The sequence below is a fragment of the Molossus molossus genome, unplaced genomic scaffold, assembly GCF_014108415.1.
Source record: "Molossus molossus isolate mMolMol1 unplaced genomic scaffold, mMolMol1.p scaffold_m16_p_5, whole genome shotgun sequence".
NCBI lineage: Eukaryota > Metazoa > Chordata > Mammalia > Chiroptera > Molossidae > Molossus > Molossus molossus.
The window spans coordinates 5,070,017-5,140,144 of NW_023425388.1; the positions used below are offsets into that span (position 1 = coordinate 5,070,017).

The 70,128-nt window shown below is 51.8% G+C and overlaps 4 protein-coding genes and 1 pseudogene across 4 annotated transcripts; 1 reads left to right on the plus strand and 4 right to left on the minus strand.

Moving 5' to 3' along the window:
• Nucleotides 1-9,119: 9,119 nt before the first annotated feature.
• Nucleotides 9,120-9,755, minus strand: LOC118617353 (keratin-associated protein 10-8-like). The gene has a single exon (XM_036243250.1). The coding sequence runs from the start codon at nt 9,753-9,755 to the stop codon at nt 9,120-9,122; it is 636 nt and encodes a 211-aa protein (XP_036099143.1).
• Nucleotides 9,756-14,250: 4,495 nt separating this feature from the next.
• Nucleotides 14,251-15,006, minus strand: LOC118617352 (keratin-associated protein 10-7-like). The gene has a single exon (XM_036243249.1). The coding sequence runs from the start codon at nt 15,004-15,006 to the stop codon at nt 14,251-14,253; it is 756 nt and encodes a 251-aa protein (XP_036099142.1).
• Nucleotides 15,007-45,854: 30,848 nt separating this feature from the next.
• Nucleotides 45,855-46,851, minus strand: LOC118617615 (annotated as a pseudogene).
• Nucleotides 46,852-53,474: 6,623 nt separating this feature from the next.
• LOC118617092 (keratin-associated protein 10-7-like) lies at nt 53,475-54,242 on the minus strand. Its single transcript, XM_036242678.1, has one exon. The coding sequence runs from the start codon at nt 54,240-54,242 to the stop codon at nt 53,475-53,477; it is 768 nt and encodes a 255-aa protein (XP_036098571.1).
• A 3,951-nt stretch (nt 54,243-58,193) lies between these two features.
• LOC118617616 (keratin-associated protein 4-6-like) lies at nt 58,194-58,973 on the plus strand. The gene has a single exon (XM_036243598.1). It carries the CDS (start codon nt 58,194-58,196, stop codon nt 58,971-58,973), a length of 780 nt encoding a protein of 259 aa, XP_036099491.1.
• The last annotated feature ends 11,155 nt before the right edge of the window (nt 58,974-70,128 follow it).

Consider the following 70,128-nt stretch of genomic DNA (forward strand, 5'->3'; position numbering starts at 1 on the left):
CCTGAGAGGGGTCCCGCTGACCCGGGGACAGCCACCCGCGTGGGACTGGGCTGCCGGGGGTCCCTACCAGGGCACGCCCCCCGTGCCAGCTGCTGGGAAGGCTGCAGCCTGTCCCTGCGCACGGTGGGAGCGGCGGCGTCTTGTAAGGAACAGTCTCACTTAATGGCTGTTCGCCGGGAGCAGCACTTCACGTCCACTGCGGTTTGAGAGGTCAGACGGGAGTGACCCTGGGCCTTGAAGATGTGGTCTGCCCACGGCACACACGTGCTCACTCCCCGCCCCCAGGCGACTCTTCTCTCTGCTCATTAGCTGTTCCCTTGAAGGACTGACTTCCCTCCGGAGGGAAATTCCTGAAACCCAACAGTTGACAAACCCACACACCCTCCGGAGGGCCGGGCACCGGATAAAAGGGGGACGTCCACTGCCGACAGCGGGGACCTGCTGCTGCCAGGGGACCCAGCGGAGCGGGGGCCCTGCCGCCGGACCCCGGCAGAGTGGGGGACCTGCCGCCCGGAGCCCAGCTGGCACCCCGGGATCTGCGCCCGGCCCTCCCCGGCTGGTGGCCGAGCTCCGTCCTAGGGGCTGCCATCGTCCTCTGCCTGCGAGGAAAACAGGTTCTCTGAGTTTTTCTGGTTTGCTCTCAGCTCTCTGCCGGACGATCTATTTCTGTCTTTCCTTTGGGAAAAATGTGCTTTGCCAATGACTAATCGAGGCCCGTGCAGAGATGTTATCAGCTGTCACCTGCTCGGCAGGACCCGAGCCCATGCGGAAATGAGACAGACGGGCGGGCGGGCGCTGCAGCCGACTGCCTGCACCACCTGCCTCCTCCGGCGGAGCTGCTAGAAGCTGCCGCCAGGGCCACCTCTGTCCCTGCCACCGGCCCTGGGCATGTGGCCATCCCAGTGACCACCAGGGGACCCCCTTGGAAGGGCTGACCCAGGTGTCTAAGGAGCAGCTGCCTCCCCTCGGGCCACGTGCGAGCCCTGGATGGAGCTCGGGACCCAGACCCCTCATGTCTATCCTGCTGACGCTGTGTGTTGTGCTCCTGCCCCTGGTGACTCCAGGCCGAGGTGGCCGGCGATGGGAGCCCTGCACAGGTAAGGGGCTGCTGCCTGGGAGCCAGGAGGGGCACTGCTATGCACTTCCTAATGCCATCCGAGGTCCCTGGGGCGCTCGGACAGGCAGAAGTGGGCACGATCGAACAGGGAAGCGATCACAGGAGAAACTCGGTCTGCAATGCTCACAGGGTGGGGACTCGGTTCAAAGGGCTAAGCAGCCGCCATCTGAACCCTTCACATGTATTTACCTGCTTGCCCTCCTGAGAAAGCCTTACACCTGCTTTCGGAATGAAGCCGCGCAGCAGGCGGGAACCCCAGGTCTGCGCTTGGCCGGGCGCAGGGCCACCCCGGCCTGGTAGTTCTGTCCCACGAGAAGGGAGAAAGATGGGAACAGCCCCAAACACACCCTTTGGGGTGGCCTCCATCAGAGCGGGGGCCCCCCTGGCCAGCTCACCAGGGCGGCTGGGCGTGAGAAGCGGGAGGGGGACATGTGCTTCCTTCTGTCCGGAAATGCGGGTGGACTTGCTGACATCATCACACCTTTCTGGATTGTGTGCCAAGACATTCTTTGTATCAAACCCAACATTAGAAAGCAAAGTAACAGGGACACGAGCCCTGGTAGCTAGAAACCCGGGGGCAGTGATGTAGGCACACACAGCCTTGGCGACAGTGGCCATGTGGGTGCCACAGGGAGCCACCAGGAGGGTTTGCTGTGTGGTTCTGGTTATGTTTGCAAATTGTTCATCCTTGGTTCCCCGGAATCAGCCGAAGCCCCTCCACATCACGGCTCTTTGCTCTAACGGCACTTGGCTCCCAGTGATGTGACCAGGAGATGCCTGAGGCGCACCCAAGTTGGAACTGGCGTGTGCGGGGGTGTCTATTTTTTGTCAATCCTCACTAGAGGAGACTCTTCCCATGGATTTTTAGAGAGAGTGGAAGGGAGGGGGGAAGGGGAGAGAGAAACATCGATGTGAGAGAGAAACACCAATTGGTTGCCTTTGCATGTGCCCCGACCAGGGCTGGGGATCGAAGTTGCAACCCAGGTAGGTGCCAATGACTGGTAATCGAACCCGCGACCCTTCAGTTTGCAGGCCAATGCTCTAATCACCAAGTCATGCGAGCCAGGGCAAGTGGAGTGTCTATTCAAGTCCCCAGTCCTCACCCCTCAGCAGCCAGGGTCCCAAGGGTGGGAGGTGAGCAGCCTGTGGGGTGCTGGGGCAGCTGCTGCGTGGGGTGTAGGGGAGGTCCGAGCCCCGTCCTAGGCTCCTGAGCTGGCTGCACCTGCCCCCGTGACTGTCTTGGGATACAGGGTTTGAAAATCATACAGGAGCTCGGTCAGCCTGTCAGAGATGCCCAGCCTTCAAGTGACTGGAGGCTGAATCCCTCCCTGGCACAGGGGCCAGCGCATGGGGTCCCAGCCAGCCCAGAAGGACCCCGAGCAGCTCAGAGCCCATGCCGTCCCGAGTTCGCAGCAGTGTCCTGGTGGGGGATGAGTCACTGACATGTATCTTCATGTTCCCTTCAGCGCTGGGAACAGAATCAACCTGCATAATAATAATAAAGGTTATTTATAAAGCCCTCCCCCTCTCCCCTGAAGGTACATTGCAAATAGTTAAAAGATGACCCAGTTCTAAAAACAAACGAAGGAGGAAAGATAAAAGTCACGTAAATGATATTGAACCACATTTGGAACACTCCCAAGACACTTGTGTAAAGGCCAGACAGGACTTCAGAGTTAACCACCACTTGGATGGCATTCGGCTGCGCAAAGTGTAGGGCTCCGCTGTCAGGTTGCGTGTGTATGGGCCGGGGCTGGACTTCACTTTGCTTCGGGCCTCGTTCTTGGATCTGTCATCGTGCGTGTGTGACATGCTGGGGCCTTGGCTGCGACACCCGGATTTGAAGTCCTGGCCCCCAACTCTGTCCAGGTTGGAGCAGTGGCTGGTGGCTGGTGGCCGGTCACAGGACAGTGGAGAAGGCTTCAGGCATGTGTGTTCCTCTCAGGAGGGTGCCGGCTGGGGCGAGGGCCATCTTGCTGGCCACCACGGGCCATCTCTCTGCCCTGGGCATACTGTCTCCCTAGTATCAGGGTGCATTGGTCACTGTAAGGCTGTGGGGGAACTCTGGGCTAGGATTTTCGGCTATCCCCACGACGTGGGGCAGGACTGGGAGAGAAGCTACACCTCAGAAAGTGTGGGTGAAGGCGGGAGGATGGAGTGGCCCAGGGGTGGGAGAACAGGGACGGTGGCTCAGCGGGACTTGCTGTCTGTATGGCTTTAGGAGGTACGGGGAGGGGCAATCCAAGAGGCCTGGAGGTGGGGAGGGCCTTGACTGGACAGGAAGCAGGCCCTTCAGCTGGCTTTCAGGATGGGACAGCAGGAGCTGCGTCCTGGGCTGTTAAAGTGGGCCCTGGCTCTGGGCAGGGGAGCAGGCAGGGATCCCTGGGAAACTAGCCAGGACCACACAGGCCACACACCAATCAGCAGCTCCCCAATTCATTAACATACTGACCAGCAGCAGCTCACCACGGCCCTTCTTGGGTGAGCTCACGGTTATAGACACCTCCTACCGGAAGCGGGGGGGGGGGGACTGGGACCCTCTGCTGAGGGGTGGGGCTTGGGGACTGTCTGGCCCTTCTGATGGTCATGCCTCAGTCTCAGCCAAACCTGAGGTGGGGCAGGTGGGAGGTGCAGCCACTGGACTGATCTCAGGGTGGGGGTGGTGGAAGGGGCTCTAACGCCCAGCAGCGGGGGGCTCAGGGTGTACCTGGATGTGCGGGTGGGCTCCTGGATTTAGTGTGGCTGGCAGGATTCTGGGCCAAGATGCCTTTTGTGCTGTTGATCTCCCTGACCCCCTGAAGCCAGCCTATGCCCTCTGAGGCTTGGACCCCTCAGCAGGACCAGCTGCCCTGGACAACAAGGTTGAAATAGGCTGCTAAGATCTACTCAGCTCCTACAAAAGTCCATGATTCCGGCTGCACAACATGTGTGCGGGTGTCCTGTGGGGGGATACCTGGGTGGGCGGGTTCGAGAGGGGGGCTCTCCATCAGGAAGGAGTGGCATTTGTGGGAGAGGGCAGGATGGTGCTGGTGGAAAGTCCCTGCTGTCCATCCCAACTCAGCTTGTCCCAACCAGACAGGAGGCAAAGGCAGAGAATTCTGTGGGAGTCATAAGGGGGACAGCTGGACCCCATCACTGATGGGCTGGGGTGGGGGACGGCAGAGAGAAGCGGTCAAGTGGGCTCAGATGGAGGTGGGCTGTCAGGAGAACCAGACGTGGGTCCTCTCCCAGGGCGCAGGGCCTAATCCACAGGGCGCCCCTCCACACCCCTTCGCTCCTTTACTTGCTCAATACGGAGGCGAGGCCGGCGCTGCTCCTGTCGCGGGGGCGCTGCAGCAGGCAGCACAGCCTAGGAGCTGGGCGCTTGCGCGGCCATCAGACTGCAGCTCCGCAGAGCAAGGAGCTGTGACCTCCCCTGGGTGGGAGGGTCCAGCAGAACCTCGGAGGGAATCTTTAGCTGGGTGGGAGCCACATGGCCAAGGCTTTCTGCAGGGACCCCAGGGTAGGCCGAATGCAGGGATGGGTGGAGTGCTCCAACCTGGGGTACCCCACATCCCTGGAGCTGGAGAAAGTACCCCGGAAATGCTGGGAACAGATTCGCATTTTAAAGCCAGCTGGGGTGGGAGGCGGTGGGCATTTGGTCTCCTCTGCACCTGGGGAAGTAAGCAGGGGTTGGGGGCGCCGAATCTTTTCACGGACTTTGTCCCTGGTTTTTAACAGGAGCTCTGCGGTGGTGGTTGGTGCTTCAGCGGGTGATTCCTGGGGGGAGTTCGGGCCCTTTGCTGAGAGTCCCCCGAAGCCGCTTCCTGGGAGAGCCCCCCGCTGGTGGTTCACACCCACGCGAGTCAAGCCTTTTAGCCTTTTGCAATTAAGAAGCCGGTTGCTTCTCTTTCCTGGTCAACTGTCCTCTGTCCACTCAGAGCGGGAGCGCAGGGCGCCTGGGAAGCTGGGCCCCTAGCCCCAGGCCGGGCTGTTCCAGACCTGCCCCCCCCCCCCCAGGTCCGGAGCCTCTGGGGTGGGAGGGGGCGGGGCTGGAAAGCCGCCTCACCTGCTCGACAGTTCCACAGGGCTGGGGAGTGGTTCGCAACTGGGGACAAGCTGGTCCCCACATTCATAGTTAGTGCTAAGCTTTTCAGTTACGTCACTTTTAGCAAAAGTTCATACGTGACATTAAATAAATACCTTCCCCCCATCAGGACAGGTTCAGCGACCTGCACTCTGGAGGAGCCCCCAGCACACCCCTCGCCCTTGTCTCTCCTACAAGCCCGGGGGACCACCCCCCCCTTCGTCCCCCAAGCACAGAAGAGACCAGCCTTAAACCAGGCCACTCTGTCACCCTTTAAAAAAAAAAAAAGGAAAACTGTTTTTCTTTAACACATTCTCAGCTGTTAGGACGGGGTTAGTTTTTAAATACTTTAATGTTTTGTCCGCACAGAAATCAGGAAACAAAGAACAGTCCTTTCTATAATGGAACCTCATGCACGGCGCGCAGATTCCGAGGTTTTGATCTCGAAGAGCAGATCATGGGTTTCGGGGCGGTCTTTCTGCACAGTTGAGGCGCATGCTTCCAGGTCTGGACTGGCTTCCTGCTGGACCCCCCTCCTCCCAGCTCCCCGTCTCCTCGGCGCCCCCGCCCCGTCCTCCCAGGTGGGGTCTTAGCCCGTCCGTGCTGGGGCGGGGGGTGCCCACTACTCCTCCCATCCCGAGTCTGGGGGGCGGAGTGGGAAGAGGGGGCGAGGCGCTCGGCTGTCACTCTCCGCGTTCCAACCCCGCGTCTCCCGTCCCCGGAGCACCCCGAACCCGGGCTCCGGCCCTGCGCCATCCCCCTTCACCCCGCAGCGGCGCCCACGCTGGTGCCACGGCCAGGGGGATCCCCCCTCCCCCTGCCCAGCTCCGCTCAGAGAGCCGGGCGGGGGCACCACACGTTAACGCCCCTCCCTCCCTCGCTGCGAATCGGGGTGGGGACCCCATCTGCTAAGGCTTCGCTTTTCGTCCCAGCCCAGGTCGGGGCTTGGCCACCTGGGCCCGGTGCCGTTGCCTGGCGGGGAGCTCGGGCCCGGGCGAATCCAATCCGACGAGCGTCTCCGCGAATTCAGGCGCACTTACCTGCATTGTGGGGGTGGGGGTGAGGGGGTGCCAACCTCGCTGCCAAGGTGACTCCAGGGTCGGCGTGCAGCCCGGGAGACCCCTCCACCGCCCCCCTGGGCCCGAGCAGCGGAAGGGGTAGGGCGGGGCGACCTGGGAGGCGGGGGCTGCCACCTGGGAGGGGAGGGGAGGGGGCGGGAGGGGACAGGAGGGGAGGGGTCTGCAGGCTGGGCGGGGTCCGCCTGGGGGGGGGGGTCGTGCCACTCAGAGGGGAAGTCGGTGTGTGCACGTGGGGTCGTGCCCACGCGCGCACCGCTGAGAAAAACTCGGAGCATATCCACCCAGCTGATTAAACTTGTTCGGTGGACTTGTTTCCGCGGCCTGCACGTGGCCCTGACGCAGGGCTCGCGCGTGGAGCTGGTTGGGAGGCCTCCTGAAGCGCGGGCGCCGCCCACAGCCCCACCTGGCGCGGCGCGTGAGCGGGCGTCGCGGGTGGAGAGCTGCTGGGTGGGCGCTCGGGCAGCCGTGCGCTGGGCCACGACCTTCCCTGGGAGGTCTGCGTGTGGCGCACTGGGGGGTCGAGGCCGAGCTCAGGGAGCCCCAAGGAAGGGTCACCGGCGCGGGTGACAGGCCGCTGCTGGCGTCTGGGCGCGCGGACAGAACAGCGCTCAGGCAGGGGCGCGTCTGGCCCCGGTTGAACCAGGGCGCCTTTTGCCATCGCGGCTTTCCCGACGCGCTAGGCCCCATCGGGTGTGGGTGGGCAATGGAATCCGGGCTGTGAACTTGGGTGGGAACCACGCATCTTTGTCGTCGTGGCTTCAATCCAGACGCCGCAGCGGCAGGGACTGTCACCCGCATCCTTGTGCCCCACGACAGATTTTCGGGAACAACAGTGCCCCATCCGTGTTAGGTCGCCTTTCCTCTTGTTGGTTAATACCTTACTGGAAAGGCCGCCTCAGTACGTATTTGTTTAAAAAATATTTATTTTCTGTATTAATTTTTAGAGAGAAACATCAATGATGAGAGAGAACATCCACTGGCCATCCCGCATGCTCCCCACTGGGCACTGGGCCCACAACCTGGGCATGTGCCCTGACCGGGAATCGAACCCACGACCGCTTGGTGCATGGGTCCATGCTCAACCACTAAGCCATACTGGCTGGGCTAAAAATATTTTAATAACTATATTTTCAAAAAATTGCCTCCCCTGGAAATCTAGAATATTACATTTAAATACCTGTTTCTAAGACGGGGCCTAAGCATTTTACTAGCTGCCCAGAGAGGTCCTGGCCCACAGTAGGTTGGGGTCCCCAGTTCACTGGCCTCTGGGGGGTGCAGGTGAGGTTGTCCAGAGGCTACAGGCTTAGGGGAAGCTACAGTGGACAGAAGTCCAGGGAATTTTCTGGCCCCGTAACAGCTGTGGGAATTGTTTCTCACCCCTCCTTTCATAGTAGGGACCCAGGAGGGAGGGACAGGATCCCTCAGGAGAGGGGTGGTGGCAGGGCAGGGTCCCCAGGGTAAGCAGCCCCAGAATGTAGGAGGAAGGACTGTGAATTCACACCATCCCAGTCTAGTTCCACTGACAGGTTCCCTGAGGACCCTCATGTTGGGAGGGTGGCTTCGGAAAAGCCATCCCAGCCCTGGGGGTCTGGACCAGGGTCTCCAGGGGAGATTATGTGAGGGCCAGGCGACCTCTTAAACCTGCTCTGAGGGTGTGGGCACTCACCGTTGGCCCGCCTCCTTTAGGGTGCCTTGCTGGGTTTCATGGCCTCCTGGGTGGGAGAGGGTTTCATGTCAACAGTAGGGAAGGGACAAGAGCGAGGAGGTGGCGCTGGTTGGGGTGTGGAGGCAGGGGACCTCAGTTAGGAAGTGGCTCTGTCCAGGAGTGAGGGCTGGGCTTGGGAAGTTTGGGAAACGCGGGGGCCCCATCCAGACTGGCAGTGAGGGAAAACCCTCCAAAGACAGCAAGCCTGGGTCCCAGAGTATGGGCCGTGGAAATCGCCTACCCTCTGGCCTCTTCCCTCTGACCTCTGCCACACTGAGGCTGGAACTGGGCAAGGGTCCCTTGGCCTCTGCCACACCCAAATTGGACCTTGGGTGGGGGAACAGGTGTTGTCATTGGCCTGCGCAGACACAGACAGGCAGGGGTGGGGCATTTGAATCAAACATGGAGGTTCAAGGGGAGATGGAGGGACAGACCAGGAATTTGTCTGTCTGTAGGGACCCTCTGTGTCAGCTCTGACCTAGGAATGTCCTGGCCCAGAAGTCAGCTTAGGCGCTGCCCCTGGTGGCCTCAGACTGAGCGGGGAGAGCAGGCCTGGGATACAGGGCTCTCGCCAAGGGCCTGCTGGCTCGGGGGCTGTTGGCCACGTGACTCCCAGACCTGCGGCACAGCCACCCGAGAGCTGCCCAGAGGTACAGACACAGGAGTGGGTGTCAGAAGTCAGCATTGCTGGAAAAGCTCCCACGATGTGCCTGGTGTCTGAAGATGCAGAAGCCGGGTTGTCAGCCCGGAAGGCTGGAGCAAACCAGGCCCAGCGAGAGGGCAGCAGGGGCCGGACGGCAAGTTTATTCTCTCAGCTCGAGACACATGCATGAGGAGAGGGGGGCAAACGGCATCTGGAGTGGGGGTCCAGACAGGGCAGGGGCCCCGGTAAGGCTCTGGGAGAAAGGCCAGGAAGCAGCCTGGGGACTTCCCAACAGCAGGGCAGGGCCATCCAGCTTCCTCTGGCCTGATGTGGAGGCTGCAGACAGGCTCAGCCTGGTTGTTGGGGTCCGAGGTCAGCACGTGTTCGTGCTGAGACATGTACCAGTGCACGTGCTGGGTTAAATCCTGAAGGCAGCTGTGGGAGAGGGGGGGCTGGTCCTGGGGGGACGTGCCCGGTCAGCAGCAGGACGTCTGGGCTGAGGCTGGGACTCAGCAGACTGGGCGGGAGCACACGGGGCGGCAGACCAGGGACACACAGGAGGCCGGGCAGCAGCAGCTGGGCCGGCAGGAGGAGGGGGCACAGCAGGAGGAGGCGGGCACGCAGCAGGCCGGCCTGCACACGGGGCGGCAGATGACGGACATGCATGAGGAGGGTCTGCAGCAGGATGAGGGGCAGGGGGCAGGCCCAGAGCAGACGGGCACACAGCACACGGGCTTGCAGCAGACGGGCACACAGCAGGGCTGCTGGCAGGGGGCGGAGGTGCAGCAGGAGGGCTGGCAGCACGAGGGTGTGCAGGAGCTGCTGCAGGCTGACTGGCAGGGGCTGGACATGCAGCTCACTGGAGTGTACATGAGGGTCAGGCAGGGGGCTGGGGCACAGCTGTTGGGGACACAGCAGGTGGATTGGCAGCAGGTAGGGACACAGCAGATAGACTGGCAGCAGGTGGGGACACAGCAGGTGGGCTGGCAGCAGCTGGGGGCACAGCAGGAGGGCTCACAGCAGCTCTCTGGACAGTCGTCCACCTGCCAGGAGGAGTCAGTACAAGACTCGGAGGAACCTGGCTGGCAGGCCCGGCTGCCATAGCTCAGGTTGCTGGAGCAGACGGACCGGGTGGACGCGGCCATGGTGGGCAGTGGGCTGGAGGTGAGCTGGAGGAGGTGTGAGTGTGTGAGTGTGAGTGTGTGTGAGGTGCCCTAGGCTGTCGGCCTTTATACCCCTCCTCCGTGTTGTGTGTTGCCCCAGCAGGAGGCTCACACGCCCTTCCTTCCTTGTAGGTGTTTGGAGTTGGTTCCTGGTGAGCCCTCATTAGGGCTGGTTAATTTTCCCAGGAGATGCTGCCCAGCTCGTAAAAGTGCTGCCTGTGTGTTGGGGCTGGGTGGCCAGTGCTGACCAAGTCTGCTGAGTGGGCCTGAGAGACAGGTTGGGGTTGAGCCGAGGCACATGGATGGAGGGTGGGCTGCCTCGTGCTCCTTGCAGGGGCCTGGTGGCGGGGGAGGGTAACTTGGATTCTGGGTCCCACGAATGGCTCCTCACATGGGAGCCTGTCTCTGGGGCATGTGGTCCCCTTTTTTTTTTTTTTTTAAATGTTTTATTGATTTTTTTTAGAGAGAGAGAGGGAGGGAGAGAGAGATAGAAACATTGATGTGAGAGAGAGACCTGGGTCAGCTGCCTCCTGCACGCCCCCCACTGGGGATCGAGCCCGAAATCTGAGCATGTTCCCTGACCAGAAATCGAACCCGGACCTCTAAGTCCATGGGACGACGCTCCATCCAGTGAGCCACATCAGCTGGGCTGGCCCCCTTCCTTGCGTTGTCACCAAGTCCCTGAGATGATGGGAGGGCTCTGGACATACTGGGCCAGTTCTGCCTGTGGTGGGGCCAGCTGTCCCTGCCTCAGGCTGTGACCTGAGAGGTAGCAGGGGCCCGGGGGAGGGGCTTTGTGCTGTTCTTCCTCCAGACTGCGTCTCTGGCTGGGGGGTTGTGCTGTGGGCAGGGGCGGTGGTCCTTGCCCAGCTGAGCTGCCAGCACCAAGCGGAGGCGTGTTTCCTCTGTAAGCTCTGGGCTCTCAGGGCCCCGTGGCGCTGGCCAGGAAGGCGGGCACACCGGTCCCCGCGCACGGAGCAGGTTAGAGCGTCACCTGCTGGACTGGACTCCTTAGAAGGCTGAGGGTTCTTTATTATTATTATCATTATTATTATTCTATGTTGTCTCAATGACATTTTAAACCATAACACTTAGCCTGGACGGTGTGGCTTAGTGGATTGAGCCAGAGGGTCCCAGTTCGATTCCTGGTCAGGGCACATGCCCAGGTTGGGGGCTTGATCCCCACTGGGGGCATGCAGGGGGCGGCCGATCGATGTTTCTCTCTCACATCGATGTTTCTCTCTCTTCTCTCCCTTCTTTGCTCTCTCTAAATAATCAATAAAAACGTATTTTAAAAAAAGAAAGTATGAAAGCTGTATTTATTGTACAAGGTTACAGTATTTCCCGTTATGACATTGATGAGGTGCTGTAGGAACTGAACTCCTGTGTGTATTGGTGCCTGTGGTCAAGTCCGCGTCGCTGTCCATCTTTCCCTTGGGATCGCAGGGTCTGCCGACAGCGCTACGTGGTTCTGTGTGCCCGGGTGGCCGTACCAACTGGCCACACACCTGATGGTTTAAAATGACCGAAACTGACCTGCTCAGGTGCTGGAGGCCACAGCCTGAGAGCAGTTTCCTGAGCCGAGACCCAAGTGTTGCAGGGCCCTCGGAGCCTCCAGGGTGTCCTTCCTGCCTCTTCCAGCTTCTGTGGCCCCAGGTGTCCTTGGCTCTGACCCTGACACTCCAAGCTCTGCCTCTGAGGCTGGGTGTCCGCCTCCCTGTCTGTGTGAGGAGAAAGTGGAGTCTGTGTCTCCCTGTGCAGGGCATTCGCGAGGCCGCTTAGGGCCACCGGGCTGACCCAGGACCGTCTCCCTTCTTGAGACTCTTCATTTAATCAGCAGCCTGCAGTCAGTCTGCAGAGTCCCTTCCCCTGCACCAGGTGGCACCCACAGGCTTGGGGTCCGGATGAGGCTGTCTTTGGGGACGTCATTGGTGCGCTGCAGCACTCTGCGAACACTCGGTGTTTTACCCGCCCCACATGGTCTCCTGCTCTCCCCTCTCGTGCTCACTGCCTGATCTGGTGTGTACGACCTTGGCAGGTCACTGTGCGTCTTCCCTTCCACAAGACGGGGTCACAGTGCACCCCGGCCATTGTGTGATTTAAACACACTCAGTGCCCGACGCCTGCAAGGTGCGTCTCAAAGTCTTCGGTTTTAGCATGGTTTTATTGGCCACATGGCAGCATCATGCCCAGCAGGGCCACTCGGATCCCCACTCGGCCCAGAAGAACTGCGATTCGCTTAGCTGGAAGGGTCCTGCTGCCGGCGCAGCACGCGGTGTGACCGGAATACATGCAGAAGGGGTCACGGCTTCTGGCCCTATGGCGAGTTCACACGATCCGGCCCTTAGTGAGATCCAAAGCCCCGATTGCCCGGACTTCTAGGGCATTCTGACGAAATGGGAGGCCTGTCCAGGGCATCCGGACACACCTGCCACAGGTAGGTGCTTATCGAGGTGAGCTCGCAGGCTGTGGCTGACCAGGTGGCTTTGGGTCAAGGGAGCGCCCGGCTTCTGTTCTCTCGGCTTCTGTTGCTCAGATGTACCTCTGCCCGAGCTCTTCACACTCGGAGCTCAGCGAGGGCCGGGCCACAAGGCCAGACAAGCGGCTCTGCCCAGCCAGGCGTGGCCGACGCCCACAGGGCTGCTGTCTCTGCCGGCCCGTCCAGGCCGTGGCTGTGATGTGGGACTCGAGATGGCAGCTTCCCCCAAACCTATCGGGGTCTCCAACATCTTTCTCCCAGATCGGCATCTTCTACTGGACAGAAAGCACATTTTTTGCCCTGGCCAGTGTGCTCAGTGGTTGGAGCGTCGGCCCACAGACCAAAGAGTCTCAGGTTTGATTCCAGTCAAGGGCATGTACCTTGGTTGTGGTTTGGTCCCCGGCCCTGGTCGGGGTCCTGCAGGAGGCAACCAATTGATGTGTCTCTCACGTTGATGTTTCTCTCTCTTTATCCCTCCTACCCTATCTGAAGATAATCCTCGGGTGAGGATTTTTTTTTTTTAAAAAAGCACAATTTGTTCCCAAAGTGCATTCTAGAGAAGAATGTGTGTGCCGTTGGTAGCCCTCAGGATCCCAGCCTCTGCTGGGAAGGTCACACCTGGCGCACCTGGCGCACCTGGCGCACCTGGCTGTGGGCAGCCGCGGGGGCGGTGCGAGCTGGGACCAGGGCCCTGCCTAGCTGCAGAGTCGTTTAGCAAGCAGAGTGAAGGGCCGAGGGCAGGACTGACCCCAAGGCTGACTGGGAGAGCCCAGGCTCGGAGGCAGGGTGGTGGAGGGGGTCCCGCTCTGGGGTGGTAGTGGGCCAGGAGAGGTGAGTTTGGAAGATCCCGTCCGGAGGTGTGAGTGGCGCGAGTCCAGGAGAGGCCCTGGGGACGTATCTGCAGAGAGAGCAAGTCCCCGCCACAGTGAAGTGGGGGCGACAGGTGCAGGGAAGTCAGAGGACGAGGGAGCAGGAGCCTCGAGGGCCAAGCGCTGCGGGCCAGGTCCACTGGGCAGGGCCGGAGTGAGACCGACCTCAGCAGCTGTCGGGCAGGTAGAGGGAAGGGGAGCGGTGGAGGGTGAGGAGGGGAGAGACGGGCCCCTGAGTGTTAGACAGCTCTCTGGAGGGGTGCAGGAGCCCTGACTGGGGAAGGACAGCTGGGTCTCCTTTGTCATCATGGAGATGAGACGGGCCCTGTGCCATCCCGGCGGAGTGCTCCAGGGAGAGGTCTCGCGGCCAGAGGAGGGAGGTGGCCACAGGGCTTGGGCGGCCGAGTGCTGGCGCCTGACCGACCCCAATCCTCTGGGCACCGGCACAGGGGCCGCTGCACCTGCCCGTCCTCTCTCCTTGGGGAGACACTGAACCCCATGTCCTGCCAGGTCCCTTCTGCAGGGAGACTCCCCTCAGCTGGCCTCTCAGGGAGACGCCCACGGCAGTGTGGTTCTGTGTCCAGGACTGGGCACCGCCATGTCCCTGAGGATTCATCACCGGTGGGCTCCCGGGGGGGGGGTTGCCCACACCGAGGCCAGCACTCCTGGGACTGGCCCAGATCCCGTGGGGTGGGAGCCAGGTGCCCAGCCAGCACGGGCAGGGGCCCCGAGGGGCCAGTGCAGCTGGGGTCGGGCAGGGCAGCGAGGGCATCGGGCCTGGCCTCTGTGGGGACTGGCTGGCAATTCAAAGAGAAATGACCAAGAGAGAACCAAGTGTCGTCAAGGTTAAATGCAGGCGAGTTTATTAGATTCTCCAAGCAGAGACCACTGAGGACCCGGACCCCTACCTGACCCCTGGGACCCCAGGAGGAGTGTGGCAGTGGGGATGGGCGGGGTCATCCTGGGTTTGGTGGGACGTCCTCCTGGGCTGAGAGGAGGAGGGGCCGCCTATGCATCTGGGGAGTTCCTAAGAGAGACACCCTAAGGCGACCGTGAAGCCTGCAGTGCCCCATAGTGCTCTGCGGGACGTGCCCGGTCAGCAGCAGGACGTCTGGGCTGAGGCTGGGACTCAGCAGGCTGGGCGGGAGCACACGGGGCGGCAGACCAGGGACACACAGGAGGCCGGGCGGCAGCAGCTGGACTGGCAAGAGGGGCGGGCACAGCAGGAGGAGACGGGCACGCAGCAGGCCGGCCTGCACACAGGCCTGCACACGGGGCGGCAGATGACAGACATGCAGGAGGAGGGTCTGCAGCAGGAGGAGGGTCTGCAGCAGGATGAGAAGCAGGGGGTGGGCTGGCAGCAGGAGGGGGCAGGGCAGGGGGCAGGCCCAGAGCAGGCAGGCATACAGCACATGGGCTTGCAGCAGATGGGCTTGCAGCAGACGGGTGTGCAGCACATGGGCTTGCAGCACATGGACATACAGCAGGGCTGCTGGCAGGGGGCAGAGGTGCAGCAGGAGGGCTGGCAGCTAAACTGGCAGCACGAGGGTGTGCAGGAGCTGATGCAGGCTGATTGGCAGGGGCTGGACATGCAGCTCACTGGGGTGTAGATGAGGGTCAGGCAGGAGGCTGGGGTGCAGCAGCTGGGGGCACAGCAGGTGGGCTGGCAGCAGCTGGGGGCACAGCAGGTGGGCTGGCTGCAGCTGGGGGCACAGCAGGAGGGCTGGCAGCAGCTGGGGGCACAGCAGGAGGGCTGGCAGCAGCTCTCTGGACAGTCGTCCACCTCCCAGGAGGAGACAGTACAAGAGTCAGAGGAACCGGGCAGGCAGGTGCGGCTGTCATAGCTCAGGTCGCTGGAGCAGACGGACAGGGTGGACGCGGCCATGGTGGGCAGTGGCTGGAGGTGAGCTGAGAGGAGAGTGTGTGAGTGTGTGTGTGAGGGTGTGAGAGCAGCCCAGGGCTTATATACTGCTCAGGGGTGTGTGTTGTCCCATCACGAGGGCACAGAAGAGCCTGTTTCCTTGTTGTTGTTGGAGAAGGTCCCTGAGGACGCTTGTCATGGACCTATGACAGGTAGCTTAGCTCATTAAACCCCTGAGAGGTGGAGCCTAGGGCCAACGGAGCTGGGGTGCAGAGGAGGCATCAGTAGCTGGGGCCAGACCTGGGCATGGACACAGGCGGCCAGTTGTTCCTGACAGCCCCTCTCAGCAGCTTCTGGGGCTTCTTCCTTGTATTTCTCCTATTTCTCAACACTCAGTTGAATCATATCTTGTTCATTTTCATGTCCTATTTACTTTGGGATTAATTCTCTCCTGAACCATAGCACTGAATGGTTTGGGAGCTGTGTTTATTTTTATTGTATTAGGAAACACTTAAATAATAGCTCTTGCTATGCCAGCACCTGATCTCGTGCAACTTAATAAATATGAACTCCGCAGCCCTCACAAAAGCCTTGTGAAGTAGGAGCTGTTGTTATTTCCACTTTACAGATGGGGAAACCGAGGCACAGCTAAGAACTTGCACCAGAGCTTGGAATATGGTGGGCCAGTGTCCTGACCTATAAACTCAGCTCCCGGAGAGCGGACAGACATGGACAGTCACGAGAAATCTGGATTCTGTGGGAGGGTGGTGGACAGGATGAAGCTGGATTAGAAACTGTGCTGTGTCCTTCGTGTGGAAGCGTACCGTGGGTGTCCGGGGAGTGGCGGGCCAGCTCCGAGAAAGGAGCTGCTTCTATGGAAGTGAGAAAGTGAGCATTTATTCACCTGCAGGAAGGAAAGTGGACAATATGACAGCGAAGGGAAGCCACCATCCAGAGGGGTTGACTAGGAGGTTGCGAGGTTTCCTTTTGGGAGGCAAGTAGTTTTTCAAGTCAAGAACAAAGACATTCTGTCAACTGTAATTGGGAAAAAAAAAAGAACAAAGACATTCTACAGCCTTCTTTGTTGAGAACTCTGTGGTCCGTGACCGGGGGACTGAGAAGAGGGCTGCTTGGCTGTACCTCAAGAGTCGGCGGGAGCCTGGTGCCCACAGGCGGGGAGAGGAGTCCGGGCTGGCAGCATGGACTGGCGCTCTGGATGAAAAGTCCAGATTGGCAGGATTGTCGATGACGGTGGTGTAAATACTCCCACCGTGGCTGATTTCAAGCTAGCAGTGGTTTAACTAGGGGCTTGCAACGGTCCTGACTGTTGAACAGCTCTCATAAGCTGCATGGTGCCACGGGGGCCAGGGACTGGGAGAAGAAAGGGGTCTCGAGTGATGGGGTCCTGGGCACTCTGAGTGAGTCTGAGCCAAGTTGGGGAATGGCCAGTGGGGTGCCCCTGGACTGTAGCTTTAGCATAATGTCCTCAAGGTTCATGTCTGTTGTAGCTTGAATCAGAACTTCTTGTATTTTCATGACTCAATATACTCCATTGTATGGACATACTCATTGTGTTTATCCATTCATCCGATGATGGGCGCTTGGATTGTTTACACCTCTTGGCTACTGTAAATAAGGTGGCAAAGAAGATTTGAGTTCCTCCTTTTTAGTTCTTTTGTGTGTTTTCTTAGGAGAGAAATTTCTGGGTCATATGGTAATCCTATTTTTAACTTTTTGAAGAATTGCCAAAATGTTTCCACAGTGACTGCATCATTTTATATTCCCACTGGAAATGTTCAAGTGTTTCAGTTTCTCCGTATTCTCACCAACACTTCTTAGTTTCCTTTAAAAAAAAAAAAAGCTATTTTAATAGTTGTGAAATGGTATCTCATTGTGGTTTTGATTTTCATTTCCCTAATGACTAATGATGTTGAGCATCTTTATGTACTTGTTGGCCATTTGTATATCTTCATTAAAGAAAATCCCTTTGCCCATTTTTAGTGTAGTTGTTTGTCTTTTTGTTGTTGAGTTGTAGGAGTTTTATATATTCTGGATATTAAACTCTTATTATACCTATGATTTGCAAATATTTTTTCTCATTCTCTATATTGTCTTTTCACTTTCTTAATCATCTCCTTTGATTCATAAAAGTTTTAAATTTTGATGAAGTCCAATTTATTTATATTTCTCTTAAGTTGTTCCTGCCTTTGGTGTCACATCTAAGGATCCATTGTCAAATGCATGATCACGAAGCATGTCCCTTATGTTTTCTTCTAAGACTTGTTTGGTTTTAGCTCTTACATTCTGGTTGTTGATCCATTTTGGGTTCATTTTTGTATATGGGGTGAGGTAGAGGGTCCAAACTACATTCTTTTGCACATGGAAATCTAGTTTTCTTAGTATCTTTTGTTGAAAAGATTATTTTTACCCCAATAAATGGTCTTGAAACTCTTGTCAAAAATCAGTTGACCATAAATGTATAGGTTTATTTCTGGTATCTCAATTCTATTCCATTAGACTGTAAGTCTACCCTTATGCCTTGTTTCCATTACTGTTGTTTTGTAGTAAGTTTTGATATGAGGACACTCTTCCAACTTTGTTGTTCTTTTTCAAGCTTATTATGGCTATCCTAGGTCCCTATCAATTTCATATGAGTTTGAGGATCAGTTTTTCATTTCTGGAAAAGGGGCTTTTAGAATTTTGATAAGGATTGCATTGAGTCTGTAGATTTCTTTGGGTAGTACTGCAATCTTAACAATATTAAGTCTTCTCATCCATGAACATGGGATGTCTTTCCATTTATTTTGGTCTTCTTTAATTCCTTCAGCAATGTTATATTTTATTTTTTTCCATTGATTTTTATAGAGAATGGAAGGGAGAGATGGAGGGAGGAGGGGAGAGAGAAACATTGATGTGCGAGAGACATATTCATTGGTTGCCTCCTGCATGTGACCTGAGCGGGGCTGGGGATTGAACCTGCAACCCAGGTATGTGCTCTTGATGGGGAATCGAACCTGCAGCCCTTTGATACATGGGCCAACACTCTAATCACTGAACTACACCAGCCAGGGCTTCAGCAATGTTTTATAGTTATTAGTGTACATGTCCTTTACCCCCTTGGTTAAATTTGTTGCTAGGGATTTTATTCTTTTGGATGTGATTATAAATGGAATTGTTTTCTTAATTTCTTTTTGGATTGTTCATTGCTAGCATATAGAATCACATCTAAGTTTTGTGTGTTTTTCTTGTACCTTACAACTTTGCTGAGTCTTTTATTAGCTCTAGTATCTTCTTGTGGATTTTTTAGACTTTCTAGTATAGATCATGTCATCTATGAATAGAGATTATTTTACCCTTCCTATCCAGTTTTGATGCATTTTATCTCTCTTTTTTGTACATTGCTCTGAGTAGAACTTCTAGTATAATGGGCATCCTGTTTTTTTCTTGATCTTAAGGAAAAGCTATCAGTCCTTCACTATTAAGTGTGATGTTACTTGTTTTTCATAAATGCCCTATATCATGTTGAGAACTTTTCCATCTATTCCTAGTTTTCTGAGTTTTTTAAATGATGAAATGGTGTTGGATTTTGTCAAGAGCCCCTTTTCCCCCCATAAATTGAGAAGATCATGCTCCCCCTTTTTCTGTTAATATGATATATTACATTGATTGATTAAAAATAAAGGTCACATCATCCTTAGTTTCCTGGTATTAATCCCATTTGGCCATGGTTAATTATCCCTGTAACATGCTACTGTATTCAGGTCGTTTGTTATCTTGTTGAGAATATTTGCATTTATACCCACAGGACTTATCGGTCTGTACTGTTCGTTTCTGTTGGGTGATGCTGGCATCACTGAGCGAGTCAGGAAGGCTTCTCTCTCCTATTTTTTCGGTAAGAGCTTATGAAGGTTTGCTGTTAATTTTTTACATGTTGGTAGAATTCACCAGTGAAGCCGTTTGATCCTAGACTTTTCTTTGTTGGAAGGTTTTTGGTTAGCAATTCAATATCTTTACTTGTTATAGGTCTGTTGAGATTTTCTGTTTCTTTTTTTAGTCAATTTAGATAATTTGTTTATGAAATTTTTTCCATTTCATCTAGATTATCTAATTTGATATCATACAGTGTTCATAGTATTCTCATTTTTTTTTGTAAGGTTCATAGTAATATCCCTACTTTTATTTCTGAATTTAATTATTTGCACCTTTTCTCTTTCAATTTTTATTAATTTATTTTTGTTACAGATGTTTCTCCTTTTTCCTCCCTAGACGTCCTCCGCCCCATCCTGCCCTCCCACCCCTCCAGCATTGTTGTCTATGTCCATTGGTTTTACATACATGCATATAAGTTCTTTGGTTCATCTCACCCATCCCCCCCACCCCCCTCCTCTGAGGTTTGTCAGTCTGAACCATACTCCTTTCTATGTCTCTGGGTCTGTTTTGTTCATCAGCCCACCTTGTTCATTATATTCCACAAATAAGTGAGATCATGTGGTATTTGGCTTATTTCACTTAGCATAATACTCTCGAGGTCCCTCCATGTCATCTCAAAGGATAAGAGATCTTTCTTTCTTACAGCTGCATAGTACTCCACTGTGTACATGTACCACAGCTTTTTTGTCCACTCATCTACTAATGGACACTTGGGCCGTTTCCACATCTTAGCAATTGTAAATAGTGCTGCTATGAACATGGGGGTACATATATTCTTTCTGATTGGTGTTTCAGGCCTCTTAGGATATATTCCTAGAAGTGGGATCACTGGGTCAAATGGCAGATCAATTTTTAATTTTTTGAGGAAACACCATACTGTTTTCCATGCGGCTGCACCAGTCTGCATTCCCACCAGCAGTGTACTAGAGTCCCCTTTTCTCCACATCCTCGCAAGCACTTGTTTGGTGATTTGTTGATGGCGGCCATTCTGACAGGTGTGAGGTGATATTTATAGTTGTTTTAATTTGCATCTCTCTGATGATTAGTGACATTGAGCATTTCTTCATATGTCTCTTGGCCATTTGTATCTCTTTTTTCTTTGTCAGTCCATTTTATTAATTATTTTTCAAAGATCCAGTGTTTGGTTTTGTTAATTCTCTCTGCTGTTCTTCTATCTTCTGTGTCGCTTATCTTCACTCTAACTTTATCATTTTCGTCCATCTCCTCTCCTGCTTTGGGTTTAGTTTGTTCTTTTTCTCGCTCTTCAAGGTGTAATGTTAGTTTATTGATTTGAGATCTTTTTTTTATTTTCTAAAGTAGACATTTACAGCCTTATATTTCTCTCTGAGCACTGTATTCCATAGGTTTTGCACCTCATAGTTTTTTTCATGTCTATAGATGCAAAATCTTTAACAAAATATTAGAAAATAAAATCCATTAGTACACAAAAAGGATGATAACACATCACAAGTGGAGTCTATGAAAGGAGTACTAAGTTGATTTAACATTAAAAAATGAAGATAAACTATTAACAATATAAAGGACTAAAATTAAATGATCGTTTCTTTAGATAGACAGTGTTTGACAAAATGCAACACATGTTCTTGATTTTAAAAACCCCAAAATTACCCTGGCCAGTTTGGCTCAGCAGTTAGAGCATTGGCCCGCGGCCCAGTGAATCACGGGTTCGATTCTGGTCAAGGGCACGTACCTTGGTTGCGGTTCATCCCCAGCCCTGGTTGGGGTCGTGCAGGAGGCAGCCAGTCAACCTGTCCCTCTCGCATGGATGTTTTTCTCTCTCTCTCCTTGCATCTCATAGTTTATTATATGTTGTGTTTTAATTTTAATTTATCTCAAAGTATTTTTAATTTCTCTGTGACTTTTTCTTTGACCTGCATTAAAAAAAAAAAAGACTGTGTTGTTTAATTTCCACATTTGTGTATTTTATTGCTATTGGAAAAAATCCTTTGTATGATTTTAATCTTTGAAAATTCATTAAAATTTTGTGGCCTGAGATACGGTCTGTCTTGGAAAATGTCTCATGTGCACTTGAGAAGATGTTTGTTGTTCTGATGTTGAGTGGCGTGTTCTGTCTATGTTTGTTATTACTGGTTGGTTTACAGTGTTGTTAAGTCCGCCGTTTCCTCATTGATCTTCTGTGTCGATGTTCTGTCTACTAGTGAAGGGTATTAAAGTCTCCAGCTATTATTACAGAACTGTCTACTTCGCACTTCAATTCTATCAGTGTTTGCTTTATATATTTTGGGTCTCTGTTGTGTGGTGCATATATGTCTGTAATTCTTGTATCTTCTTAATAAATTGAGGTTTTTAAAAAAATCAATATATAGTGTCCCTGTCATGAGCATTTTTTGCAGCTGGTACAATATGGATGAATAATCTTTGGTACATGTTATGGCTATCAGTGTTTAGGGTCTTAGTGTACTGATGGGGACTTAAGTACTCTTAAGAAATGAGTTTAGCCCTGGCCAGTTTGGCTCAGCAGTTGGAGTGTCAGCCTGTGGACCAAAGGGTCTCAGGTTCAATTCCTGGTCAAGCACACGTACCTTGGTTACAGGTTTGATCCCTGGCCCGGTTGGGGTCATGTTGGAGGCAACCAGTCGATGTGTTTCTCCCAAACTGGTGTTTCCTCCCTCTCTCCCTCCCTCCCTCCTCCCACTTTATTGAAAAAAGTCACTGGAAAAATATCCTTGGGTGAGGATTAAAAAAAAAAGAAAGAAATGAGTGTATTATAGAGAAAGTCAGCTATGAGCAGTGGCTGGTTCATCGTACAGTGTGAACAATTTAAAACCCTAGAGGCCTGAGGGAGGGTGCCAGTCCCTGCTGTCAGCCCTTGAAGCTTGCAGACAGAGGGACTCAAAGTGACAAGGGTTTAAAACCGTGTCCTGAGGAGACATATGTATCAGAGGCCACCTAGGTAGGGACTAGTGTCAGGGAAAAAGAGAGAGGAAGAGAGAGAGAGGATGCCAGGGGAAAGGGTTAATGAATTTCCTATCCAAAGCAGGAATCCTGTTTGTGGCTTCTATTTGTGTGTGTGTGGACATTTTTATTATTTTAAACTACTGAGCTCTTAACTTTATTTGCAGCTGTTCTTTTCGTTTCGTTGTGAAAATGTCCACACACAGAAAAGCGAAGCAGCGGAACCCTGAGCGCCCACGCATCAGTCCTAGATCCACACCCGCATCAGTCCTAGATCCACACCCGCATCAGTCCTAGATCCACACCCGCATCAGTCCTAGATCCACACCCACGCATCAGTCCTAGATCCACACCCGCATCAGTCCTAGATCCACACCCGCATCAGTCCTAGATCCACACCCGCATCAGTCCTAGATCCACACCCACGCATCAGTCCTAGATCCACACCCGCATCAGTCCTAGATCCACACCCGCATCAGTCCTAGATCCACACCCGCATCAGTCCTAGATCCACACCCGCATCAGTCCTAGATCCACACCGCATCAGTCCTAGATCCACACCCGCATAGTCCTAGATCCCACCCACGCATCAGTCCTAGATCCGCACCCGCATCAGTCCTAGATCCGCACCCGCATCAGTCTAGATCCGCACCCGCAATCGAGTCCCTAGATCCGCACCCGCATCAGTCCTAGATCCACACCCACGCATCAGTCCTAGATCCACACCCACGCATCAGTCCTAGATCCGCACCCGCATCAGTCCTAGATCCGCACCCACGCATCAGTCCTAGATCCACACCCGCTATCAGTCCTAGAATCCACCCCCGCATCAGTCCTAGATCCACACCCACGCATCAGTCCTAGATCCGCACCCGCATCAGTCCTAGATCCGCACCCGCATCAGTCCTAGATCCGCACCCACGCATCAGTCCTAGATCCACACCCGCATCAGTCCTAGATCCGCACCCACGCATCAGTCCTAGATCCACACCCGCATCAGTCCTAGATCCACACCACGCTATCCTCCTAGATCCACACACGCATCAGTCCTAGATCCACACCCGCATCAGTCCTAGATCCACACCCACGCATCAGTCCTAGATCCGCACCCGCATCAGTCCTAGATCCGCACCCGCATCAGTCCTAGATCCGCACCCGCATCAGTCCTAGATCCGCACCCACGCATCAGTCCTAGATCCACACCCGCATCAGTCCTAGATCCGCACCCGCATCAGTCCTAGATCCACACCCGCATCAGTCCTAGATCCGCACCCGCATCAGTCCTAGATCCGCACCCGCATCAGTCCTAGATCCACACCCGCATCAGTCCTAGATCCACACCCGCATCAGTCCTAGATCCACACCCACGCATCAGTCCTAGATCCACACCCACGCATCAGTCCTAGATCCGCACCCGCATCAGTCCTAGATCCGCACCCGCATCAGTCCTAGATCCGCACCCGCATCAGTCCTAGATCCGCACCCGCATCAGTCCTAGATCCACACCCGCATCAGTCCTAGATCCACACCCACGCATCAGTCCTAGATCCGCACCCGCATCAGTCCTAGATCCACACCCGCATCAGTCCTAGATCCACACCCACGCATCAGTCCTAGATCCGCACCCGCATCAGTCCTAGATCCGCACCCGCATCAGTCCTAGATCCGCACCCACGCATCAGTCCTAGATCCGCACCCGCATCAGTCCTAGATCCGCATCCGCATCAGTCCTAGATCCGCACCCACGCATCAGTCCTAGATCCACACCCGCATCAGTCCTAGATCCGCACACCCGCATCAGTCCTAGATCCGCACCCGCATCAGTCCTAGATCCACACCCGCATCAGTCCTAGATCCACACCCGCATCAGTCCTAGATCCACACCCGCATCAGTCCTAGATCCACACCCGCATCAGTCCTAGATCCCCACACCCGCATCAGTCCTAGATCCGCACCCGCATCAGTCCTAGATCCGCACCCGCATCAGTCCTAGATCCACACCCGCATCAGTCCTAGATCCACACCCGCATCAGTCCTAGATCCACACCCGCATCAGTCCTAGATCCACACCCGCATCAGTCCTAGATCCACACCCACGCATCAGTCCTAGATCCACACCCGCATCAGTCCTAGATCCACACCCGCATCAGTCCTAGATCCACACCCACGCATCAGTCCTAGATCCACACCCGCATCAGTCCTAGATCCACACCCGCATCAGTCCTAGATCCACACCCACGCATCAGTCCTAGATCCACACCCACGCATCAGTCCTAGATCCACACCCACGCATCAGTCCTAGATCCACACCCACGCATCAGTCCTAGATCCACCCCCGCATCAGTCCTAGATCCACACCCACGCATCAGTCCTAGATCCACACCCACGCATCAGTCCTAGATCCACACCCGCATCAGTCCTAGATCCACACCCGCATCAGTCCTAGATCCACACCCACGCATCAGTCCTAGATCCACACCCACGCATCAGTCCTAGATCCGCACCCGCATCAGTCCTAGATCCACACCCACGCATCAGTCCTAGATCCGCACCCGCATCAGTCCTAGATCCGCACCCGCATCAGTCCTAGATCCGCACCCGCATCAGTCCTAGATCCGCAGTCACGCATCAGTCCTAGATCCGCACCCACGCATCAGTCCTAGATCCGCACCCACGCATCAGTCCTAGATCCACACCCGCATCAGTCCTAGATCCACACCCGCATCAGTCCTAGATCCACACCCGCATCAGTCCTAGATCCACACCCACGCATCAGTCCTAGATCCACACCCGCATCAGTCCTAGATCCACACCCACGCATCAGTCCTAGATCCACACCCACGCATCAGTCCTAGATCCACACCCGCATCAGTCCTAGATCCACACCCACGCATCAGTCCTAGATCCACACCAACGCATATCAGTCCTAGATCCACACCCCACGCATCAGTCCTAGATCCCACACCCACGCATCAGTCCTAGATCCACACCACGCATCAGTCCTAGATCCACACCACGCATCAGTCCTAGATCCGCACCCACGCAACCAGTCCTAGATCCGCAACCCCGCATCAGTCCTAGATCCGCACCCACAGCATCAGTCCTAGATCCAACCCCGCATCAGTCCTAGATCCACACCCGCATCAGCCTAGATCCACCACCCGCATCAGGCCTAGATCCACACCCGCATCAGTCCTAGATCCGCACCCACGCATCAGTCCTAGATCCACACCCGCATCAGTCCTAGATCCACACCTGCATCAGTCCTAGATCCACACCCACGCATCAGTCCTAGATCCGCGCAGCGCCTGGTTCGCTCTCGTAGACATCCTGTCCGCCCTTCTCGCTTTCTGAAGCCTGCGCACGTGTTACCAACAGCAGTGCGTCACCGAAACGCTTCAGGGACCGTGTCATCGCGGGGTTCGATATTGAGGTCCCAGAATGTTCTCTCCTGCCCCCCCCGGGCAGTTCTGCTCCAGCCCTCAGGAGCGGCCACTGCCCCGATTCCTTTCAAACCACTTACAGTCCAGCATGGCTCCGACCTCCTTCAGGAGAGCGCGCAGCAGGGACCGTCTGGCTCCGAAGCAGCTCGTTTCGGAGTTTTCTTTATGCCGCTGCGGGGGTCAGCAGGGCGCCCCCTGTATGCCGCTGCGGGGGTCAGCAGGGCGCCCCCTGTATGCCGCTGCGGGGACAGCAAGGCGGCCCCTGTATGCTGCTGCGGGGGTCAGCAGGGCCCCCCCTGTATGCTGCTGCGGGGGTCAGCAAGGCGGCCCCTGTGTGCCGCTGCGGGGGTCAGCAAGGCGCCCCCTGTATGCCGCTGCGGGGGTCAGCAAGGCGGCCCCCTGTATGCCGCTGCGGGGGTCAGCAGGGCGCCCCCTGTATGCCGCTGCGGGGGTCAGCAAGGGGCCCCCTGTATGCCGCTGCGGGGTCAGCAGGGCGCCCCCTGTATGCCGCTGCGGGGGTCAGCAAGGCGGCCCCTGTATGCCGCTGCGGGGGTCAGCAAGGCGGCCCCTGTGTGCCGCTGCGGGGGTCAGCAGGGCGCCCCCTGTGTGCCGCTGCGGGGGTCAGCAGGGCGCCCCCTGTATGCCGCTGCGGGGGTCAGCAAGGGGCCCCCTGTATGCCGCTGCGGGGGTCAGCAGGGCGCCCCCTGTATGCCGCTGCGGGGGTCAGCAGGGCCCCCCCTGTATGCCGCTGCGGGGGTCAGCAAGGCGGCCCCTGTATGCCGCTGCGGGGTCAGCAGGGTGCCCCCTGTATGCCGCTGCGGGGGTCAGCAAGGGGCCCCCTGTATGCTGCTGCGGGGTCAGCAGGGCGCCCCATGTATGCCGCTGCGGGGTCAGCAGGGCGCCCCCTGTATGCCGCTGCGGGGGGTCAGCAAGGCGGCCCCTGTATGCCGCTGCGGGTCAGCAGGGTGCCCCTGTATGCCGCTGCGGGGGTCAGCAAGGGGCCCCCTGTATGGCCGCTGCGGGGGTCAGCAGGCGCCCCCCTGTAGCCGCTGCGGGGTCAGCGAGCAGGGCCCCCTGTATGCGCTGCGGGGTCAGCAGGGCGCCCCCTGTATGCCGCTGCGGGGGTCAGCAAGGCGGCCCCTGTATGCCGCTGCGGGGGTCAGCAGGGCGCCCCCTGTATGCCGCTGCGGGGGTCAGCAGGGCGCCCCCTGTATGCCGCTGCGGGGGTCAGCAGGGTGCCCCCTGTATGCCGCTGCGGGGGTCAGCAAGGGGCCCCCTGTATGCCGCTGCGGGGGTCAGCAGGGCGCCCCCTGTATGCCGCTGCGGGGGTCAGCAAGGGGCCCCCTGTATGCTGCTGCGGGGGTCAGCAGGGTGCCCCCTCTATGCCGCTGCGGGGGTCAGCAAGGCGGCCCCTTTTGTGGCATGACCTGCGCACGCATCCCCCTGTGGATGGACGCGTGGCTGATGCCAGTTTTCGTTGTTATGAAGAGAAGGGGGTAGAGGCAACTTCCCTCCAAGCCTTTGGCACCCAGAAGCTGGGACAATCACCAGGTGCCCTCGTGTGGCAGGGCAGCTCCGCTCTTTGGGAACTCTTTCTTCTGTTGAGCTGAAACCCGTCCCCTTGTCACCCTGGCTCCTTGGTTTAACCTTCCGGGCAAACACAATGAACCCCTTCCACTTGAAAGCCCTTCAGATATGCAGGGAGCTGCTGGTCTCCGCCCTGCCCCCTCCCCCAGGGCGCAGCCTCATGGGCACAGGTGCCAGGCTCCCCCAGAGCCCCGGAGGAGGAAATGCCCCTTTAGATTCATCAGCCACTTTCCCAGAGGGCCTCCCTGGCATCCTGAGGGAAGCTCTGTCTTGGGCAGTGACTGTCCTGGGAGAACCACCTGGGACAGGACGTCCACCTCGTCGGCTAGTTCAGACAGCTAATGACAAGGAGACACCTTCGGGGAAAATCATGAAAAGACTCAGCGCCGAGAGCAGAGAGATGGATTTTTTGTAGGTCATCCAGCTGTCATGGAGAAATTCACTGGGGACAGTTCTAGCCCGTGGGGCGTGGCTCCATCCCCCCCGGACTGAGCTGTGCAGCGCGGTCTGGACAGACAAAGAGAAAGGTGTCAGAGATCAGTACGGAGAAGCAGGGTTCCAGATGATTGCCAGCAGCATGGGGTGCCTCAGGGGACAGGTCCGAGGAGAAGGGCCGGGCAGGATGGCAGGAAGGGCCTGCAGCTCCCGGGCATGCAGCGGGTCGCCTGGCAGCCCACAGACATGCACAGTGTGGGCTGGCAGCTCAGGACACAAGCTGGCCACCTGGCAGGGCCTGGGCACGCAGCAGGCCAGGCTGAAGGGAGGCCTGGCTGCAGACTGCTGGGCAGCATGGGACAGCCAGCTGCAGCCGGCCAGCAGGAGGTGGCTTGGCTGCACATGGGTCAGCACAGCAGAGCCTCAAGGGGGCAGCTGTTGTGGCGCATGGTGACACGGGGCTGGAGTGGGCCGGGGACAGGGCTGGCTTGCAGGCTCCCTGCCCAGCGGCTTACCCCAGAGCTGCAGCATCACAGCTGCTCCCCCGGCAGGTCCCTAACGCCTGCTCATCCTGTTCAGTCTGCTGCGCTGGACACTGGCAGGCTGACCGCTGCAGAGGTGCCGCCTGCTCCGTTCCAGGCCGGTTCTGTGCTCTGCTTCACCGCGGATCGTCGTGTCGACAGCACCGTTGATTTGTCTCGAACCCTGCCCACTGCTTCCCATCTCACATAGAGGCCTGTGAACCAGGAGCCCCCCAGGAAAGGTTCCGGGTCATCGCTACAGAACCTGCCTGCAGACGGCGCCTTTTGTCTGCCTCAGGCCGTTACTCTAGGGGGTGCACCTGGTCCCTGGCTCCACCTGGTCCCGGCAGCGCAGGCGACATGCACGCACATGCACACATACACACGGGCACACGCAGGCACAGGCACATGGTGCTGTGCTGCTTTACTGGGTCCCTTGTGACTTCGCCAGTGTGATCTGTGTGAAGCTGATGGTGCAGGTGGCAGCCAGGAGGCCAGCGCAGGTGCCTTTGGCCATGTTGGGAGAGGTGTGTGGCAAGATAGGGGTGGCCTGCAGAGGCCAGAGATGGGGAAATGAAGTGTACTGTGTTTGGAGAACCCTCCCTTGCCCCCCTACAGGAGACCTCCCCCACATGAAGTCGGGTTGTAGCACCTCAGGGCATTTTGTCATCTATGCTCTGAAACAATACATTATAGTCCTTGGCATGTTTTTATAGGTTTTTTTTTTTAAGGTGTTTTTTTTTAAATTGATTTTTCTAGAGAGAGGAAGGGCGAGAGAGATAGAAACATCAATGTGAGAGAGACACGTCCATCAGCTGTCTCCTGCATGGCCCCTACTGGAGATCTGCCTACAACCCAGACATGTGCCCTGAGCAGGCATCAAACCGGGACCTCTCAGTCCATGGGAGGATGCTCTGTCTACTGAGCCACACTGGCCAGGCTGTTTTTATAGTTAAATGTCATCATAAGCTGTGTATCACTCTGTCACCTTTTTCCCCCTCAACACTGTGTTGGAGTAATTTACCCTGCTGATATGTGTAGCTCTTGGTCATCTGTACACTGCTGCGTAGTATTCCACTCGGAATATACTGCAGTGGCTCTGCTCTCCTCTCACAGACAGGTAGGTTAGTCTTAATTTTAGCTACTACCCCAAATGCTGCAACTTTCTGTTCTTTTCATCCTTTCCTTGTGCACCTGTGTTGGAATTTCTCAGGTGGTCTAACCAGCCACTGCTCTGCCATGCAGCTGTGCCTTCACCTGCACAGACGGTGCCAGTCACTCTGCAAAGCAGTCGTTCCCCGCTTCCCACACCCACGTCTTGAACTGTACCTCGTAATGTCAGATATCCCAAGACTGGACAGTCCGATAGTTGTGAAAAATCTTGGGAATTTATTTTCTATTTTACTTATTCTTTTATAGGGTGACCCATGCGGAAAGGGGCACTAATCATAAGGGCGCAGCTTGGTGACTATTCAGAGTGAGCATTCCCTGTAACTGCCACTAGGTTTAGAAAGTGAGCGCCTCCCACCCCAGCCCTCTGTGCCCCCTCCGCTCACGCCCCTCCGTCCTGCAGAGCAGCCCACCCTGCTTCCAGCTCGACTGGTGAGTTTCCACTGGTTCTGAAGTTCTGCAAGCGGAACCGTGCAGTGTGCATTTCTTTTATCCTATCGCTCTTCTCTGGTGGTGGTGCCCAGGTTCGTCCCGCCACGTGAGTAAGGGAGCTGTCTTATTTCTGTATTCTCCGGAAGAGAGTGCGGAAGTTTGGAGCTATTTGTACCTTAAATGTTTCTCAGCAGCTATCTGTAAAATCGTCTGGGTCCAGTGGGGTCTTGGCTGGTGGGTTCTAACTCCTGATTCAATTTCTGGAATGGTTAAAGGTTATTCAGATGTCTGAAAAATTCATTTGGGTTAGTTATATATATTTACAGAATTTATTGGGATAAAATTGTTTGCAGTAGCCAATGATTATTTGTAAAATCTCTGTTATATCTGTAGTTCTGCCATTTTTTTCATTTCTGATGTCCTAACAGTCTGTGGGTCTTCTATTTTATTCCACTGGCCAATGTCGTCAAAGACTTGTGTGTTTGTAGAACTGTCTTTTGGCCTTGTTGATCTGTGTAGTATACTTTTCTATTGTATTAATTTCTGCCCATAATCTTGCTATTTATATACGGAATGATTGTACAAGTTTCCCATGACACTGTCATAGAAAAGTTTCACAAAATGGAGCACACATTTTTCAATGTTGTATGTCATATAGTGGAACAAAGCAAAATGGGAGACATCATTTCCATGTTTTAAAATGACAATAAATTCCTATTTTTGACCTGTGATAGCTGAGCATCATCCATTGTGATAAAAACAATATTTTTGTATCTACCTAAAATTTTTCTTTGCCCAAAGTAAAGATTTAAATGTATAGGTACCATGAGCCTAAGCTTTTTAGACCATGAATTGACATTTCTTCATACATTTAGAAGTTCTTTGAGACAAAAGGTACCTCGAATATTAATTAAACAGTGTTTCAGCACGACTTAGCTAAAGCTAAAGAAAAGTATTTGCAATTTTTCAAATTTTAAGTGAGTTGATCGTTAACATTATCGGTTAGCTTGCTTGGTCGTGTTCTGAGAAGAGAGTGTGACCGTCTCCCTGTGGCCAAGGATTTGTCTTCCTTCCTTGGTACCACCAGATTTTGCAATTTTGAGGCACAAAGGAGTTGAGGATTTACTTTTGGACACAGATGAGTTGAGGATTATTATATCTTTTACTGAATTGAACTTTATTATCATTAATTAGAAATCATCTTTATTTATAATCATGCTTTCTACTGTAAAGTATATTTTGTCTATTAAAATAGTTGTACCAGATATTTTTGGTCACTATTTGCTAGGTATATTTTTTTCTCCTCTTGTACATTCAAGCTTTCTGTTCTTTGTGTTTTAGATCAGGGGCTGAGGTCCTTTTTCTGTCAAGGACCAGATAGTGGATACTTCAGGCTCGTAGGCCTCATGGTCTCTGTCCCAGCACTCAGCTCCTGTAGCACGCAGAGCCGCAGACAGTCCGTGAACAAGGACAGGTGGAGTGTTCAGTACAGCTTTGTTCACAGAACAGGCAGAGGCAGACTTGCCCCAAGGGAAGGATGTAGTTTGACAATCCCTGATTTAGACTACAAAGAACTTAAAGCCAGATTTTGTTTTTAAAAAATGTCATCTGTCTTTTAACTGGAGAGTTTACTCTATTTACATTTAGTGTAATTATCCATATATTTTAATTTAATTCTGTCATTTATTTTGTTATTCACTCTGCTCTGTCATTCTATGCTTCTTTTAAAAATCTGCTTCTACTTGCATTTGCAATGATATTTTACAGTTTTAAATTTATTTTTCTCCCTTTTCTGCTTCAGTTCATAAGCTTTCAATTCCTTTTTTAGGTCATTTTAGGATTTTAGCACCATCCTTTTTTTTTCCCTTTTTTAAAAATTCCTCACCAGAGGATATTTTTCTATTTATCTTCAGATAGAGTAGGAGCGAGAAGGAGAGAGAAACATTGACGTGAGAGAGACACATTGACCGGTTGCCTCCTGCACGACCAGACCAGGGGCCAGGACGAACTGTAACCGAGGGACGAGCCCTCGACTGGAATCAAACCCCCGACTCAGGGGTCTACAGGCTGACGCTTCAACCCCTGAGCCGAACAGGCAGGGCTGGCACCATCCTTCTGCCATCCAGGGTTGGTCGCATTCCTGCTCGCCTTGTAAATGAGGGCAGACCCCTTCCACTTAGCTGCACGATCTGTCCAAAGCCCCAGTGTCACCTCCCGCCACTTATTAAAGAAAAATCTAACCCCATGAATTAATCAGCATTGTCACTCTTCTACTCAGCTGATATTTTTTATCCGTATGTCTTCCAACTACGTAACTTTCTACTCCCCTCTGCTCGTCCTCTCCCCTGGAGTGCGTCCTGCAGCTCCCTTCAGGGAGCAAGTACTCTGCTTCTTTTCTTTTGTGTTTTTATTCCTCACCCGAGGATATTTTTTTTATTTCTCATCAGATAGAGTGAGAGGGAGGGAGAGGGAGAGGGAGAGGGAGAGGGAGAGATATCGATGTGACAGAGCCACACCAACTGGTTGCCTCCCGTATGACCCAACCAGGGGCCGGGATGAGCCGTAACCAAGGTACGTGCCCTTGACCGGAATCGAACCCGCAACTCATTGGTCCGCAGGCCAATGCTCTACTCATGAGCCAAACCGGCAGGGCTGCTGTTTCTTTTAGAAAATATTGTAATATTGTTCTAGTTTTTTTTTTTTTTTATCATCACCTGAGGATATTCTTCCATTTTTTATTCAGACAGAGTGGGAAGGAGAGAGACGAAGAGAGAGAGAGAGAGAAACATTGACGTGAAAGGGACACATCGAGTGGCTGCCACCCGCACGACCCAACCAGGGCCGTAGCCGAGGTACATGCCCTTGGCGGGAACCAAACCCGGGTCTCTCTGGACCGCAGGCCGACGCTCTAACCACTGAGCCAAACCGGCCAGGGCTGTTCCAGCTCTTGACTGAGAACTTAGGGGGGAATACAGTTCGGGGCTGAGCATGACTGTCCCTTGGCATTTGGACCATCAGTCTACCTGCTCCCGGTGCTCCTGAGACGTCCTCTGTCAGCTGCCCTTTCTCTGGCTCCTTCCAGCACATTCTCTCTCCTGAGTGTTCCTGGTGTCCACTGCATGGGCCTGAGTGAATATTTCTCTTTACTCTCCTGTGCGTTGTGCATTGTGACTCAGAAGTGCATGTTTTTATTGTTTCTGGAAAACCATCGATAACCTGAGGGTTGCCTTCCCCGGGTTCTCTCTGGCCCTGTCCTTTGGGATGTCATTTAATGGACTGTCTCTATCTTCCAAGTGTCTTAGCTGCTTTTGAATTTTTAAAAGAATACCCTTTTGTTTCTGTATCATTTTTCATTCTAGTTCACGGAAACTCCACACGCCTACGTAATCTTCCACGCGGGGCGTTAGTTCAGCGACTTTATGTATTTCAGCTTTAGAAGTTGCATTTGGTTCTCTCAACTAGATCTTTTAAAACAGCACCTGTCCTTTTCTCATGTTTCTCATTCCATTTCTACCCTGCTTTCCAATTCTGTGATTGATATTTCCACCACACAGAGGCCTTGGAACGGCTGCTGTTCCTACAGCCCTTGGCTGGTGTGCACACCTGTTCTCATACGTTTTGTGTCGGGTTGTGGGCTCACACTTGAGGTTCTCTAGTTATGTGTGTTAACTCCGAGGAGCCCAGACTGAAGGTGTGCAGGCCTTTAGACAGTGCGTGCCGGGAACGGTGTTCTGCTTGTTATAGATGGTGAGATGTTGAGTACGACAACCTCCTGAGTCAGGCACTGGTAAGGTGTCCATGTCACAGGGGAGGACACTGAGGTCACTGAGGCTGATTGCTGCCCCAGGTGACAGTGTGTAAATCGCAGAGCTGCAACTCAATGCCCAGCTCCACCCAACAGCACAGCACGTGACCTTAACCAGCACAGAGGCTGTGGCATTGAGCCCCAGATGGCAGGTGCCAGCCTTCGTGAACGAAAGGGCGGAGAGGAGGCTGTGAGCCCAGCAGGTGTGCACGACACGGCTGGCTAGGGATTCATCCCAGGGATGCAAGGCTTGTACAGTATTCGCAAATCAATAAATGGGATACACCACATAAACAAAATGAAAGATAACCACATGGGCATATCAATAGACGCTGAAAAAGCATTTGACAAAATCCAGCACCCATTTCTGATAAAAACACTCAGTAATGTGTGAATAGAGGGATCCTATTTCAATGTAATAAAGGCCATATATGAAAAACCTACAGCCAACATCATACTCGATGGGCAAAAACTAAAAGCATTTCCCTGAAGAACAGGAACAAGACAAGGATGCCCACTTTTGCCACTCTTACTTAACATAGTACTGGAAGTCTTAGCCACAGCAATCGGACATGAAGAAAAAAATAGAAGGGATCCAAATTGGAAAGGAGGAAGTGAAACTGTCATTATTTGCAGATGACATGCTATTGTACATAGAAAACCCTAAAGACTCCATAAAAAATCTGCTAGATTTAACAAATGAATCCGGCAAGGTAGCAGGATAAAAAATTAACATCAAGAAATCAACAGCATTTTTTTTTAATCCTCACCTGAGGACATTTTTGCATTTATATTCAGATAGAGCAAGAGGGAGAAAGGGAGGGAGAGAGAGAGAGAGAGAAACGTCAACATGAGAGAGACACATGGAGTGGTTGCCACCCACATGACCCTAACCAGGCTGTGGACAAACTGGAACCAAGGTATGTGCCCTTAGTGAGAACAGAACCCAGGACACTCTGGTCCGCAGGCCGATGCTGTAAACACTGAGCAAAACTGGCCAGGGCTCAATGGAATTTTTATACACCAATAATGAACTCACAGAAAGAGAAACGAAAAAACAATCCCATTTATCATTGTGGCAAAAAAAATTAAGATACCTAGGAATAAACTTAACGAAAGAAGTAAAGCACCTATTTGCAGAAAACTACGGGACATTGAAAAAAGAAATAGAGGAAGATATAAAAAAGTGGAAGCACATACCTTGTTCATGGATTGAAATAATTAACATCATTAAAATGTCCATACTACCCAAAGCAATCTATAGATTCAGTGCAATCCCCATCAAAATACCAACGACATATTTCACAAAACCAGAACAAGTACTTCAAAAGTTTATATGGAACCAAAAAAGACCCTGAATAGCCACAGCAATCTTGAAAAAGAACGACAAAGTAGGTGGGATCACAATACTGGATATCAGGTTATACTACAAAGCTACTGTAATCAAAACAGCCTGGTACTAGCACAAGAACAGGCATATGCCTGTTCTTGTGCTAGTACCAGGCTGTTTTGATCAATGGAACAGAACAGAGAACCCAGAAATTGATTCCAGACATTATGCTCAATTAATTTTTGACAAAGGTGTTAAGAGCATACAATGGAGTAAAGGCAGCCTCTTTAATAAATGGTGTTGGGAAAATTGGACAGCTACATGCAAAAAAAAAAAAAAAAGAAAGAAAGAAACTAGACCATCAACTTAAACCATACACAAGAATAAACTCAAAATGGATAAAAGACTTAAATGTGACTCATGAATCCATAAAAATTCTAGAAGACAATGTAGGCAGTAAAATTTCAGACATCATATGCAGCAGAATTTTTACTGATACATCACCCAAGGCAACAGAAACAAAGAAAAAAATGAACACATGGCACTCCATCAAACTAAAAAGCTTCTGCACAACAAAGGAAACAACCATCAAAATGGAAAGGGAACCCACTGTATGGGAGAGCATCATTGCCAATGATACATCAGATAAGGGGTTAATTTCCAAAATATATAGAGTGCTCATACAACTGAACAAAAGGAAGACAACCCAATTAAAAAATGGGCAGAGGAGCTGAATAGACACCTCTCCAAACAGGACATACAAATGGCCAAGAGACATGAAGAAATGCTCAACATCACTAATCATCAGAGAGATGCAAATTAACACAAATATGAGGTATCACCTCACACCTGTCAGAATGGCCACCATCAACAAATCATCAAATGTCAAGTACTGGTGAGGGTGTGGAGAAAAGGGGACTCTAGTACACTGCTGGTGGGAATGCAGACTGGTGTAGCCACATGGAAAACAGTACGGTTTCCTCAAAAAATTAAAAATTGAACTTCCATTTGACCCAGTGATCCCACTTCTAGGAATATACCCTAAGAAGCCTGAAACGCCAATCAGAAAGAATATATGTACCCCCATGTTCATAGCAGCACTATTTACAATTGCTAAGATCTGGAAATAGCCCAAGTGTCCATCAATAAAAGAGTGGACAAAAAAGCTGTGGTACATATACACCATGGAGTACTATGCAGCTGTAAGAGAGATCTCTTATCCTTTGAGACAACATGGTGGGACCATGGGAGTATTATGCTGAGCGAAATAAGCCAACCAGAGAAAGACAAATACCACATGATCTCACTTATTTGTAGACTATAATGAACAAGGTGGGCTGATGAGTGAAATATGTAGACCCAGAGACATAAAAAAGAATATGGTTCAGTCTGACAGATTTCAGAGTGGGGTGGGGGAGATGGATGAGATGAATCAAAGAACTTATATGCATGTATGCATAACCAATGGACATAAACATGCTGGGGGTTGAGGGGACAGGATGGGGAGGAAGGTATCTAGGGGGGAAAAGGAGAAACATCTGTAACAAAAATAAATTAATGAAAAATTGGGGGGGGAAAAGACACAGCTGGCTAGACAAACTGAGAGGCCAGCTTAAGAGGACACCCAGGCCCTCCCTGGTCAGTGTGGTGCAGCGATTGGAGCGTTGGCCTTTGGACCGAAGGGTCGCGGGTTCGATTCTGGACGAGGGCATGTATCTGGGTTGCAGATTTGATCCCTGGCCTCAGTCTGGCTCATGCAGGAGGCCGCCAATCGACGTCTCTCTAAAATCAACGTTTCTCTCTCTCTCCTTCCCTTCCACTCTCTCTAAAAATCAAAGGAAAAATAGTCTCTGATGAGGATTAACAAAAAAGAGAGAGAGAGAGAGAGAACATTCAGGAGTGCTTGCTTCTCTGTTCTGCTCTAGCTGAACATTCACCCTGACCTGTGTGGTCATCGAGAGTCACCTCATGCCCCACTGGATGCGGCTGGGGCTCCACTGTCATAGCTCATGGCTGTGTGCCCTGGGCCAGTGCAGAGGTGCTTGGGAGTAGCTAATGGGGTCAGACACAAGGCCCGGTGTCCTGCTCGTCACCCTTTAGGGACCATGGTCAGGAGCATCCCCAGCAGCTGACGTACCGGCCCGCACACAACATGCTGCTCAGAAGCTGGCGAGCAGCCCCCAGGTGCTGTGTTCGGTTGAGAATGGGCCACTTCTGTGTGCCGAGGGCTGGTCAGTGGAAGAAGGGAATGCTGGGGACCGGAGGGGAGCACGGCTGGGCTGTCACCACACCCTGTGCTCTCTGTGCCAGGCTCCCTGTGGTGGCCCCGACCGTGCGTGCTCTTTCACAGGTGTGTCCCAGGGCAGAGACCCTGCCGGCCGCCTGCAGGGAGGACCGGGTGGGCACCGGGCTCTCAGCCATCCTCATGAGCACGAGCAGCCCCCGCCCTTCATCCCAGACCCTTTCTCCAGAAGACAAGCCACCCCTCTAGCCCCAGGGCAGGATGCTAATGGTGATTTCGGGGGATGGGGTGGGGTGCCAGATTGATTAGTTTCTTAACCAGCCATTGAGGTAGTTCCTGGTTCAGTCACCCAGTAGGAGCCACGCAAGGACCCCGGTCATTAACCACAGACCAGTATGGCACCTGGAAAGCTTGTTCCCGTGCAGGGCGGAGTTGGAGTCAAGACCTTTCTAGCACGGCTTGGCCTCGGTGGCCAGGGAGAGGGGTGTGCCGTCCGTCCGCAGCGTCAGAAGCAGCCCGGGAAGCAGCCCGGGAAGCAGCAGAAGGCAGCCGTGCAGGCCAGGGTGTTACCCGAGCCGTCCTGGCACAGGACGGGCTGGCAGGTCAGGGGCGCACAGCAGGCCAGGTGGCAGGGCAGGTCCTGGCAGCAGTTGTCCGGGCAGCCGCAGGCAGCTGGGCAGGGGTTGGCCGAGTCACCCCCAGGACAGGTCAGCAAAGCCACGCAGGGGATGGGCCAGCTGCAGGAGCTCCCGCAGCCCATGAGAGAGCAGCAGGCAGCGTCTTAGGCGAAGGGGCCAGGGCAGGTGGTTAGGCCTTGGAGCAGCTAGTGTGGCACATGGTGGTGTGGGCTGGCGTGGGGGTGCTGGTCTGGAGGCTCCTCCCCCAGGGTGGCCTTTATTGCCTGGGCCTCGTATCTCGGCAACATGCCCACTGTTTGCTGTTGTTGCTGATGTCACGTCCCTGTTTCTGTTTTGGGTGCCCCCACAAAGCCAATTCATAAAGGAACCCCACACACAGAGGGCGGTCTCTGAGCTGGAGTGACCAGTGCGGAAGGTGGGCTGGGCTCATGCTGGCCTGGGCCCTGTTGGCACTGGGTGAACATGACCTTGGGGTCATTGTCTCGGTGCACCTGTCCACCCATTCCCTGGTGTCTCTGGTGGGTGCTGCCACGCACACTCTGCAGTGTGTCTACGGGTGCCCATGGGCGTGGGGTGGCGTTGTCACAGCAGACCCGGGCTCGGGTCCATTGGCTGCAGCTGTCAGCTCCCCATTCTGGGCCTCTTCCTGCAGGGATGTGTGGGCATCCTGCCTCTCGGTGTGGGGTCCTGGTCTCAGGAGCGGGGAGAACACCAGTGGGATGCACCCTGAATGCCACACATGGTGGTCACCCAGGTCTGACCCACATCGGGAGTGTCCATCCGGTATAACTAGAGCCCTGCAGCCCTGGTAAAGGGCAAACCAGGCGTTCCTGAACCAGCAGGTGACCACAACGGTGGGATTCAGCGGGCCCCGTCCCGGGCCCTGCGTGGAGTCTCCGTACACGGTCTCCACAACACTTCCCTGGGACTCTGCCAGGACGCAGTTCTTACTCCTGTTGGCGCAGTTGGGGAACCTGAGGCTCAGAGAGGCTGGGCGCCCATTCCCAGGCCGGAGGGTGGCCGGGAGGGCGCCTGGATGCGAAGCCGCATCATGCTGTGTCCCCAACCAGCAGATGGCACTGCACTGGCTGGATTCCGGAGGACCCTCTCGTCCAAGACGGTGGATGCCTGGGAGCAAAAGGCGGGGGATGGGGTGGTGAGGTCCCCAGGGTGTGTGTGAGGAGGGCTGCCCGGAGGGCCTGGAGTGTGTGCCCCGCTTCTGCAGAACTGGGGACATGCTTTCCTCTGTATGGTTGGCTGGCTCAGGGCTGTCACAGGGTGAAAGGACATGGCGGGGCTCCTTGGCTATGTCCTATGGCTTCTGGAACACCGTCACCTTCTTTCCATGTTCCAAAGAGTTTCTGGGGACTCACCACCCCGCTTGCTCAGACTTAGTGCTACAGGCTCGCCATGGACTCGCCTAGAGCTCGCTGACCCTGGTGCCTCGCAGGCCCCCCAGACTCCTGGGTATTGCGGACGCCCTTAGTGAGCCAGGCGCAGGGGACAGTGGCAAACATGCATGTCAGCTGCTCGCACGTGCTCTGTTGTCCCCTGGACTTCAGTCCTGGAACACAAGGCACAGATGAAGGTGTGAATTCCAGGGGAGAGGCAGCAGAGAGTTAAGCCCCGCAGGGAGCCCACCCTCTGAGGCCGGCCAGGCCAGACGCTGTGCCCACCGTGCCAGGGTGTGTTCTTCCTTCGGCGATGTGTTTCTGAGTTCCCTGCTGTCGACTGGTCTCGACCCTTGGTTTCTGTGGGTGCTGACTTTCCAATTCCCAGGACAGGTTTGGAGGTGACATACCATCTGTAAGACATGCGTCCTCCCCTGAGTGAGAGGTTTCTGGGGTGGTGTTACTCTTGCCACACGTATGTGGGCAGCCCTGGAGTTGTCCGCCCAGCTTTATTCTAGAATCTTTGGGATTTTCCAGATCAGTGATAATGAAATATGCTAAACAGAGGCTGTGTGGTTTCTTTCTAGTCTGTATGCCTTTGACTTATTTTTATTCTTTTATTTCCTGTTTGGGAACTCCAGCATAACAATCATTGGAGGAGTTGCAATTTGGTGTTAAGGAGGAAGCATGCAGTCTCTCATCACGTCTGATATCAGACGGAAGTCTCCACAGATGCCCTTTAAAAGTAGTTTCTTTTAACTCTAGTTTGCTGAGAGTTTTTAATCCCCAATGGATGTTAAATTTTGTCAAATACTTATCTGAATCTATTGAGATAAACTTTCTGTAGATTTGGTGAGTTCCATAAATTAATTTTTGAGCACTGAACCAACCTTGTATTCCTGGGATAAATCTCACGGGGTCACAACATTTCATCTATCATATATTTCTAGATTTGATCGGCTAATATTTTGTTGTGAATTTTTGCTTTTTTGTTCATGAGAGGTAGAGAGATACTGGTCTATAGTTTCTTGTAATGGTTTTGTCTGATTTTGATGTCAAGATTAGGCTGGCCTATAAGGTGAATCAGAAAGTACGTTTCTTCTAAGTTCTGGAAGAGTCTGAAGAATTGGCAGTATTTTCTTCCTTAAATGTTTGGTAGAATTTGCCAGTAAAGCCATTTGGTTTTGGAGTTTGCTTTGTTGTATGATTTTTAGCTGCAAATTTTATTAGATACGGGACTATTTAAGATGTCTATTTCTTCTCGAATAAGCTTTTGTAGTTAAGTCTTTTAAGGAATTTGACTATTTCATCTACATTATCAAATTTATTGGTATAAAGTTGTTGGTATTATCTCCTTATAATCTTTTTAATGACTATAAGAGCTGTAATAATTCTTTCGTTCCTAATATAGGTATTTTGTGTTTTTTCTTTCTTTTTTATTTTCCTGATCGGGCTAGAGGTTTATCTATTTCATTGCGATTGTCAAAGAAGCAGCTTTTGGTTTCATTGTGTTTTTTCTGTTGCTTTTCTATTTAAGTGTGCGTGTGTGTGTGTGTTTTGCTGGTATTGTTAATTATTTCCTTGCTCTTGCTCATTTAATTTGCTCTTCTTTTCTAGTTTAAGGTGAACAGTTAGATAATTGATTTCAGAATTTTCTTCTTTGTGAATAAAATCATTTAATGATACAGTGTTCCCTCTAAACATTGATTTAGGGGTGGCCCAGCTATTCTGACATACTGTCTTCTCATCTGCACTCAGTTCAAAATAGTTCCTGATTTCTCTTGTGACTTCTTCTTTGAACCGTGTATTATTCAGATGTGGGTTGGTTGATTTTCAAACACGTGGAGGGTTGCCAGCTATCCTTTCATTGTTAATATCTAAGTTCACTGTGGTCAGAAAATATATTGTATTACTTCAGTTTCTTTCAATTTTTTGAGGCTCATTTTATGGTGCAGAATGTGGTCTTCTTGGTGCATATGCTATATGCCACTTGAAAAGAATGTATACTGCTGTTGTTGAGTGGAGTATTTTATAAATATCAATTAGGTCAAGTTGGTTGGTAGTATTGTTGGGCCTTTCCTTTTTCTTTTTATTTTTTTCTTTATTGATTTTAGAGGGAGAGGGAGAGAGAGATAGAAACATCGATAAGAGATAAAAACATCAATTGGTTGCCTCCTGCATGTGTCCTGACTGGGAATCAGGCCCACAACCTGGGCATGTGCCCTGACTGGGAATCGAACGGCGACCTCTTGGTGCATGGGTTGATGCTCAACCACTGAGCCACACTGGCTGGGCTGTTGGTCCTTTTATATCCTTACTGAATTCTACTTGTTTGATTGCTTACTGAGGAGCTGATGTCCAATAATAGATGTGGATCATCTGTTTCTTCCTTCAAGTCTGTCAGTTTCTGTTTCATGTGTTTTCAAACTTTGCCGTTAGGTGCTCACACATTTAGGATCGTTGAGCTTTTTGTGTGTGTGAATCAAGCCTTTTATCATTATGGAACATTCCTCTTTATTCTCGGTAATATGACTTACTTGAAATATACTTTTTCTGATATTAATATTGCCATTCCAGCTTTATTTGATTAGTGTTTGCATGGTATATATTTCCCATACTTTGAACCTATGTTTTTGCACTTGAAGTGGGTTTTCTATTAAACAGCTTATAGGTGGGTCATGTTGTTTTTATCCAGTTTGAAAATCCGTCCTTTGATTTTGATGTTTACACACTTCGCATTTAATGTAATTGTTGATATATTTAAATGTTAAACACCATCTTGGTAGTTGTGTTCTATTTTTGTTTCTTTAGGTTCAGTATTATTATTTATTTCATCTCTACTTTTGGCTCATTAGTTATACGTTCTTTTGAAGTTGATTGAATTAGAGTTTACGATGCGCACCTTTAATGTAGCGAAAGCGACCTCCACGTAGTATTCCGCAGTCTGCGTCGGGGCTGCAGCAGTGTGCGCCGCCCTTCACACCTGTGTACTGTTGCATTTCACTTGTATATATGCTAAGAATCCCCCAATGCACTGCTACTATTTTTGCTCCAGACAGCTACCTTGCCATGCCTTTAATATTTCTCTTCTCTCTAAAACTAGTTCTAGAGACGTTCTTTTCCTGGTTTCTCTGTGATCTCATACTCCTTGGCTTGTTTTTGTTTGTTTTGGTTTTTATCCTCACCCGAGGACATTTTTGCATTTATCCTCAGATAGAGTGGGAGGGAGAGAAGGAGGAAGAGAGGGAGAAAAGCATTGATATGAGAGAGAGACACTGAGTGGTTGCCACCCACAGGACTCCAACAGGAGCCGGGGACGAACCGCAACCAAGGTACATGCCCTCAGCGGGAGCCGAACCTGGGACTCTCTGGTCCGCGGGCCGACACTCTAACCGCTGAACCAAACTGGCCAGGGCTCATACTCCTTGGTTTGAAAAATTTTTTAAATATTTCTTGTGGTGCATGTCTACTGTTAATCTGTTTTTATTTATCTGAAAAAGAATTTATTTCATTTTCATTTTTGAAAGATACTTTCAGTTTCATGGGGTTGACAGTTTTCTTTTTCGTATTTTAAAGATGTTATGTCTTCGTTGTTTGGATTGTATCAATCCTTATTAAAACTCTGGTGGATTATTACTTTGTTCTTCTGGGTGTGATGTCTTTTTCATATGAACGCCTTCAAGATTTCCTCCTCACTTTGGGTTTTTGATAGAGCGATGTCTTTTTCATATGAACGCCTTCAAGATTTCCTCCTCACTTTGGGTTTTTGATAGACACAGATTTAATATGATGTGTCCAAGTCATGGTTTTTTTAAATTTTAGTTTTTGGTAGGGGGAAGATATTTATCCTACTTTGGGGTGCTCTGAGTTTTATGGATCTATGATTTTGGATCTTTTATTATTTTTAGAAAATTTCTCAGCCATGCCTTTGCAAACATTTCTTTTGCCTTGTTCTCTCTCCTCTCTTCCTGGGATTCTAGTGACATGTGTTGATTATTTCACACTGTCCTAGAGCTGTCTGATGCTCTGTTCTCCCCCTACCCCAACCATCTTTCTCTTTGTATTTTAATATGGACAATTTCTTTTTACCTGTCTTCAGATTCAATGATTCCACACCCGGCTGGGTCAAGTCTGATGACCTCATTGAAGAAGTCCATCTTTGATGTTGTATTTGACTTCTAGACTATTGGACTCTTTCTTATCTGTCCATATCTCTGCTGAAATTCCCCATCTGTTCATATATGTAATCCAGGTTTTACGCCTGATCCTTTAACACATTTAGTCATAGTTGAAGTTTCTGTCTGGGTGATTTTTGAGTCCAGTGGGCTCATTGCTTTGTCTTTTGACAATGGATTGATTTATCCCTGCTTTTTATGCATGTCTCCTAAGCTTTGATTGAATATCAGATATCATGTTCTAATTGAAATGGACATAAACAGTGCTTCCTCCTGGAGATGGGTTTTCTCTTCTCTCATCAGTGAGTGTGTGGGGGGCGGGGTTGAATCGACCTGCTCAGATGTTGACCGTGGTTTCGGTTTCATTGTTATTGTGAGGATGTTCTGAGCAGAAAGACTCCAGGTTCCTTTGTGATGGGCTGGGTGGGGGGTGGGGGGTGGGGTGGGGGCAGTGTTCTTGCCCTGCCCTAAGTTTTCAGCTGCCCCCACGTGCTTTGTACACGGAAGGGACCTGTACACGCGTCTGCCTTTCCCTGCTGGAGACTGATGGCGCTCACCCAGCTGCGCTGGTCGGGCTGAGTCGGCAGGAGCCTCTCTGTCACCCTGGCCAGGGTCAGCCTGGAGCAGGCCCTGTGCACCTGGGGCTTGGAGGTCCAGGTTTCCTCCGACTTCCCGCTGCTGCTCCCTGCGACGGCCAGCCTCCACTTTGTACCTGGGGGGTGGGGGAGCTTCCTGCCCTCCTGTGGGAGCAGTCCTTAGGGCTCCCCGTGCGACCCGGGGCCCAGGCCTGTTCTCTGCCCCCCACTCAGCAGGAGGGAAGCTTTCCTCTGTCCTTTCCCATCTGCAGTGTCCTGGGTGGCAGACGGGGATGGCACCTTCCCCCACCCTCCAGCCGCCAAGGACCCCACCTTCCGCTGAGCTTTCCAGCCAGACTCCTTGAGGAGGTGCTGCTGTGCTCGGGACGGTGTCCACCTTCCAGAAAGAGCTCCGGACACATGTGAAGGCAACGCCGAGGGACCAGCCGCATCGAGAAGGCGAGGTGTATTTGCCTCACCCTGGGTGGGATTCCTGCTGGAGACGGAGGTGCCCCCTGCGCCCCAGAGCTGCCCTGAAGGGACGCACAGAGTCACGAGGGACCCAGACCACCCTGCCACATTCTCTTCCTGGAGTTCAGAGGGCTTGTCGGACACGCTTTCATCGGCCACGTGCGGAGCCTGGAGGCCCCCGAGGGCTGGCTGTAGGAGAGGCGCAGGTGTGGCCCCGTTGGCACTGGGAGCCACTGGCAGGAGACCGTGCGGGTCAGCAGCAGGAAGGGGTGCTGCAGGGCATGGTCTGCAGACCGGGGTGGGGCAGGAGGGCTGGCCGCACCCCGAGGACTGGCAGGAGGAGGCCACATACACCACTGGCTTGCAGCTCAGGGGCACACAGAGGGCTGGCAGGTGGGGGCTGTGCACACAGTGGGTTTGCAGCTCATGGACAGGCACACGGAGGACTGGCAGGTGGGGGCTGTGCACACAGTGGGTTTGCAGCTCATGGACAGGCACACGGAGGACTGGCAGGTGGGGGCTGTGCACACAGTGGGTTTGCAGCTCGTGGGCAGGCACAGGGAGGGCTGGCAGGTGGGGGCTGTGCACACAGTGGGTTTGCAGCTCGTGGGCTGATAAGTAATCAGTTTTGGGACCTGTTTATTTGTCTCCTCATTTTGGCTGCCTCCCTGTGTTTGTTTCTGTGTATTACTTAACGAGCGGTATGGGGCTAGCTGAGACCAGATGCTGCTCGTTTGAAAGAATTTAGGAAAACCTGAAGTAGGATCCAAGACAGGCCAATCTATGGTTAAGCAATTGCCAACAGCTTGGGTGGGCCTGAAAGTTGGGTGGAGCAGGGCCTCAGGGAGTCACCAGGGTGGGGCAAACAGTGTGAGCCAGGTTGCTGGAGTCCCAGATATGGGGTCATCTGCCACCCCAGGGAAGGGCTCACCAAAGGAGCAAAGGCCTCTGACAGCACGTCTGTCCTGGAGAAAGCCCCTTCTCCAGCCCTCGCTCCAGTGCCAAACAGCTCAGTTCTTCCCTGTATGTCTCTGATGCCCCTCGAGCTGCCTCCCCTCCAAGCTTAGAGGGAGAGAGTCCGATAAGTCCATGCGCGGGCCCTTTAAGGAGCTGCCTGGGGCTTCAGCCGCATCAGCCTCCCTGAGCCCCAGTTCCCTCTGGTTTTCCAGCCAGAAGTTATGGGGATTCTCTTCTTGGCACTGGAACCCTGAGCTGGGCGCCTGGTGTGGGACGGGGATGCCTCAGTCCTCAGGGAGGACCTTCCCAGCCCAGGTGTCCTCCTGATTTTTATCTGCCACACGTGGGTGTGGGACCAGCCCGTCCCCTCTGCCCTCCTACCAGTCTGGATGTGGCTGCTGCTTTAATTCCTTAGTTGTAGGACTTCCATTCAGCTTGATTTCAGGCGGCTTTGAATGATGGTTGTTCTGTAGTTTAGTTGTAACTTTGATGTGGTTGTGGGAGGACACAATATCGCGTTTACCTACTGCCGTCCTGATCGAAGTCTCACATTTTATTGATTATAGCTATTGGCCTTGTCACATGGAAAGCGAGCAGCCAGTCCTGCAGAGGAGGCTCCTGGGGACCCCAAGCACCCCCCACACCCCCTTGAGGGACTTGTGGGTCATCTCCTCAAACAGGGATGGGGCATGTTCAAATCTGCGTTAGGCAGCAACTGTGGGCCCACCGATGGGAGAGGGGGCCCTGGAACCAGCATAGGGGCTCCCGAGGTCCCGGGAGAGGACTGTGCTCAGGAGCAAGGACAGCAGCTCAGGGGCAGGAGATCAAGCTGCTCAGCAGCAGGTCATCTGGGCCGAGCAGGGGACGCAGCAGGCTGGGTGGGAGCACACGGGGCGGCAGAGCAGGAAGACGCAGGTGGCTGGGCCGAAGCAGGACGAGGATGCTGAGCAGGGGGCAGCCCCAGAGCAGACGAGCTTGCAGCAGACAGGTGTGCACAGACAGGCTTGCAGCAGACGGGCTTGTAGCAGACGGTGTGCAGCAGACGGGCTTGTAGCAGACGGTGTGCAGCAGACGGGTGTGCACAGACAGGTGTGCACAGACAGGTGTGCACAGACAGGCTTGTAGCAGACGGTGTGCAGCAGACAGGTGTGCACAGACAGGTGTGCACAGACAGGTGTGCACAGACAGGCTTGTAGCAGACGGTGTGCAGCAGACAGGTGTGCACAGACAGGTGTGCACAGACAGGTTTGCAGCAGATGGGCTTGCAGCAGACGGGCTTGCAGCAGATGGGTGTGCACAGACAGGCTTGCAGCAGACGGGCTTGCAGCAGACGGTGTGCAGCAGACAGGTGTGCAGCAGACAGGTGTGCACAGACAGGTGTGCACAGACAGGCTTGCAGCAGACGGGTGTGCAGCAGACAGGTGTGCACAGACAGGCTTGCAGCAGACGGGCTTGCAGCAGACGGATGTGCAGCAGACAGACACAGCAGGGCTGCAGGCAGGGGGCAGAGGTACAGCAGGAGGGCTGGCAGCTAGACTGCTAGCAGCACAAGGGTGTGCAGGAGCTGGTGCAGACTGACTGGCAGGGGCTAGGCCCACAGGCTACCTGGCAGCAGGGGCTGGACACACAGCTCACTGGGGTGTAAATGAGGGTCAGGCAGGGGGCTGGGGCACAGCAGCTGGGGGCACAGCAGGAGGGCTCACAGCAGCTCTCTGGACAGTCGTCCACCTCCCGGGAGGAGCCGGTGCCAGACTCCGAGGAACCGGGCAGGCAGGCGTGGCTGCCATAGCTCAGGTCGCTGGAGCAGACGGACAGGGTGGACGTGCCCATGGTGGGCGGTGGGCTGGAGGAGAGCTGGAGGAGTGTGAGTGTGTGAAGGTGAGTGAGTGTGTGAAGTGTGGGAAATGTCAGTTTTTATACCTCTCCCTGGGTGGTGTGCCCAGCAGGAGGCTCCCATGCCCATCCTTCCTTGTTGGTGTTGGCGCTGTGAGCACCTTCATTATGGCCAGTCTGGTCATGAGTTGTTCTTGCTCAGACGTTTTGGACTTTCTTGGGCAAGGCTGGCTGTCCCTGGCCTGGGTCTGACTCCTGCAGGGACACCTGGAAGGAAATCGCAGCTTCTCTTTGGCTGCCCTGCCATTTCCCCCTGGTGGGCCATGTGCCAGGGCTGCCTGGAGACAGCTGGCCCATGGGGATGCACTGTGTGGGCCCAGCCTTGTGTGCAGGCCCTTACCTGGGCCAGTAGCCTGGCCTGTGATTGGAAAAGAAGTGGATGGAGGTGCTGCTCTGGGGAAGGTGACGTGAGGAGAGGCCTTCCTGGTGGGCTCTGGGGACTTCTGCGGTGGCGGCGGAGGGCTGCACAGACCACGAGGCCGAGGACAGGAAGGACCTCCTCTCTCCAAGACAAAGGAAACTTCCAGCTGGCCTGGCTCCCTGGTTTGTTAGGAGGACCAGATTCAGGGACTGACCTTTGGGTCCTAAAGCACATCCCTGAAGCCCATGGTCAGTGGTCCTGGGAGAGTCAAATCCCGCTCAGGACCTGAGGGTAGAATGGGATCAACTTGGAGGAGGCGGCATGGATGAGGCTGGAGTGGAGAGGTGGAGGAACACTCATCACTGGTGTGATTTCAACCACAACCCAGAGGGGATGTTTACGAGGTACATATTGAGGATATTGAGCTTCTGGAAAATATTTGCAATACGCATGATACCTGAGAGTTTAGTATGAACATTAAAAAGTCCTTACAACTAAAATAGTAAGATACAAAAGGATCAAATACAAAGCATTCAAATGTTCAATAACCATAGGCAAAGCTGCTTGACTTCATTTAATAATATAAATTTCTCAAATTAAAACATAGCTGTGCTATTATAAGATCAACCAAGATTTGCAATGCTGGTCATGCCCAGCGTGGTGCCTCCCTCTTGGGAACCCTGAGCAGGCATGTTTTTCATGCATGTGGGATAACACAAGATAAAATGTACCGTTTTAACTATTTTGAAGTATATGATTTAGTGGACCTTAGTATAGTCACAGTGCTGTGCAACCATGACCACTCTAGTTCCAGAACGTTCTCATCGCTACGAAGGAAATGCTGTGTTATTAAGCAGTCCCTTCCCATCCCTGTCAATCATTACTCTGCTTTCAGTCTCTATGGATCGGCCCATTCTGCACATTTCATGCAGAAGGAACCATACAACACGTGGCCTTTTGTGTCTGGCTTATTTCACTGAGCATAACGTTTTCAAGGCTCATCATGGTGTAGCCGGTGTCAGCGCTTCACTCCTTTTTATGCATGGATGGTGGCCCCTGTATGGGCGTACCACATGTTATTTAACCATTGATCAGTTGGTGGGCACCGGAGTTGTTTCTACCTTTTGACTAATGTGAATAATTATGCCATAAACATTTTTGTACAAACTTTTATTTGAATACCTTTTTTCAGTTCTCTTGGGTATATACTTAGGAGTGGAATTGCTGGGTCATATAATAATCCTATATTTAACTTTTGAGGAACTGCCAGACTATTGTCCACAGGGGCTGCACAATTTTGCATTCTTAACAGCAATGTATGAGGGTTCCATTTCTTCACCCACTTGCCAGCACTTGTTATTTATTTAGTTTTTCATTATAGCCACCCTGGCGGGAATAAAGGGGTTTTGATTTGCATTTCCCAAAGGACCAATGATACTGGGCTTCCTTTCATGTGTTGTTGGCCATTTGTATATCTTCTTCGGAGAAATGTCTATCAAAGTGCTTTGCCCCTTTTTAATTATGTTGTCTTCCCGTTGAGTTGTGAGAGTTCTTTATGTATTATATATACTAAACTCATCAGAATTATAATTTGCAAGTGTTTTCTTTCATTCTGTGGGTTGTCTTTTCACTCTCTGGACACTGTCCTTTAATATACAAAACTCTAAAATCTTAATGCAGTCTAATTTATCTATTTTTTTCTTTTATTGATTGTGCTTTTCGTGTCATACCTAAGAAACTGCTGCCAAAGCTAAGGTCTGACAGATTTACCCCTATGTTTTCTTCTAAAAATTATAGCTTTAGCTCCTATGTTTAAGTCTTTGATCTATTTGAGTTATTATTATTACTACTATTGTTATTGTTGTCAAATGATCTTTAATTGAAATATTTTCCTTTGTGGTTCTTAACTAGTTGGACATTCCGCTGTGCCACTGTTGTCATAGGGGTGAGGCCATCAACATTGCAGTCCACAAACTGGGCAGTCCCCAGGAGCTCTTCAATGGTTCCAGAGATTTCTGGAGCTAAAGATCGGTGCTACCTCTTTTGGGCAGTGTTGACAATGTCATCGAAAGAGATATTACCACCATGCTTAATGTTTTTTTTGTTTTTTGTTTTTTTGCTTTTTTCTGTCTCCTGGTGGTTCTTTGAGGGCTTTAATGATCAGAGCAAAGGCAGAAGGTACTACCTGAATCTGGGCCTGTCTGTTCTGAATGGTCAGTTTCACTGTTAATCTTCCCTCTTGCTGCTCCTAAGATTCTCTCTCTGTCTTCCAATAATTTGATTTTAGTGTGCCTCAGTGTGGATCTCTTTGAGTTTATTCTATTTGGAGTTTATTTAGCTTCTTGGATATGTAGACTCATATGCTTCATCAAATTTGGGAAGTTTTTGACCATTATTATTATTATTATTATTAATCCTCACTCAAGGATATTTTTTATTGATTTTTAGAGGGGGGGTGGAGAAAGAAGGAGAGAGAGAGACATCAATGTGAGAAATACCAATTGGTTGCCTCTTATATGTGCCCTGACCAGGGATTGAACCCACAACTTAGGCATGAGCCCTGACCAGGAGTTGAACCTGCAACCTTTTGGTGCACTGGATGATGCTCCAACCAACTGGGCCACCCAGCCAGAGCATGACCTTTGGTTTTTTGTTTTTTTTTTATCCTCACCCGAGGATATTTTTCCATTTTTTGTACAGATAGAGTGGGAGGGAGAGAGAGAGAGAAACATCGACGTGAAGGGACACATCGAGTGGCTGCCACTCGCACGACCAACCAGGGCCGGGGACAAACTGCAACCGAAGTACGTGCCCTTAGCGGGAACCGAACCCGGGTCTCTCCAGACCGCAGGCCGACGCTCTAACCGCTGAGCCAAACTGGCCAGGGCATGACCTTTGTTTTTTAAAATATTTTTTCTGCTCCTTTCTCTTTCTCCTCTTTCTGGGACTCTAGTATATGTTGTTCTGCTTGATGGTGTCCCACAGGTCCCTTAATCTTTGTTCTTTTATTTTCATTCTATTTATTCTATTTACTTCTCAGACTGGAGTATTTCAGTTTACCTATCTTCACTTTCACTAATTCTTTCTTCTGCCTGCTCAAATGTGCTATTTAGACCCTCTAGTGAAATTTTCATTTCAGTTATTGTACTTTTAAACTCTGAATTTCAATTTTTCAAATATTTCTGTCTCTTTATTTATATACTCTATTTGATGAGACATAATTCTCTTGGTTTCTCTTAGCTCTTTGTCCATGATTTCCATGAACTCTTAGAGTATTTTAATAGAGTTGACTTGGCTCTGTCTAGTATGTTCAATTCCTGGACTTTACATGCCTCATACTTGTTTTTGAAAATTGGACATTTTGAATATTATAATGTGATAGTTGACATCAAACTCTCCTTCCTCCCTATAGTTTGTTGTTGCTGATTATTGTGGCTTGTTTTTTTCTTTTTGTTTGTTTAGCAACTCTTTTAAACTATTTTTGTAATGACTGTACTCTTTGTTATGTGTAGTCTCTGTTAGTAGTCAGATAGTGATTTGACAAAAAGTTCCTTAAACGCTTGGACCCCAAAAATGTTTTTTCCCCAGTCTTTGTAGTTGGGCTCTGTTTGTGTGTTGGAGCATGTCCTCGACCCTCAGCTGAGGAGTAAACTCTGCCTTCACCTTCACTTCCTGCTTGCTCAGAGCTGAAACGCAGTCAGAGGCTTTCTCAGGTCTTTTCTGAGCATGTTCATCATCATAGGTACATGTGTGGCTTCTAGACTTCCAGGAATTGGTGGAAGCTTTGAAAACCTCTTTCTTCAAAGCATGTCAGTCCTGAGCTTGTCATTCTAGGCTTATCAGGGTGTCTCCTGTTTGCCAAAGCTGATGTTTTTTCCTCGCGTGCCTTAACTTGTTTATCTGACAAACACTGTCCGTACACATGCTTTAATGGCTTGAGGAAGTCCTGAATTAGAGGAAATAAAGGCAAGCCCTTTGTATGGGTCCTTCAAGAAGCCACCAGCCAAGTTAAAACAGACAACCACGCTTCCTTTAGGACAAGGTCTGCCGTGCTCCCTCCAGCACCAGGAGCAGCACAGGCTGCTGTCTCAACACTGCTGCTGAGCTGGGGGTGGGGGAACGGGGCAAAGCGGTCCTACATGGTTGCACTTGCATTTTTCTTGAGGAAGCATTTCCTTGGTTGTAGTAAACCTTTGACCATTTCCCAGAGTTTAGATAAAGCTGGTTCTGTCAGCTTTGCCAGTCCCCGCCCCTTCAGTGTTTTGGGGAGGGGAGCTTAGAGTTCCCTGTTTTCTATCTTTTAAGGAGATATTTGTCAGTATCTCTCAGAATTTATCCTTGGAAAACACCCTGACCCGGAAATTCCACTTTAAGGAATTTAAGTGCCATGGTATACATGAGGGTCCTCACAGAGGTGTTCATGATAATCAAGATGAGAGAGACTTTACATGCCTGCCCACCTGGTATATTACATACATCGATAATAGCATGTTCACGCTTTGGGAGGATATGTACTTTGTTAAATAAATCATGATAAGATATTTTTTTCTTATCAAACTGGCAAAGATAGAAAAATGCAAGCCTCCATGTTGGGAAAATGTGCTATTTAAAAAAAAGGGGGGGGGGTTTAATCCTCACCCAAAGATATGTTTATTGATTGAGAGAGAAAGAGAGAGAGAGAGAAAGAGAGAGAGAGAGAGAAATATCTATGTGAGAGAGAAACATTGACTGGTTGCCTCTTATATGTGCCCCAACTGGATATCGAACCCACACCTAGGTATGTGCCCTGACCAGGAATCAAACCTATAACCTTTTGGTGAATGGGACAACGCTCCAACCAATGGAGCCACCTGGACAGTGCAGCCTGTACTAGTATCTAGACCCAGAACCTCTCATGGGCCACGCGGAGATTTTCACATCACCTGTGTCTGCATGCTTTGCTCTGCACTTCTAGTTTTAGGAGACCATTCCCAAATTTGCTCAGTCATGTGTGAACCTGCATCTGGACACATGTGGACACACGTGTTCCCATGTGCCTCCCACTCCATGGTTTGGACTCGCTCTCACATGAGCTGGACTTTCTACACCGCCCGTACCTGGGACCGTCCCTTTCCGCCCTGCTCTCCATCAGCCCAGCCAGCAGGTGGGGCTCCGGAGGCTGCCTGCTGCGTCCCAGCAGCGGCTCGGTGCTGGGGCCCAGGGTGTCTTTCCCAGTGTCTGTGACCCTGGACGTGCTGAGCTGCTCAGCAGGAGTGACAGCCTGTGTGAGGTGTCTGCAAGGGAGCTTGTCAGACCAGAGCCCAGGTGTTTGATCGGGGGCTGGTCACGTGGCACCGCTGCCTGGCACACCCCCAAATTCCAGACTCCCGGGGACAGTAGATGTCAGCACAGCCATCGTGTCTGCACAGTGAGGCCCCTCGTCACATGTCCCAGAAACCCCAGGTCTGCTGTGCTGACCCCTTTCTGGATTTGCCCTCCTAGATCCAGGATACTGTAGACATCTGGTCACCCCTGAGGGTGGCTCCTCCCCAGGGCTGGCACCACACAGAGACTGTTCAGCCTTTGTGTCCAGAAAGAATGTCCATCTTCTGGACACAGATGTGGCCAGAGTGACAGGGGCTTCCAGGACACCACTGCAGGGCAGGACCCTGGTGGCCCTGAGGGAAAACCCGGACCCACCTCACCTGGAGCATGTCAGGTCGGGTGTTTGTTGTAAGTAACAGCAATGCATCCTGGGTAAATGGATCAGAAAGGACTTTATTGGGAGGAAGGGGCCGCGCACAGAGGGCGAGGTGTGGGAAGGTGAACGACGCACACAGCTTGCAGCGGACGCGCGGGGGCCACACGCTGGGTGGCTGGAGAGTCTGGCTTCTCACTCTCTCCACTCCAGGCTCCAAGGCCTGGGGGAGACCCGCTGGCCTCGCTGGGGTCACTGCCAGCCCGGGCTGGGTGGCAGGGCACGATGATTGGGGGGAAGTCAGTACTTGGAGAAAGGGGTGAGCTGGTCCCAGAGGCAGAAATGCAGAGTGGTGGCTGGGTGACCACAGATGTCTGGTGCCCGGACCAAGGAAGGGGACTTGACAGCTGTCTCAGCTCTCAGTAACGAATCTTGGGGGTACAGATGGCAGTGAGCTGTTGAGTTTTGGGGTGCCCTTAACAAGATCACTCAGCAGCAGGATGTCGGGGCTGAGGCTGGGACTCAGCAGGCTGGGCGGGAGCACACGGGGCGGCAGACCAGGGACACACAGGAGGCCGGGCGGCAGCAGCTGGGCCGGCAGGAGGAGGGGGCACAGCAGGAGGAGACGGGCACGCAGCAGGCCGGCCTGCACACAGGCCTGCACACGGGGCGGCAGATGACGGACATGCAGGAGGAGGGTCTGCAGCAGGATGAGGGGCAGGGGGCAGGCCCAGAGCAGACGGGCACACAGCACACGGGCTTGCAGCAGACGGGCACACAGCAGGGCTGCTGGCAGGGGGAGGAGGTGCAGCAGGAGGGCTGGCAGCATGAGGGTGTGCAGGAGCTGCTGCAGGCTGACTGGCAGGGGCTGGACATGCAGCTCACTGGAGTGTACATGAGGGTCAGGCAGGGGGCTGGGGCACAGCAGCTGGGGGCACAGCAGGTGGGCTGGCAGCAGCTGGGGACACAGCAGGAGGGCTGGCAGCAGCTGGGGGCACAGCAGGAGGGCTGGCAGCAGCTGGGGACACAGCAGGTGGGCTGGCAGCAGCTGGGGGCACAGCAGGTGGGCTGGCAGCAGCTGGGGACACAGCAGGTGGGCTGGCAGCAGCTGGGGACACAGCAGGTGGGCTGGCAGCAGCTGGGGACACAGCAGGAGGGCTCACAGCAGCTCTCTGGACAGTCGTCCACCTCCCAGGAGGAGACAGTACCGGAGTCAGAGGAAGCGGGCAGGCAGGCGCGGCTGCCATAGCTCAGGTCGCTGGAGCAGACGGACAGGGTGGACACGGCCATGGTGGGTAGTGGCTGGAGGTGAGCTGGAGGAGGTGTGAGTGAGTGAGTGAGTGAGTGTGAGTGTGTGAGGTTCCTGGGCTGTCAGCTTTTATACCCCCTGGCTTGTCTCTCCCCTCAGGATGCTCACACGCCTTCTTCCTTGTGTGTGTTTGGACTCAGAGAACTCTCATTAGTGGCGGGTCTGTGTTTTCTCTCTGAGCTGTTGCTCAGCGATGAAGCTCCTGGTGTGCTGTGCGCTCCGTTGATGCGGCCTCAGCTGCCTCTGGTTCATACGTCCTGGTAGGAAGGTGGTGTGTCTGCAAATAGCGTGTCCTGGGTCTGTGTTGGCTTCACGAGAGAACCATGGCTCCCAATGCAGCTGCCCTGGGACCTGTCTTGCGGACACCTGGGGACTGTGTTTCTTGGGTGCCAAGGCTTCCCAAGCGCCAACTGGAGAAGCCCGTGCCAAAGAGGGCATCAGGTGGGACATTTCTAACTGGTTCCCTGGGCGCCCTGGGGTGCAGGCAGTGTCTGGCACAGGTGACCAGCAGGAGAGGGGTGTGTGGTTACACCCCCTGGGGTGCAGGCAGTGTCTGGCACAGGTGACCGGCAGGAGAGGGGTGTGTGGTTACACCCCCTGGGGTGCAGGCAGTGTCTGGCACAGGTGACCAGCAGGAGAGGGGTGTGTGGTTACATTATGTAGGATTGTAACGCTGGTCATGGGAGGAGACTGTACTGAGCTGGCGGTGAAGAACCAGCTGTCCCCTGTGAGCTGCCCATGGACAGGGCCGCGTGGCAGGAAACGAGAGCACCTGCCATCCACAGCCTCCAGGCACTGGGGCCCTCAGTCGGACCACCTGCCAGGACCCGAATTCTGACGAGAAGCAACTCCTTCCCCAGCCGAGCCCCCCGGATGAGACCCCAGGATGTGACCCACAGGAGACCTTGTACCGCCAGCCCCCGGAGACTGTGGGAGACACGTGCATTGCCTGGGGCACACAGCTCTGGGGACAGCAACAGGAATCAAGCCACAGGCCATCCTGGAGTCCCAGGCCGCTGTCACCAGGAAGTGAAGTCCTATGTGTCAGACGAGAGCAGCTCCGCATGATTCAGTCTTTAACAAACACACAGTGGGTCAAATATGATACATTTGTCTTTTCAAAATGTACACACAAAGGTACTATCCGTATGTACGTATGCCCAGGAGGTAGATGAGAGAGAGACGTACAGTTCATCCTCATCCTTCGGGGGTTCCTCACTACATCAGTGGTAACCCCCAAATCAACACGTGCGGTGCCTGGGTGGTCCTCGGTGGACTTGGCAGGTGGCCGAACACTTGAGTCCCCGAGGTGCACGCTCCCAGCTGAGGCTCCCGGGAACACGGCCTGTTGTTTCAGTCTCGGTCGGGAACCTGTCCTCCCCAGGGTCTCTCAGTGTCGTGATTGTCCTCATTTTGGGGTTTGATGGTCCTGACTTTGCTGGATAAAAGGGCCCCCAGCAGGGAGCTGAAGTGCTGCCTGGTGTCCTGAGGGCAGGACGGCTGCGGCGCGCCCCACGGGGAAAGTACACGGCACAGCGTCTGGGCGCCAGGGCGACAGTGCAGGTGCTGCCATCGATTGTAAATAGGACATCTGTCATACGTGCATTAAGCCTTACCCAGACACACACATCGAGACTTCCGGTCAACATGGCGGGGTAAGTAAACATGGTATCGTGTCCTCCCACAACCACATCAAAGTTACAACTAAACTATAGAACAACCATCATTCAGAACCGCCTGACATCAAGCTGAATGGAAGTCCTACAACTATGGAATTAAAGAAGAAGCCACATCAAGACTCCAATCAAGACTCAATTACAACAGAAGGCTATAAAATCCACACAAGGTGTGCACCTCGAGGGCCCAGCTCGGTGAGCAGGGAGGCTGTGCCACTGGACCCTACAGGACACCTACTACAATAGGCCACCCTAGGAAGGGCAGGAGACATAGCAGCTCTACCTAATACATAGAAAGAAACACAGGGAGGCAGCCAAAATGAGGAGGCAAAGAAACAGGTCCCAAATGAAAGAACAGAACCAAACCCCAGGGAAAGAACTAAGCGAAATGGAGATAAGCAACCTAACACATGCAGAGTTCAAAATACTGCTTATAAGGATGCTCAATGAACTTAGTGAGAACCTCAGTGAACTTAGGGAGGGCCTCAAGAGCATTAAAAAGAACCAATCAGAAATGAAGGAGGCGCTAACTGAAATAAAGAATAATTTACACAGATTCAACAGTAGAGTAGGTAAAGCCAAGAAGCAAACCATCGATTTGGAATATAAGGAAGCAAAAAACACCCAATCAGAACAGCAAAAAGAAAAAAGAATCCAAAAACAGGATAGTGTAAGGAGCCTCTGGGACAACTTCAAGCGTGCCAACATTCGCTTCTTGGGGGGTGCCAGAAGGAGAAGAGAGAGAAGAGAGAGCAAGAAATTGAAAACCTATTTGAAACAATAATGACAGAAAAGTTTCCTAACTTGGTGAAGGAAACAGACATACAAGTCCAGGAAGCACAGAGAGTCCCAAACAAGATGAACCCCAAGAGGCCCACACCAAGACACATCATCATCAAAATGCAAAAGGTTCAAGACAAAGAGAGAATCTTAAAAGCAGCAAGAGAAAGGCAGCTAGTTACCTTCAAGGGAGTTCCCATAAGACTGTCAACTGATTTTTCAAAAGAAACTTTGCAGGCCAGAAGGGAGTGGCAAGAAATATTCAGAGTGATGGAAAGCGAGAACCTACAACCAAGATTACTCTATCCTGCAAAGCTGTCATGTAGAATCGATGGCCATATAAAGACTTTCCCAGACAAGAAGTAGCTAAAGGAGTTCATCACCACCAAACCGTTATTATATGAAATGATGAAGGGTCTTCTTGAAGAAAAAGATAAAATATATGAACGAACAAAATGGCAATGAATACATATGTATCGACAATGGAATCAACAGACAAAATGAACAAGCAGAACAGAAACATTCTCCTGGATACAGGGAACATTTTCTTGGTTTCCAGAGGGAGGGGGTTGGGGGAATGGGTGAAAAAGTGGAGGGATTAAGAAGTACAAATCGGTTGTTAAACTGACAAACCTCAAAGGAAAGGGGGGTAGGGGGGTGGGAAGAAATAAACCAGAGAACTTATACGCATGTGTGCATAACCAACGGACACAGACAACAGCGTGGGGAAAGGCAGGAGGGGGATAGAAGCGATGAGGAGAGTGTCAATCGAGGAAAAAGGAGGAACATCTGTAATACAGTCAACAATAAAGATAAGTTACAAATAAATAAACAAATAAACAGATACACACACCAAACAAGGGCCCGTATTGACTGAGTCGGAAATACTGTGGGAGGCCGCAGGACCCGACCCTGCATTTCCCGGAGCCGTGGTCCAGTGTTTGCTAATTCAGTGTCTGTGGCAACTTTATAGAACAGGCCTACTGAGGATAATGAGAATGGACTGTGTGTGCCCCTGTGTGCATCTGTGTGAGCATCTGTGTGTGCATGCGGCTGCCTACAACATGCCTAGTGACCCGGCACTGAGGACACCCTGGCTGAGTGGGCGATGTCCTGGCACACCCAGGATGGCCTCAGGCAGGACCCCACCCACCCACCCCACTCTCGCTCGTGGGAGGACCCAGGCTCAGACCTGCCCCAACTCCTATTCCCCGGGGGCATTGGGGACAGGCTCCCGAGCTGGACAATCACGAACATGTACGAGCTGGACAGCATCCCAGGGAAACAAACATCCCTGATGCCTCTGGGAGGCGGAAATAGGGGCTGGAGGGCCTGGGACACAGAGCCAGGAGGGTATAAAGGCAACAGCCCAGCACAACACACACACACACACACACACACACACACACACACACACTCACACTCACACTCACACACTCACACCTCCTCCAGCTCACCTCCAGCCACTGCCCCACCATGGCCGCGTCCACCCGGTCCGTCTGCGCCAGTGACCTGAGCTATGACAGCCGTGCCTGCCTGCCAGGTTCTAGTGACTCTTGCACCAGGTCCTCCTGGCAGGTGGACGACTGTCCAGAGAGCTGCTGTGAGCCCTCCTGCTGTGCCCCCAGCTGCTGCCAGCCCTCCTGCTGTGTCCCCAGCTGCTGCCAGCCCACCTGCTGTGTCCCCAGCTGCAGCCAGCCCACCTGCTGTGCCCCCAGCTGCTGCCAGCCCTGCTGCTGTGTCCCCAGCTGCAGCCAGCCCACCTGCTGTGTCCCCAGCTGCTGCCAGCCCCCCTGCTGTGTTCCCACCTGTGGCCCGTCCACCTGCTGTGCCCCTAGTTTCTGTGCTGTGGTCCCCACCCAGACTCTCATCTGCACCCCAGTGAGCTGTGTGTCCAGCACCTGCTGCCAGGCCACCTGTGGGTCCAGCCCCTGCCAGTCAGCCTGCAGCAGCTCCTGCACATCCTCGTGCTGCCAGCAGGCCTGCTGTGTGCCCGTGTGCTGCAGGCCCGTCTGTGGCACATCCGTGTGCTGCAGGCCAATCTGTGGCACATCCGTGTGCTGCAGGCCCGTCTGTGGCACATCCGTGTGCTGCAGGCCCGTCTGTGGCACATCCGTGTGCTGCAGGCCCGTCTGTGGCACATCCGTGTGCTGCAGGCCCGTCTGTGGCACATCCGTGTGCTGCAGGCCCGTCTGTGGCACATCCGTGTGCTGCAGGCCCGTCTGTGGCACATCCGTGTGCTGCAAGTCCATGTGATGTGTGCCCATCTGCTCTGGGTCCACAGCCTGCCCACCCCCTGCCCCTCATCCTGCTGCAGACCCTCCTCCTGCGTGTCCCTGCTCTGCCGCCCTGTGTGCTCCTGCCCCACCTGCTGTGTTCCTGTCTGGGCTCAGAAATCCTGCTGCTGACCGGACATGTCCCCCAGGGCCAGCTGGGCTCAGGTTTTACTCTGAGACTCTGATCCTCCCACCCACCCCGCAGTCTGGTCCTCACCTGGGTTACATGGCTGTCCCTACCCAGGACGGGTCCCCGGGTCTGCAGTGTCCTGACCTGCTCTTTGCTCCCAGGAGCCTCCAACCCTGATGCTTCCCTGGACTCCTGCCTCCTTCGAGGCGTCGCCCCCTGCCCCTGGGTCACCTGCCTTCCCTCCCAGTTCCTCTGTCAGCCCCTCCTCGGGCACCCCAATAAACTCACTCCATCACCCGATCGCTTCCCTCATCTGCTGGCTTCCCTGACACTGGTCTCCCCCAGCCGCAGGGACTGTGGAAAGGAGTGAGGGGCCCCGGAGGGCAGGTGACTGGGCAGAACTCTGGCTCTGGCCCAGGCATGTCAGTGTGCGGCGACCCTGCCCCTCGTCTCCCCCAGCCGCAGGGACTGTGGAAAGGAGTGAGGGACCCCGGAGGGCAGGTGACCGGGCAGGACTCTGGCTCTGGCCCAGGCATGTCAGTGTGCGGCGACCCTGCCCCTCGTCTCCCCCAGCCTGGTCACCTGCAGGCACAGCCTGGTCTGGGGTTTTCAGGTCCCCTGACCATGTCCCCCACCTTCGCACTGGGCAAAGGCACCCTCAGAGCTGCCATCAGGAGCTGGCCGGGCTCCGCAGCCTGTGTCCCGGGCGCTCTCCGTCCGCCTGCAGGTCCCACTGTTAGCAGAGCCCTGGTGGGGGAGGGGAGCTGCCCAGCTCGCAGGAGTCAAGGGTTAGGTGTGGAAACAAAGTATGAAGGAGCTGGTGGCCGCCCCACAAGGTCGCCTGTCTGCGTGGGCCTCAGGGCCCTCCTCTGGCAGCTTGGGGCTCCTCTGGGGGGTGAAGGACCCGAGTCTCAGGGCAGGGCTCCCCTGTGACCTGAGCAGGCCTGTGGGGCTCAGTGTACCGCAGGGCTGAGCACAACAGCCTGCTCTGACGGCAGGATGACATTGGCAGCACGCAGGGGACCATGTGCACGGGAGCAAATACCCCCGCAAGAGCACCCACTGGGGCAGTGGCCAGAACGGTCTCAGGAAGTGGACCCTCGTCCCCAGTCTGTAAAGGATCAGACAGTGATCAGCCCTCCTTGGGTCTAACACGTGCACGAGGTGCTGCCTCCCTGTTGTGAGCCCCTCCCTCTTCCTGGGGCCGGTGTCCATGGCCAGAACCCACAGAGGGAGCCCTGCTGTCCCTGAGGGTCTCTGCCTCCTTCCCTGAGATGCTGGCCTCCTCACCCCACCCGTGCCCCATCTGCTGCCTGTCCTGCCCCAAACTCCCCTCCTTTCCCCTGACCAGTTGTCCACTTGCTTTCAGTCAAATCAGTTTTGTTGTGATGAAATTTACATGGAGCCAAATGCACCCTATTTTCTGGGACTGTTGGATGAGTTTTCAAGAAGGTCACCCTCCTGTCCCCTCCAATGTCAAGAATTAGAACATTTAATTCAGGGTAGTGGTTCTTTCCCAATTGCCACTGTCATCCTGGATTCCGACCACCTCTGAGCAGCTGTCTCCCTACAGACAGGTCACGGGAGGGGGCTGAAGTGTGAGGGCGCAGTGTCTGTGCACTCCTCTCTGTGTCCTCTATGACGCGGGTCATTCCTTTCAAATGTCACAGTTGAGTTTCACTGAATGGATATACCACCGTTTGTCCGTTCGCCTGTTGAAGTACACTTGGGTTGTCTCCCGGTCATGGTGATTCTGAAGCAAGCCACTGTGAACACCTGCGCTCACAGTGTTGTCAGTTCTCTCGGCTATATCTCGGGGTGGCATTGCTGGCCACATGGTGCGTGCAGTGTGCAGTGTGCAGTGTGCAGTGTGCAGTGAGCTTTTTATTTCCCTGATGACCAGTGATGGCGATGAGCTCACGTGCCTGTGTGCCTTTGTGTGTCTTTCTAGTGCAGTGTCTGTTCCACACCTCTGCCCACGTTCACAAAATCAGAGTGTTCGTCCTCGTTAGTGAATGTGAGCGTTCTTTATGTAGTGTGGATACCCGTCATGTGTCACACATGTACATTGGACATCTCTCCATCTGTGGCCTTGTCATCTCCTTAACAGTGCTTTCTGGAGAGCTGACATCTTTCCTTTTTATCATATTCTGCTCATCATTTTCTCTTCAGTGCCTCTAAGAAATCCTTGCCCACGCCCAAGGTCATAGAGATTTTGTCCCGTGCTCACTTCTAAATATTTTATGATTTTAACTTCTTTTTAAATCCTCTCCCAAGGGTTTTTATTTCCACTTATCTTCAGATAGAGCAGGAGGGAGAGAGAGAGAAAAACATTGATGTGAGAGGGTCACATTGACTGGTTGACTCCCGCATGACCTCAACCAGGGCCAAGGACAAACTGCAACCAAAGTCTGTGCCCTTGAATGGAATCGAACCTGCGACTCTTTGGTCCGTGGGCTGACTCTCTAACTTCTCAGCCAAACCGTCCGGATCTACGGTTTAACTTTTATGCTTGGTTCTATGATCCATTTCACGTTAATTTTTAAATATAGTGTGCATTGTCCGGCATCATTTGTTAAGATTATCCTTTCTCACCCTGGCCGGTTTGGCTCAGTGGTTAGAGTGTCAGCCTGTGGTCCAGAGAGACCTGGGTTCAGTCCCTGCTAAGGGCATGTATCTCGGTTGCAGTTTGTCCCCGGCCCTGGTTGGGTCCTGTGGTTGGCAACCACTCGATGTGTCCCTTTCACGTCGATGTTTCTCTCTCTCTCTCTCTCTCTCTCTCTCTCTCTCTCTTCCTCTCTCTCCTTCCCACTCTATCTGAACACAAAAACAAACAAAAAAATGTCCTCAGGTGAGGATTAAAAAAAAAAAGATTATCCTTTCTCCATTGATTACCCTAGCTGAAAATCTCTTATCCATATATGTGAAGGTCTATTTCTGCACTTTCTTATCTGTTTATTTTTCTATTTTTATTATTCCACCAATAATACACTGTCTTGATCAATGTAGCTTTAAGTCAAGTCCTGAAATCAAGCAATGTAAGTCCTCCACTTCTGATTTTCTTTTGCCGAATTGGTTGGCTAACCTAGATCCTTTACATTTTCATGTAGCGTTTAGAATATATTTTAGAATTAGCTAATTAGTTTCTACAGAAAAGTATGCCGGGATTTTGATCGAAACTTCATTAAACTTGTCGATAAATTTGAAAAGAATTGATATTTTATTTTTTCTTCTAATTTTTATTAATTTATTTTTGTTACCGATGTTGCATCTTTCCCCCCCAGACGCCCTCCTCCCCATCCGGCCGCCCCCCCAGCATTGTTGTCTATGTCCATTGGTTACGCACATGTGCATATAAATTCTTTGGTTTATTTCATCCACGCCCCCCATCCCCTCCTCTGAAGTCTGTCAGTCTGAGCCGTACTCCTTTTTATGTCTCTGGGTCTATTTTATTCATCAGCTGATTTTGTTCATTATATTCCACAAATAAGTGAGATTATGTAGTATTTATCTTTCTTTGATTGGCTTATTTCACTCAGCATAATGCTCTCCAGGTTCCTCTATGTCGTCTCAAAGGATACAAGATCTTTCTTTCTTACAGCTGCATAGTACTCCATTGTGTACATGTACCACAGCTTTTTTATCCATTCATCTACTGATGGACACTTGGGTTCTTTCCAGATCTTAGCTATTGTAAATAGTGCTGCTATGGACATGGGGGTACATATATTCTCCCTGATTGGTGTTTCAGGCTCCTTAGGACATATTGCTAGAAGTGGGATCACTGGGTTAATGGCAGATCAATTTTTAATTTCTTGAGGAAACACCATATTGATTTCCATTGTGGCTGCTCCAGTCTGCTTTCCCACCAGCAGTGTATTAGAGTCCCCTTTTCTCCACACCCTCACCAGCACTTGTTGTTTGAGGATTTGTTGACGGCGGCCACTCTGACATGTGTGAAGTGATACCTCATAGTTGTATTTATGTGCATCTCTCTGATGATTAGTGACACTGAGCATTTTTTTCATATGTCTCTTGGCCTTTTTGTCTGTCTTTTTTAAGAATTGACATTTCAATATTGAGTGCTTTAATTCAGAGACATAAGGTCTCTCTAGTCATTTAGGATTGCTTTTTTCAATAAGATTTTGTCATTTTCTGTACATAGCTGAAGCACCCGTGTTGTTAACATACCTAATTGCATTGTTAATGTTTTAGTTAGTGATACAGTTTTTTCACTTTCAACTATTTACTGATACTAGGTAGAAATACAACTGGTTCTTGTAGATTGACCTTGTGTTCTGTAACCTGGCTAAATTTACTTGAATTCAATAGGTTTTTGGTATATTCCTTCCTTAGGATTTTCAGTGGTCAAGGTGTCTGGGCTCCTTGGGAAAGGTTTTAACTATGAATTCAATGTCTTCAGTTGGTAGAGCGCTATTTCCTCTTGTATTAGTTCTTATAATTCATATCTTCCCAGTTATTTGTCTATTTCATCGAGTTCTTGAATGTATCAGTGTAAAGTTGTTTGCTCTCATCCTGTTTTATTCTTTCAGTTATAGAATCTGTGGTCGTAACTTTCTTCCATTTGTGATTCTAGTATTTGATTCCTTTTCTCTTTTTACTTGACTAATAAAGTAAAAATGTATCAATTTTATCAATGTTTTCAAAAAAACAAATGTGGTTTATTGATTTACTCTCTGTCTGTCTCATTCTGTATATTTTTCTATTGCTGATGTTAGAGTGAGGGTGGGGGAGAGAGAGATTGATTTGCTGTCTCACCCATGTGTGCATTCATTGGTTGATACTTGTATGTCTGTTGATTTTCTAATCAGTAGATTTCTACACTTCTTAAGTATTTTCTTCCTTCTAATTATTTTTGGCTTCAACGTGCTTTTCTTTTTATAGCTTCATATGGTAGAAACATAGATCATTGATCTTAGTCCTGCCTTCTTTTTAAATATGCATTATTAAAGCTGTACATTTCTCTCAATAAACTGTGTTTGCTGCATCTCACAAAGTTTGTTTTCATCTTATTCAAAGTATTTCCTAAACTCCATTGTGATTTCTTCTTTGACTGAAGAATTATTTTGAAGTATGTTGTTTAGTTTCTTAATATTGGACTCTGGGGGGGTGTCCATGGCTCTTTTCTCTGTGCATCTCTCCCAGTGGCCATGCCGGGCCCCGTTCTTAGCCTCCCTCTGATCTCCGAATTCCGACTACTGTGCATATCTGTCATTCCTGGTTTTCTGTTGTGGAGGAAAGCACTTTGTCTTGTTTACACCAGCCCCGTGAAACAGTCCCCTCTTCCCAGCCTCAGAAGGCAGTAATACCCTAGTGCTGGTTAAATTAGTGTTCAAATCTGCATTATTTTATCCAGATGTTGTTCTCCAAGTCTGTGTAGTGGAACCAGGTTTCACTTCCTTTCTTACACATGTTTTGTTTTTGCTTGTTTTTCCTGTCTTAGTGTTGACGGTTGCTTGTTTTGTTTGCTCATTTTCTGTGTACCTGTCATTAAATCATACCCAAGCTTCACTCAAGAGGTTCAAACACATCAGGCGATCATCAGCCTCATTTAGTTTTAAGAAGACTCTCTCCCAGAGCCCTCTGTATCTGTGGGCTGTCCCCTTCACTGGTGCACAGGCGTCATGTAGGCATCTCCGTTCACTTTTGTTTCTGGTTTCCCCCATCTCTCTCCTGTCACGGATCGCTGATTTCCTAATAGTGTTGTTTTTTTCTGGGGGTGGGGGTGCCCTTTTTAGGTGATGTACACCCTCCAGAAGCTTTCTGAAAATGAGTGCATTGGAGATACAGTTTTGAGCACAGCATAGTTTAAAAATGTCGTTATTCTGCCTTAATAGCTGATGGATAGTTTAGATGGGTATAGTCTTCTGGATTGAAAAAGTTTTCCCTTAGAATATTTGTTGAAGATGTGCAACCTTTCCAGAAATCTAAATGTTCCTGTGCTGTTTCTCAGCTAACCCAGCTCCTGCAAAGAGAATTCACTATTCTCTCTGCCTTGGTTAGTTCTGCCTGTTCTGTCTGATGTTTTGTTTATGGCCCCATGTGCTCAACAAAATGCCTGTGATAAACATGTTAGTGAATGAATCAGTAGTTCATTTCCCCCCTGCAAGGTAAATCATTACATCAAACCCTGCTACATGTTATTGATATATTCTCTTTGTCAATGATGGAGATGTTGATTATTTCCACATTTGGGCTAATATTAATAACGCTGCTATGAAAATTTATTTTAGCATTATTCATCATTTTGTTTTTGGTGAATATATTTAGTCATTTCTCTTCAAGGTACAGTCACCAGTAGAATAACTGTGTCATAGGATAGGCATGTGTTTCGTTTAGCATGTACTGCCCAAAGTTTCTAAAGAAATTCCCATTCCCATTAGTGAATTTTATGCATTCCGGTCACTGTATATCCTGTATAAAATGAGGTATTGGTGGTCTTTGAAGATATTATTCATTGTGGAAAGAGTGTGGCGGTCCAGTAGTGTTGCATTAATTTGCATTCCCTGGTGAGTACAGCTGCTCACTGGACATTTCAATAGCTTTTATGGTCGGTGCTTTGCAAGCCCTTTGCTTTTTTGTTATTGTTGCTAAATAGGTTATTTGTACTTCTTGATTTGTAGAAAATTACTATGAATTCTGAATATGAGTTATTTGGCATATATGTGCAGTGGTATGCTGGGGAATGTTTACCGACTTGCTGCCTGTAAAACAGAAACACCCTGATCGGTGGTGTTTGGCTGTTTCCATGGTGTAACTGCTCTCACCATAACTACCAATGTGAGGCTACCGAACACCAAGCTGGGAAGAGAGGTGCACAGTCAGCTCTCTGGAGCTGGGCAAGTCGGCCTCAGCACACCTCTGGGGTGTGTGCATTGCAAGTCTCTCATCCACGTCTGGGGCTGTGTTTCTCATCCTCTGGATTGTATCTAGAAAGTCGGCATTGGAGGATGGTGGCGTAGGTAAGCATGGTATCGCCACCCCCCACAACCACATCAAAATTACCACAAAACTACAATACAACCATCATTCAGAACTCCCGGACATTGAGCTGAATGGAAGTCCTACAACTACAAAATTAAAGAAGCAGCCACATCAAGACTGGTAGGAAGGGTGGAGGCATAGACCGGCTGGTCCCATTTCTGTGTGTGGCGGATACAAATTAGGAGGACATCTCAGCTGGGAAGGTCCTCCCTGAGGAGTGAAGGGTCCCCGTCCCACACAGGTGCCCAGCTCAGGGTTCCAGTGCGAGGAAGAAAAGTCCTCATCACTTCTGACTGGAAAAACCAGCAGGAATTGAGGCCGAGAGAGGCTGTGGCTGGAGCCCCAGGCAGTTCCTCCTAAAGGGCCCGTGCACGGACTTACTCGAACTTACTCCCATTAACCTCAGAGGGGAGGCAGCTTGAGGGATTCCAGAAACATACAGGGAAGAACTGAGCTGTTTGGCCTTGGGAGGAGGGATGGAGAGGCGGCTTTCTCCTGGACAGAAGTGCTGGCGGAGGCTGAGGTTGTTTTGGTGAGCCCTTCGCTGGGACAGGTGGATGGCCGCCATATCTGGGACTCAAGCAACCAGGCTCACTGTTTGCCCCGCCCTGGTGATTCCCTGAGGCCCTGCCCCCCCAACTTTCAGGCCCACCCAAGCTGTTTCCAAAGGCTTTATCATGGGATTGGGCTGTCTTGGATCCTGCTTCAGAGTTTCCTAAAATCTCTCAAGCAAGCAGCATCTGGTCTCAGTGAGCCCCATACCTCTCATTAGGTTGCCCCAGGCCTGGCACTAGAAGCAGCCAGTCTTGGTTCACAACATGCCTTTTCCTGGGCACCTCCAAACCCAGCACAAGAAGCAGCCGCCTGCAGATAACTTTGTAGCTTATGCCAGGTGGCCTTGGATAGAACACAGGCAGTGGCTGATCTTACCCCAGAGCCAGAGGACACCCAGGGGACAGCTTCAGACCACATAAAAACACCACCACCCAACCACCTCCACAAGTTACACAATGAGTGGACTCAGTGGGTACCAGAGCCCTGCTGAAGTAATTCTTGCTTTCTGTAGTGGGCTCCTACACAGCTGATACTCAAAGGTAGTCAGAGACCAGTGGTCAGTGAGCACGGCCAGTCCTTGCAGCTGATCAGCCTGAATAAATCCCTCCCATTGACGCGTCAATGGCAATCAAGACTCAATTACAACAGAAGGGTGTACAGTCCACACTAGGGGTGCACCTTGAGGTCCAAGCTGGGGTGATCAGGGAAGCTGTGCCACTGGATTCCACAGGACACGTACAATAATAGGCCACCCTACAAAGCCTAGGAGACATAGCAACTCTACCTAATACATAGAAACAAACACAGGGAAGCAGTAAAAATGAGAAGACAAAGAAACATGTCCCAAATGAAAGAAAAGAATAAAACTCCAGGAAAAGAATTAAACAAAATGGAGATAAGCAATCAATCAGATGCAGAGTTCAAAACACTGGTTATAAGGTTGCTCAAGGTACTTGGTGAGACCTTCAGGGAACTTAAGGAGACCTCCAAGGAACTTAGTGAGAACATCAACTACATACAAAAGGACCAGTCAGAAATAAAAGATGCACTAACTGGAATAAAGAATAATTTCCAGGGAATCAATAGTAGAGTGGGTAAAACCAAGAATCAAACCATCAATTTGAAATATAAGGAAGTAAAAATCACCCAATCAGAACAGCAAAAAGAAAAAAGAATAAAAAACCCCCCAAAAAACTGAGGGCAGTGTAAGGAGCCTTTGGGACAATGTCAAGCATGCCAACATTCGCATCATAGGGGTGCCAGAAGGAGACGAGAGAGAGAACAAGAAATTGAAAACCTATTTGAAACAATAATGACAGAAAACTTCCCTAACTTGGTGAAGGAAACAGACATACAAGTCCATGTAGCCACAGAGTCCCAAACAAGATGAACCCGAAGAGGTCCACACCAAGACACATCATCATCAAGACACATCATCATCCAAATGCCAAAGGTTAAATACGAAAAGAGATTCTTAAAAGCAGCAAGAGAAAAGCAGTTTGTAACCTACAAAGGAGCTCCCATAAGACTGTCAGCTGATTTTTCAAAAGAAACTTTGCAGGCCAGAAGGGAGTGGCAAGAGATATTCAAACTGATGAGAAGCAACAACCTACAACCAAGATTACTCTATCCTGCAAAGCTGTCATTTAGAATCAATGGACATATCAAGAGTTTCCCAGACAAGAAAAAGTTAAAGGAGTTCATCTCCACTAAACCAGTATTAGTGAAATTCCACTAAACCAGTATTAGTGAAGTGTTGAAGGGTCTTCTTGAAGGAGAACAAAAATATGAACAATAAAATGGCAATTAATATACATCTATCAACAATTGAATCTATAAATAAATGAGCAAGCAGAACAGAAACTATCTCATAGGTACAGAGAACATTTGTTGCTTGCCAGATGGGTGGTACTGGAGGGATGGGTGAAAAAGATGAAGGAATTAAGAAGTACAGATTGGTTGTTAGACTGATGAACCTCAAAGGGTAGGGGGGAGGGAGGGCGGGATGAGATAAACCAAAGAACTTCTATGCACATATGCACAACCAATGGACACAGACAGTAGTGTGGGGCAGGCTAAAGGGAGGCCGGATTCAGGAGGAAAGGGTCAATGGGGGAAAAAAGAGGGGCATCTTTAATACACTCAACAATAAAGTTGAGTTAAAAAAAATTAAAACAGAAAAACATTGCCCGGCTGGTGTGGCTCAGTGGTTAAGCGTAGACCCATGCACCAAAAAAGTCGCCAGTTTAATTCCAGGTCAGGGCATATGCCCAGGTTGTGGGCCAAATCCTCAGTGGAGGGCATGCAGTAAGCAGCCAGGAGATGTTCTATCTCATCAATGTTTCTCTCTCTCTCCTTCTCCCTACTCCTCTCTCTAAAAATGAATAAAGAAAAAAAAGTCAACGTTATTCCTGTTTGATTTACACGGTAAAATGTACCTTCTGACTCAAGGCCCTATTTGTTATTATCAGATTTGAATTTCTTTTTTCATTCTGATGAATGTGGGGGTCGTCAGCAACACTCCCTCCGTTTCTGCATACTTAGGATTTGACGCAGAGCTCAATCAGCGCAGGACAAAACCCCACCGGGAGGAGGGGACATCAGGTGTCGCTTCCCTCCCGGGGATCGTGCAGGACGTGCTGCACTGCTCAGCAGGAGTGACAGCCTGTGTGAGGTGTCTGTCCGGAAGCTTGTCAGATCAGAGCCCAGGGGCCTGGTCACACAGCCCCTATACCTGGAACACCCCAAATTCCAGACTCGGTGGGACAGTAGATGTCAACACAGCCATCGTGTCTGCACAGACGGTTTAGGCCCAGTGAGGACTCTCGTCACACATCCCAGCAACCCGAGGGCTGACCCCTTCCTGAACTGGCCCTTCTGGATCAGAGTGACCCCTGAGGGTGGCTCCTCCCCAGGGCTGGCACCACAGAGAGAATATTCAGCTTTTGTGTCCAGAAAGAATGTGCATCTTCTGGACACAGATGTGGCCAGAGTGACGGGGGCTTCCAGGACACCACTGCAGGGCAGGACCCTGGTGGCCCTGAGGGAAAACCCGGACCCACCTCACCTGGAGCATGTCAGGTCGGGTGTTTGTTGTAAGTAACAGCAATGCATCCTGGGTAAATGGATCAGAAAGGACTTTATTGGGAGGAAGGGCCGCGCACAGAGGGCGAGGTGTGGGAAGGTGAACGACGCACACAGCTTGCAGCGGACGCGCGGGGGCCACACACTGGGTGGCTGGAGAGTCCGGCTTCTCACTCTCTCCACTCCAGGCTCCAAGGCCTGGGGGAGACCCGCTGGCCTCGCTGGGGTCACTGCCAGCCCGGGCTGGGTGGCAGGGCACGATGATTGGGGGGAAGTCAGTACTTGGAGAAAGGGGTGAGCTGGTCCCAGAGGCAGAAATGCAGAGTGGTGGCTGGGTGACCACAGATGCCTGGTGCCCGGA

Coding starts and splice junctions, on each gene's coding strand:
- LOC118617616 (XM_036243598.1), top strand. CDS start 58,194: ATGGCCGCGTCCACCCGGTCCGTCTGCGCCAGTGACCTGAGCTATGAC.
- LOC118617353 (XM_036243250.1), bottom strand. CDS start 9,755: ATGGCCGCGTCCACCCGGTCCGTCTGCTCCAGCAACCTGAGCTATGGC.
- LOC118617352 (XM_036243249.1), bottom strand. CDS start 15,006: ATGGCCGCGTCCACCCTGTCCGTCTGCTCCAGCGACCTGAGCTATGAC.
- LOC118617092 (XM_036242678.1), bottom strand. CDS start 54,242: ATGGCCGTGTCCACCCTGTCCGTCTGCTCCAGCGACCTGAGCTATGGC.